This window comes from Sparus aurata, chromosome 21 (genome assembly GCF_900880675.1).
Source record: "Sparus aurata chromosome 21, fSpaAur1.1, whole genome shotgun sequence".
NCBI lineage: Eukaryota > Metazoa > Chordata > Actinopteri > Spariformes > Sparidae > Sparus > Sparus aurata.
The window spans coordinates 31519493-31591581 of record NC_044207.1 but is presented as its reverse complement, the minus strand read 5'-3'; the positions used below and the strand labels follow the sequence as shown (position 1 = coordinate 31591581).

Genomic DNA, 72089 nt, shown 5'->3' with positions numbered 1-72089 from the left:
CAGATTCTAAGTAAGAACCTTGACATCAGGATTTTAATGGACATTTCAATATTCATCAGTTATAAAAGACGATGCTGGAGGACGATTCTCAGCTTTTAGCTCAGTTCTCAGAGGATTTGTTGTCTGACAAAGTGTCAAGTAAAGACGTCGTCGACACAGTAACCGTCCAGCAGAACTTGATTTCCATCAGTTTAAATTTGACGATAGAAAAAAAAATGTCTCGTAGTCATTTCTGACTGATTATTAATCAGTCACAGCTCTGAGATATTATTTCTGATCAGAATAAAATGGGATAGATGTTCATTGTCATGTTTCAGAAACAACGAAACACAGTTAGCAGTTCTTCTTTGCTCCGTAGCAGCTCTATTTGTCGTTCACACACAGGTAGCATCTATGTTGAACGCATTCTGACTCCTTTACAGGTTTTACGCTTAAATAGATTGGGTTTTAAAATATTTTCTTTCTGTTTAGGTTTTTTTTTAATCTGATGAGCCCAGTAAGACTGGAAACAATGGCAAGAGTGTTGCCATGGTTACATCGCCAAAATTCCGGTGAATGTTTACTGTGAGTAGTTTGATGTTTAAATCATTTCATCATCATTGAAAACACTCCAGACTGTATCATCCCATCCTGCTGAAGTTTGACAGTGTGTGACTCCCTCTACTGGATGTTGTGGAGTATTGTGTTGTCTTTGCTCCAAAGGTTTTTGTACAGAGTTTTGGTGTTTCCTGTCACTGTGGGCTGCAGAGCACAGTAGTACACAGCAGAGTCAGACAGCTGAAGCTTCTGGATCTCCAGAGGAACTGATCTTAAGGTGGGATTCAGTGTGGATGAAAATCTCTCCTTATATCCGTCCTCTGTGTTCCCCGTACCAATTTAGGATTGTTGTCTCCATCTTGTTTGTACCAGAAGAGATAATCATTTGATGAACTGCTGTTACATTGACAGTCAATATTTTCTGATGATTTTGATTAAACAATTCAGAGTTTATTCGTCAGTTTGTTCAGACTGTTCATCTCAACACTTTGAACAATGGAAGCAGCTGATTGTGTCCTGATGAACCACAGGCTACAAAGAGGATTTATTGAGTGATTCAGTGTCATTGTCTTTGTTTTCATGGTGTGTTGAGTTTGAAGCTTCATCCAGTTGGTTTGTCATTGATGTGGATTTGCTGCTCATGTGAATCCTCCCACAGTGTTTCATTAGCAGCTGTAACCACAGTGACTGTGATAAAACAGGAATTAGCAGAATCCATCTGATATGAAGCTGTGGTTTGAATACCACTTCCCTCCTCTTTGAAGAGTAGTCAGATATCTGTGTTCAGGTTTTTGTACAGCCTCTTCTACACTTTGTATCACTGTGTTTCTAGAGCACAGTAGTAGAGAGCTGTGTCTGCCAGGCTCAGCTCTCTGATGGTCAGTGTAGTTGATCTATCTGATGTTTGAGACTGATATCGACTGTTAGGAATATACTCCAGATGACTCCATGATCCCTCTCCTTTCTTGAGTATAAACTGAGGAGCCTGAAGGTCAGAATGTTGTCTGTACCAGTAAAGATAAACACGATCATCACTTGTCTCATATTGACATGTGAGTGTGACAGATTGTCCTTCTCTCCCACTGACTTCATCTTCTATAGGAGAGATGCTGTCTCCAGCTATTAGTCCTGGAAAAAGTATAGAAAATGAAGCCATTAGTCTAACATTGTTCATGAGGCTGAGAGGAGAAAACAGTGGAAAATATCAAGTGTACAGTGTTACTCTGTGCTCCTTCACAGTCACATACAAACAATATCATTCAATGAACATCCATTTTGTCAATCTGATGAAAACATGAGGAGCATTGACTCTGTCAGAGCAAAGACATGAGAAAAGTGATGAAATCCAGGTTGTGTATATGTGGTTAATGCAGCAGTTTCAACAACACTTAAATTCCTGTTGTGTTCCAAAACTCACCTGTAAAGTGACAGAAGAGTAAAAAGAAGTAAAGCAACATGTCTTTGGATTTATTAAAGCCAGACAGACAGCAGATGAGCAGTGTTCTTCCACTGCAGCACAATGAGGAAGGAATTATGTCATTGGTTGAGTTGAGGCTACATGGGCGGGGCCAATCAGCTCTTCACAACCAATCCATTTCTGTCTGTTGTCACAGCAGCTCTGTGTGGAATCTTTATTGGTTGATGTTTTGTTGTATTTGTCATCAGTCCAGTGACACTGGCTCAGACTGTAATGGGTTCATGGTGTGTGACTCCCTCTAGTGGATGTTGTGGAGTATTGTGTTGTCTTTGCTCCGAAGGGTTTTGTACAGAGCTTTGGTATTTCCTGTCACTGTGGGCCTCACAGCACAGTAGTACACAGCAGAGTCTGTCACTGCAGCAGAGGAGATCTGCAGAATCACACCACGTTTTTCTTCAGTTAGTTTAGTCGAGAACTTTGTGTCTGATTTCAGAGACTCTGCAGGTCTTGTATCATTCAGCCCTGAGATGTAGAACAGAAAATCTGGTGGTTTTCCTGGATATTGTCGATACCAGAAGAAATGATCACTGCCATCAGCTTGTTTGGAGTATGTGTAGGACAGAGTAACAGTGCTGTCTTCTAAACTGGACTCTTCATTCTTGTCTGGACTGAGTTCTTCACAGCTGACACCTAAAGGAAGAAATAACTCTGTAACTTCCTGATGTTAATATTTCATCACCGAGGCTCTTGAAAGAGAATTATGTCACCTACCTGTTATTGTGAGCAGAAACAAAGTGACAGACAGACTGAAGTTCACTGACAGCATCTTAAAGATCAAGACAATCTGTTTTTGTATGAAACTCCACTGTGAAAGTTTGTCTTTTCTGAACTTGAGTCTCAGTTTCTCTCCTCCCTTAATCCCTCCCTCCTTCCTCTCACAGCTCTGACAGATAGTGTGTTTGTCACTGCTGTGCTGCTGTTATTCACTAACTTCCATCATTTCCATCTGGTAAGAAGCAGCTGATGAGGTAACACTGATTTACACCTGACAGCACATGTGAAGGTCCTGACTGGGCTCGATCTTTAATCTGGCAATGTGCTCCGCTTCACTTCCACATGACAACCATATTAATGACTGATTGGAAACTGGTCTCAAACAATACTGTTCACATTATTGTGTCCCATGTGAGGACCAGTCAAATCATGAGAGTCCTGTACAAACATAAATCACCTACACAGTTGATTTTCAGCTCCAACCAGAAAGATTGTTTCCATCTGTCAGACTGTCTCTTCTAAAGTCTCATGGTTGATCATTATTGTTCATCAATCAGTATGATTTTGTTTGTCAATTATTTCATGTCACATGTATTTGTTACAAATACTTTAGTTCATAGACTGGATCTAATATATTCCACCCACAGTGAAGTTAGTTTCAGGTTGGATGTTGGACAGACATTATCTCTGGATCCAGCGGTGTCAGTTTGTCCCGGTGTTGGCAGTCAGAGGACGTTAGCTGACCTCTGAAACACAGAGGTTTCACTTAGGGTCCGTCAATAAATTACTGTCTGACTGAAACAAAGTTCATGTTATTTTCAATACCTTCCTGCTGGCTTGACCTTATTAGTAAAGATTATGCATGAAAATGTTCAGGTCACATTTTTTATTCAAATGTATTATTTATTTTATTATTATTGTCTTAAGAAAACTCAGCATGTTTTATCATTTGTTTCTAGGTCACATGACAAAAAATGCTGATTTGTCATAGTAATAATATAATTTGGGTTGATTTTGTGTCAGTTGGTCACATGACATGAACTCTACTGAAATGAATCCAAATTTACAATTTCTATTATTTAATGTAATATATGACTAGCAGTATCAGTCAATGACAGCAGGTGTGTCCTCATCATCCAGAGAGGTAAAACAATTCATCGTTGGTTTGGAGTCACTGAGTTAACAGCTGTAACCACAGTGACTGTGATAAAACAGGAATTAGCAGAATCCATCTGGTATGAAGCTGTGGTTTGAATACCACTTCCCTCCCCTTTGAAGAGTAGTCAGATATCTGTGTTCAGGTTTTTGTACAGCCTCTTCTACACTTTGTATCACTGTGTTTCTAGAGCACAGTAGTAGAGAGCTGTGTCTGCCAGGGTTAGCTCTCTGATGGTCAGTGAAGTTGATGTTGGTGTTGTTTGAGACTGATATCGGTTATCAGGAATATGAGCTGAGCTCCCTTTGGCTCTTTTCCAGAGTATAAACTGAGGAGCCTGAAGGTCAGAATGATGTCTGTACCAGTAAAGGTAAGGATTTGAATAAGTTGTCTCATATTGACATATCAGTTTGACAGATTGTCCTTCTGTTCCACTGACTTCAGCTTCTACAGGAGAGATGCTGTCTCCAGCTATTAGTCCTGGAAAAAGTGTAAAATGAAGCCATTAGACTAACATTGTTCATGAGGCTGAGAGGAGAAAACAGTGGAAAATATCAAGTGTACAGTGTTACTCTGTGCTCCTTCACAGTCACATACAAACAATATCATTCAATGAACATCCATTTTGTCAATCTGATGAAAACATGAGGAGCATTGACTCTGTCAGAGCAAAGACATGAGAAAAGTGATGAAATCCAGGTTGTGTATATGTGGTTAATGCAGCAGGTTCAACAAGACTTAAATTCCTGTTGTGTTCCAAAACTCACCTGTAAAGTGACAGAAGAGTAAAAAGAAGTAAAGCAGCATGTCTTTGGATTTATTAAAGCCAGACAGACAGCAGATGAGCAGTGTTCTTCCACTGCAGCACAATGAGGAAGGAATGATGTCATTGGTTGAGTTGAGGCTAAATGGGCGGGGCCAATCAGCTCTTCACATTATTTATTCACTTCAACTCAACCAATCCATTTCTGTCACAGCAGCTCTGTGTGGAATCTTTATTGGTTGATGTTTTGTTGTATTTGTCATCAGTCCAGTGACACTGACTCAGACTGTAATGGGTTCATGGTGTGTGACTCCCTCTAGTGGATGTTGTGGAGTATTGTGTTGTCTTTGCTCCAAAGGTTTTTGTACAGAGTTTTGGTGTTTCCTGTCACTGTGGGCCTCACAGCACAGTAGTACACAGCAGAGTCTGTCACTGCAGCAGAGGAGATCTGCAGATTCATTTTGGTTTTATCCTCACTCACGTTGAAAGACAGTCTAGAGACTGGATCAGATAATAATTGTTCTGTTCCAGAGTGAGAGATAAGGAACTCTGGTGGTTTTCCTGGATATTGTCGATACCAGAAGACATAATCAGCACCACCTTGTTTGGAGTATGTGTAGGACAGAGTAACAGTGCTGTCTTCTAAACTGGACTCTTCGTTCTTGTCCGGACTGAGTTCTTCACAGCTGACACCTAAAGGAAGAGAAATCTGTTTTATATCATGTTTTTAAAAAAAAACTCAAAAGAAATGAACTGCTTTCAGAAAACATTGGAATTTAACTTGACAGAATAAAATCAAAATGTAACATACCTGTTATAATAGAGAGAAACATCAGAGACAGCCCATAATAGTCCAGTGACAGCATGTTGAATAAAGGTAATGTTTCTGGTTTGTGTATTGAACTCTGCTGAATATGGAAGTTCCTCTCTCTTCTATAGTTCAGTAACAGCTCAGCTCCTCCCTGAATCTCTCCGTCTCCTCTTAGATCTGTATTTTCACCTTTTTTTCTTCCTCCTGGTTAACAGACTGAAGGCAGCAGTTTGTAACAGCTGGAGCTGGGAAGTTTTCTTTGTTGTAGTTTTTTTGTGTTTGATTCCTTGATTACTGGAATGAAGAAATGTAATAAAGAAATGTAGCTGTGATGGTTTCGAGGAAGGATCATCTTTTCAGGGTTTGCATAGAAAAGAGTGTTACGACCCTAGAGGTCATGTGTCTATTTGTCTGTTTTTAATATCCCTCTTTTACCTGTGAGTATGAGTGTGTGTGAGATTGGTTGCAGGTTGCCCCATGGAGCTGATTGGCTGCTTTCCCGGAGCCATGGGTTTAAAGGCCGGCTCCTCTCCAGTTCCTGTGGACTCTCCTCCATTGACCCAGACTGCCAGCATGCATGATTGTGGAAAATGTGTTTGTTTTGAATAAAACTATGTTAAAAATGCTCATAGCTGGTGGTGCTTGCTCGTAACAATTGGGGGCTCATCCAGGATCTGAATGTCCATGAGGTGAGGTAGATGTGGTTTGGTTTAGTTTGTTTGTGTAAGTGGCTGTTAGTTAAGTGTAGTGGTCATCTCTTTTGTGAAGTTGTTGCTGCGTGTTGTGTGTCTTGTCTAAACACCCAGACCAGATAGCTGCTGGGCACTTTCAAGTAATTTGCCATGTTTGTTATTTTGCCTTTCTTATTTTTGGTGGTAATCCTGGGTGGGGGTACGCTTCAGTGCTTCGCAGTTGACTAGATTCCTGGTCTTCGGTGATTCACTGAGTTCAGCGTTTAAAGACGCCTCGAGCTCGGCAAGCCACTGAAGACTAGCTAGGTGAGTTAGCCACCTTTTATAGGCAGGTAAAGTTGGGGTGTCTCTGCAGTTTGTTTCCCTTCGTTTATACTTTGCACAGCAACGTAGTTTTGTGTGAGATGGCTGCTTTTGTGTTGGTCACGTTGTGATGTGTGGCCCTAATTAATACTTGTGTGCAGTAACTTTTTGTGACCTTTTGGCTGTGGAACTGGACTCCACTTTTGTTGGGTCACTTGTGGTTGCAGCCTAAGTGTAAGCTGGCAACATTTTGTGTAGTGGTGACTACAGAGTGATGCCTTTTGTGTGTGGTTGTTGCAGTCCACTTTTGGTGTGGTGAAACAGGTGTTACTGATTTAGTGTATTAATTGGTATGATTGGCATGGTGTCACTCCCCAGATCAGTGGATCTTGAGTGGTGGATGTGGTTTCCCAGTTTGTCTGGTCACTTTTGTCTCTTTGTTACACTCCATGATATAGTAACGTGTGGTTTGAGATCACAAGGTGTCAATTTTGGGTGTGGTAGTGGCAGTTCACTTTTGTTGGGTCACTTGTGGTTGCAGCTTAGGTGTACGCTGGCAACATTTGTGTGTAGTGTTGACTATACAGTGATGCCTTTTGTGTGGTGGCTGTTGCACTCCACTGTGTTGGGCACCTGTTGTGGTTTTTGGTGTGTCTGTTACCACAGTTGGTGCATTTGCTTTTTGTGTTCTCTCCTCATGGTGGTGGCCATTTTGTTTGTGGGAGTGGCACCCACCAATAAGGTTTTGGGTCCTGTTTTTATGTAGATTGGTTTTAAGAGGGAACAGACTTACTCAACACCCGACTGCAATAACTTGAATGAACATTTCTTTATGGGAGAAATGTTCAGTTTTAAGGGGGGAGGTGTTACGACCCTAGAGGTCATGTGTCTATTTCTGTTTTTAATATCCCTCTTTTACCTGTGAGTATGAGTGTGTGTGAGATTGGTTGCAGGTGTGTCTGGTTGTAGGTTGCCCCATGGAGCTGATTGGCTGCTTTCCTGGAGCCATGGGTTTAAAGGCCGGCTCCTCTCCAGTTCCTGTGGACTCTCCTCCATTGATCCAGGCTGCCAGCATGCATGCTTGTTGAGAATGTGTTTGTTTTGAATAAAACTTTGTTAAAACGTTCGCTGCTGGTGGTGTTTGGGGAACAGGAAGAGGGGAGTCTCAATTTCTTGTTGCGCCAGGGTTTCCCCTAGGCCCTGGCTGTAACAAAGAGCGACTTATTCTATATTCCTAAAGTAGAGACAATATTATTTCATCAATGTACAACTTAATCTTCCTGTTGGTAATTTCTGGATACTAGTGCAGTGCCTGTAGGAAATATGTATTCCTATAGAAAAGTGTGAGGTTAATTAGCTTTTACATGGATGGCCAAATGAGGCTGTTTGAAGGTGGGATGTCGGGGATATTTAGGTTTGTTGTGAAATCCGATATTCCAGGGTATAATTGGCCGTTTTTGACTATTTTTGATTTTGCCAATATATTTCACCTTAAAAACTATTTACTTGGAGTCATTATTTTCAGCACAACCTCACATGTGTGACTGTTCAGTTTTTTTTATTCTGAAATACTGTATTAACACAATGGACAATCCGAGTAGAAAAAGTTCGACAGTTAGATTTTTTTTTTACTGTGAAAACCACAAATATGTTTAACAAACCATTTTTTATTATAATGCAAATATAAATTGTTTGCTAAATATGTGCCTACATTTTAAAAATGTACAAAGTTCTATGTAACTACTTACATTTAAATGCAGGCAATGCTCAGGTCTGCCTGAGCTCCTTTCAGCTGAATGAAGAGCTGCACTGCCTGCTCCACATTCAGCTTCTCATTATTCTGACTCATTAAACCAAAAATGACTCCACTACACACTAAACACACTACACCAAACACTACATAACACATTCATAACACATACAAAACACTACATACTTAGTACACACTCCAAACACACTAAATGTCACAAATCTCTCAACTCTCAATATCGCTGTCTCTATCGCTGTCTATACACCAACCGTCATTGCCTGTCATTCATCCGCCTCGGTCCCTCCCACAGCTTCCCGTTCCTCAACAACCAAACTTGCTGCTTGGACACTTTTGTGACAAAAGCCCTTTTTTACCGTTTCTTCCTGCACCAGACACAAAGTAAACGTGACGGCAATGTTCTCAAAAAATGTGGCGGACATTATTTGCCCTGAGTCTGGTCTTGGACTTGCCAGTGCACCCGGTCCCTCGACTCGGTAGGTGGGCCGCGTGGGTGGGCTAACGGTTAGCAGCTAGCTACACACGAACATCCACAGATTCCGATTCCACTTTGTTGTCCGCACGTCTCTGGATCTCCTCAGACCCGAACAGACTCAGTCTGACTTGTTTAGTCTCGTTAATCTGTTTCAGGTATAAATCTGCTTGTTTCTTAATGTATGTCGTGGGCTTGTGCTCTGGTGCGCATGTGGCTACGGTGTGCAGTGATTGGCGCCGGTGCAAACGTGGCTGTGGTGGCTCCGGTGGACAATGCTTGCGGAATTTGTAAAGCATTCATGAAATAATTTGTTAACGGTATCATTATAGTCCAAACAAATCCGACGTCGCACACCCTTGAACCAAGCAGCAGCCATGTTAAAAGTCTCAGGTCAGTCTGATCCTGATCCGCAGAGATATTTGAGGCACAGATACACACACACACACACACACACACACACAGGCAGACAGAGATTCTTTGCTTTTATAGAGAGATATGTTGTATGCTGCCTCACGCTGGGCACCATGTGTAGTGTGTCCTACAACATCAATTGAGAGTTTGGGGTTAAAATCAGCTGTCAATAATAATCAATGATTATCAGGGATGATTATTGAAAAAATAACATGATTTATCTCCGTCTTCTCTTAAATCTGTATTTTCTCTTTTCTCTGTAACACTTACACCCAGCACATTGCAAGGAAGTCTCAGCAGCGGCTGTACTTAAGAAAGCTGAGGAAATTTTGGACTGTCCACCAAACTCCTCAGCAATTTCTACAGATGTACAGTGGAGAGCATCCTGACCAACTCCATCACAGTGTGGTTTGGAAACTGCACAGTACAGGAAAGGAAGGCTCTCCAACGTGTGATTAAAACTGCACAAAACATCTGTGAGGCAGCCTTCCCATCACTTCAGGACATTTACAAAACCAGGGTCACAAAGAGGGCACACAACATCACCCAGGACACTACACACCCCCAGCACACACTGTTTACACTGCTACCATCTGGCAGACGCTACAGGAGTGTGAAAGCCAGAACAACCACACTTAAAAACAGTTTTTATCCACAGGCCATCAGGCTACTGAATGACTCTGTCTCATGACAACTCTGTATACTTACACTATAATTAATACTGTTTGCACTCTTCTCAATACTGTGAATTATATTTGCACTGTGTACATTAGGGCTGGGGCGATTCGTCGACGTCTTCGACTACGTATTTATGTCGACGTCCATAACGTGCGTCCACGCGTTGTAATTTTTCACGATGGCGACCCCCAAAAACATGTTGAATACGGGACAAGCGGACACGAAAAAAGCCTGTCCGCGGCCATCTAAAGCTTGGGAACACTTCCGACAGAAGTCTAGCAATGTGGTGATTTGCACACTGTGTAAGGCCGAGATGGCGTATCACGGCAGCACAACAGCGATGCAGGAGCATCTAAAGAGGAAGCATCCCGGAGTGATCTCTCAAGGCGGCAACCAAACAGCACCATAAGTCCCGTTTAAAGTTACTTCTGTTATAGTCACTCAGAAGTCGGCCGTCTTCACTGCCGTGATAGTAACGTAACGTTAAACATTGCATCATCTTACGCTGTGTTTCGGCTATCTATATTTCTCCTTATTTGAACAGCTATGTATGAGTGAGAAAACTGTTGTAAATAGTGTAATTTACTTGTCTTATTTATTTATCTTAACCTGTATATATTTATTTATGTATTTGTCTTGCCCCACTTATGCAAATACACATTTGCCAGTGATTAACTTAACTGGATATCAATTCAGAAACAAAATAAGTCCCTGTCATAACCTTTGTACAGTTTAAGTGACATATTCAATAACAAACACAACAGCAATGTGGAAACTGGATTTTTTAAATTATCATTATACTTATGTGCCTTGTGTGTCTTTCATGAAGAAGCAAAGCAGTGTGGAGGATTTTTTTCATAAGAAAAATCCAACCTCATGCACAACCCAGATGGCTGCTGATCTGTCTGACAGCATCTTGCATATGATCATCAAAGACATGAGACCCCTTGCTATTGTGGAGGGTCAAGGTTTCCGTGACATGATCAACAAATTTCATCCACGATACACACTTCCCTCCAGGCGCAGCTTTGCAGATCTGATGGGGAAAAAATATGAGCCCGCCTTTGAGGAGGTATAACCTTAACTAAGAAATGCAAAATAAGAAATCACATTAACAACGGATGCTTGGACAAGCATCGCTACAGAGGCATACTTAGGAATCACCTACCATTTTATTGATGAGGACTGGGAGCTGACTTCATACAACCTGACTACGATGCCGCTTGAGGAGCACCACACTGCTCACACTATACTGGCTGTGGTCCATGATAATGCTGCAAATGTGGTGGCAGCGTTCAGGATCCTGAAAGAGAAGCATGGAGTTGCTTCACACCGATGTGCTGGCCATACGCTTCAGCTCGTGGTCAACCATTCTCTGAAAAAGGATCCCAACATAAACAAGGCACTAGGGGGTGCAAGGAGCCTAGTTGAGCATTTCAGGAAAAGTAAGCTGGCCAGCAGCAAGCTCAAAGAAAAACAGAAGCAATGGGGCACACCTGAGCATAAGCTGATCCAAGATGTGTCTGTCGGGTGGAATAGCTCTTATTACATGATGAGTCGCCTCTTGGAGCAGCGCTGGCCAGTGACAGCAACCCTTTCAGATCCAGAGGTCACGCAGCGGGGAAAGCATTATCTAGATCTGAAAAGTGACCAGTGGACCCTCCTTGAAGATCTGGAGAAAGCTCTGAAGCTATCTGAGCAAGCCACTGTCTTCTTGAGTGGACAGGCTTATGTAACAGTCTCTGCTCTACCTCCACTGGTAAAAGGCCTCCAGAAGTCCACACAGAAAACATTTGAGTCTGCCCCAGTCAACTCTTTCAAGGCAGCTGCAGCACAGGAGATGGCTTCACGGTGGGAGGGTGAGACACGATTCGCAGAAGATGGTGAAAATGTGTGTGTCATTGCTGCTGCCCTTGACCCCAGGTTCCGCAAGCTGAAGTTCTTGTCATCAGATGATATCCTCAAAGTGCAAATCAAAATTCAGACTCTTGCACTTCAAGCCAAAATAAATGAAAAGGAACAGCTTCAACAGGCAAGTGTGGAGCAGGATGATGCAGCCAGGGCCCAGTCTGGTTCTAGACACATTACTGGGCTCAGACTCAGAGGAGCAATGAGGAAAACAGTGCCCAGGAAAAAAAGTGGTGCTGACAATGAAAGGGTGAGGAATGAGGTACTCATGTATTTTGGTGAACAATGCATTGCAAGGGATAAGAGCCCACTACAATGGTGGAAGGAAAATGCTGCAAGGTTTCCCGACCTGGCTGTTCTGGCAAAATCATACCTGTCAGTCCCTGCAACGTCCACTCCATCTGAACGCCTTTTTTCAGCTGCTGGGAATATCGTGACCGAAAAGAGAGCAAGCCTGACCTCAGAGCAAGTAGATATGCTAACATTCCTCCACTCTAATGTCTAACTATATTGTTATAGGCCAGAGGGAGAGAGGTAGATAAATAGATAGATAGATTGATTGTGTGTGTGTGTGTGTGTGTGTAATACTGAAAGTTCAAAGTTGATTCAGATAAGAATGCAGTAGGTTTTGTTTTGGATTTGTGTTTTTCAAATGTGTGTTGTGTATTATATAGAAGTGTTCTTTTACAAACTGAACTCATTTTGTTCTGTAAAATGATGTTATTATTGGCTGCTAAATGTGCATGTTGCACAATGTTTTGCTTTTCCTCTTGACTTGAACTTTATATTGTTTCATTTACTTTGTCAAATTATTGCTTTAATTTTCTTTTAATTTTATAATTTTTATTAATGATTATTTATGTTGGACTGTATAACTGAACCAGTTAAAACTGCACTATTTTTTGTTACAGATTAATGCCCTGCAGTGCATACTGTGTTTTAATCTTGTTTTAATTTTGTTATAGAAAATTATTGAATAAAGCATTGAAATATTAATGAGAGAAGGGTTTGGTATTTATTTTGGGTAAAATAATTGTTGTATGAATTGAGTAGGAAAAAAATAATTGTTAGAATAATTGATAAATTAATCGTTAGATTAGTCGACTAATCAAAAAAATAATCGTTAGATTAATCGTTAAAAAAATTATCGTTAGGTGCAGCCCTAGTGTACATATTCAATATCCAATGTATATATTCTATATATCTCTATGTCTTTCAGTGCCTCTGCTGAATGCAAACTTTGCACATGCAAATATGCCTGTCACTTATACATTTTCTTAAATTAAGTATATTTTATAATTTTGTGTTTTTTATATTTTGATTATATAAACTCGCAAATTAAGAATTTCATTGCCTGGTGTAAACTATGTGTATATGACAATTAAACATCTTGAATCTTGAATCTTACTCTACGGAAATAGAATCATGTCATTAATCAAGAGCATAGATTTTCAGTTTGAGAGCATGATTTCATTTCTTTTCAGTGACACAGCTCCTTCGCATGCTCAGATTTTTTCTCCTCATTTTTTATTTTTTTTTTTCCTTTTTTTTTTTCCATACTTTATTAATTCCCGAGGGGAAATTATTCTCTGCATTTGACCCATCACTAGCTGCATATATATTGTAACACTGCAAGCTAGGAGCAGTGGGCTGCTGTGAAAGCGCCCGGGGAGCATATGCGGGGTTGGTGCCTTGCTCAAGGGCACCTCGGCAGTAGTCAAGGAAGTGAACTGGCACCTCTTCAGCTACCAGTCCACTTCCATATTGTGGTCCGCAGCTGGACTTGAACCGGCCACCCTCCGGTCCCCAAGCCAAGCCAAGCCAAGTCTCTACTGATTGAGCTACTGCCACCCTCATGCTCACATTTTGTGCTTGCATTTAAATGTATTTTGCTTTCTTTAAAAATGTCTGCTTGAACCCAAAAATCACATGCCTGTGCTCACATTTCTCCTTCTTGCACACAAAGATTTCGCTCGCATTCAAATGTGCCCTCTGCGCGCTCAGATCTAAGCGCAAGCGCTCAGAACACACACCTGCTCACAGGTCAAGTGTAATGAATGAAAAATACGCTTCATTACACATTTTTAATCACGTATGTTTACCCACCATCTCTTGTTAAGCATTTCAATGAGAGAATCCGCTGGATACACGGATTCTACTACTGCAGGGGTTCTCAACCTTTTGCAAGCTGGGCCCCCTCAAAGCTGGTTCATTGCAGTTGGCCCCCCCCCTCCCTTGCCACAGGCCCTGTTTTTGTGAATGAAATATCTGGGGGCGGGTCGGTAAGGTAACGCTGAGTGGCCTTGATGCCTGTCAGTCATGATGAGTTGCGCCTCATCACCTCTCTGATGTGTCTGCAGCTGAGCACTGTGATCCTTGTCTTTCTCCCCGGCCGGGTGAGCTATCATACCGTAAAATACCAAATAATAGCTGGGGCGTTTATTTGTTTCAATCACTTAACAGACCAGGCATTTTTTTGGGACAGGCGTTTAATTCCTTCCTCTCAAAAATCCGGAATGAAAATGTCACAAACTTCTCCAGCTTCTCGGTGAATTTTCTGGCATCCTTCTGCAAGTGAAGTTGTGGTGGAGGAAACGATTCATCCAACCAGCACTCACTGCAAACCCCTCATCTCTGCTGTCACTCACGGTGGCATACATTTGTTTCACCATCACCCTGATCATTTTGCGGGACACTCTCTCGTGGCGTGCCTGTTTGCTGATAACTCATCCCTGCATTTTTATCTCAAGCTCCTCTCTAGCCCTATTCCTTCCTGCACCAGGCAGCCTGGCCCTGCTGCTGTCCTCCTCGGACAGACGCTGAAGCTCAGTTTGATTTTTTTACCAGTCTCTCACTCTCTTGGTGTCGACAGATAAACTTCTAGCGGCTGCTTCTCCCGAGTTTTCCTCTGCATATTTAACGACAGAAAGTTTGAATTTCAAGTCGTACTTTTTATTTTGTTGCTGCACCGGCGCCATGGTGATCATCAGTGTGATGCTGACTGACATAAAGCAGCACAACACGTGAAAAAGGCGAAGAAGAAAAACGTGCAGTGTCAATGGTCACGTCTTCTTCCTTGTTTAAAAAAAATAAATGAATTAGACCCGGCATTTATTTGGAACCAGCGGTTATTTATCAAAATATACACCTGCACCCGGCATTTATTTGGAACCAGCGGTTATTTATCAAAATATACACCTGCACCCGGCATTTAAAGGGGACCCTGCAGTTAATTGAAACCCAGCTATTATTTGGTAATATACGGCACATTTACACCCCGCTCTGTACGCTGGGCTGGGATGCGAAACAGCATCCCGTGATGCAAAAAGCAACATGAAGTGAAGTTCTTCATGAAGCGAGGGCATATTTGAATGCGAGCAAAATTTTTGGAGGAGAAATGTGAGCACATGCATGTGATTTTTGAGTTCAAGCAGACATTTTGAACGAAAGCAGAAGAAATTTAAATGCAAGCACAAAATGTGAGCATGAGGAGAAAAAAGCACGCGAAGGAGCTGTGTCACTGAAAAGGAATGAAATCAAGCTCTCAAACTGAAAATCTATGCTCTTGATTAATGACATGATTCTACTTCCATACAACTCTGAAATGACACTGATGCTGCAGTTGCTATCGTATAAATAATGTTTCACTCATGTTGGATACAAATCAGGGTTTTTCTGCTGTTGAGTCAAACACGTGAAACATATGCTGGAATGAATTAATCCTACTTCTTTTGAAAATGGAGGCTTCTTTATAACAAATCCCAGCTGTGAAAAATGAATTTCTCTCTCTAGAGTCTTTTCTGTTCAGTCTCTACAAACAGGATTTCTTTAAGTGTCTTCTGTCCACTAATGAATGTCTTTGTTCATGTTTGAAGTAAAGTCATTACATTTTAGATCGACAATGAATTGTTACTGATGAACACAGTCAACATACAGAGAAACACATCAGCTGCAGTTTGACAGTGTGTGACTCCCTCTAGTGGATGTTGTGGAGTATTGTGTTGTCTTTGCTCCAAAGGTTTTTGTACAGAGTTTTGGTGTTTCCTGTCACTGTGGGCCTCACAGCACAGTAGTACACAGCAGAGTCTGTCACTGCAGCAGAGGAGATCTGCAGATGAAACTCCTTTGTTTTTTCATCATGTGCAAAGGACAACTGCTCTGTCTTGTCTGAAAAATCTCCAATGAGAAACTCTGGAGATGAACTGGACTTCTGTTGATACCAGTAGAGACTGTAGGCAGAGCCTGAATAGTTGCAGGAGAGAGTCACAGTGTCTCCTTCCACAGCCAGCATCACATCTTTAAATGGTTTCACTAAATCCTCAGAGGATCCTGAAAGAACAAACATATATTTAACTGTGACATCTGTATTTATTTAAAGTGAGTTTAGTCAAAGAAAAATTTGATTGAAGTTGACTTACCAGCATGAAACATGAAGATCATCATCCAGATGAAAAAGAGCTGCATTGTCTTCAGTTGTAGTGAATGAAGAACAGAGAGAACACAGCAGCTCTTCACTTCTAAAATGAAGCCTTTCATATTCAGTTGTGTAGCTCCTCCTCTTGCTGTGGTCTGTTTACATTCAGGCTGATGGAAGCTGTAGAAATGACAGTGATGCTGAGTCATCATCATCCAAGAAGGTCACACTGAAGGAGGAATCTGCAGAAAATTCACTTAAATCAATCTGGAGAGAAACAACTGTCTGACCATTAACAACTGCACACTGAACACAAAGTCTAACTGTTTTTGAAATATTCCTGAATTCAAAGAGCCTCCTCAGTCTTATGGGTCACGTGGTTGAAAAGAATATATTGATATGAAACCCCTGTGATTGATAAACTGTGTGCACAGATTAGCACATTGTAAGAGGAGAATTATTCAGAGGTCTACACTCCTGCACATGATGCACAACTCATCTTGACAACATGTTTGATGTAAACTGAGGTGAAGCCCTTTGTTTTCTGTTGCTGCTGCTGTCAATCAATCCAATCCAAGATGGCCGCCAGGTCAGTGCATTGTTTGTGTGTCAGTGTCTGATGTCTGAGTTTCATGTTTTTATGTTTTTTATGACATTTTGACCCGAGTGAATGAACAACATCTCTTCAGTGTGGGATCACCAGATGAAACATTATTCTCTGGATGTTACTGGATTACCACTGAACTCTAAATCTGGACTGGTTGAGGACTCGGCCTACCTGAAATCCACCTGCTGGGTTACATCACCTAAGAGAGGCAGAGCATCAGTCTACAGATGTTCTAGGTGGTACACTGCCAGAAATGTACCTATTCTGCTATTTCTATGTTGCTCTGTAACACATACTCACTCCTGGTATCCACTGGTGTCCAAGAGGTCTTCATATGTTTTAAGTTGGATTTGGATTTTCCCTGTTGATTTTAACTTTTGCCACTGACTTTTTCTGGGTGGATTTGTGGAGAGTCAACAGCCATGTGAAGCATGTGAGCCACGGAATTGAATGCTGGATTGTCTGGTTTTATTGGGCCTGTTTCTAACTGATGAACTGGTCTGTTGGACCTCCTGTGCTGCTGGATGTTGGTGGATTTCTGTCAGCTTAATTTGAGTCTGCTGGGCCTTTTTTCCAGAGTGGATAAACTTTGGATCTCTTATTTTGTGTTATATTGCTTGACGCCTGCTTATCTTCCCTTCCTGAGCAGAATTACAGAGATTCCCCCTTTTACTATGAGACTAATCTAAAGTCTCCCAGACCCCCCATTGGTCTGGCAGACCTCCTTCTCCTTTTCTCACAGTGACTGCTGCAAAAATACTTGAACACTCTTATCTGAGCTGAGGGTTGTGATGTCTGTGGTCACAATGGCTGCTTATAGCTCAGGAGTCTTGTCACTGCTATTGTCTCCTTGTGCTGAAGAAACATTTTAATATTTCTGTAACATTATTTGATGGAAATGTATTCACCACTGGTCTGCTGACTGACAGAAAAGGCTGTAACATCAACGGAGCTATCTTATCTGAAACGGAGCTTACAGACTTTACAGATTTGGGATATCTGCATTATTGGCTACAATGTTTATCGTACAGACGACAAAGAAAAGACAGTAGAGTGGCTTTTTTAATCAAATGTTTTAGTGCTTTCTGAGTCAGTAAGTACAGAGGTTAATTCAGAATGTTATTATCTCTTCATGTTAAATTATCTAAAAATCTCCATTTCTGCTGGTGGGATGTTATCGGCCCATATTTGCCCCTCAGAACTCACTGTCTGTTCTTATTAATCTTCTGTCTCAACTAAACTACAATTAAATATGGTTGTTTGTTGATTTGAGCTGGGACTGGCTAATGTCTGCATCTGAGACATTGAAAGTAAAATGTGATCCTGTAAATCTCACATGATTAATTGATTACCCCACAAGATTAAATTCCAAATGTTTACAAAAATGATCATTGTGTGATAACAGTTGTACAAGATCCAAGAATCCATGAAAGTCTTGTTTTCAAAAACGTAGTATGAAGATGTTGAGCAGGCTTTTTTACATGGTGTGTATCATTTTAATAGGGAGGGAACAGCCTGTTTTGATGGCGTTGAGCTGACCTGGAATTACTTACATAAAACCTAAAAAAGATCTTGTAAACAAACACTTCCCCCTCTGCAAAATTACACTTTGAAGACCTGATAATCGTGTTGACAGCTGAGCCCTGAACTTGTTTATGAACGTGACTCTGTGTGGACCAGGGCACGTGAGTCAGGATAAGGTTACAGATATAATTAAGAAATGTACTCTTCTATTCCAAAAAGCAAAACTGTACTTTTATTTGTCAACAACCAGAGAAAACATCGAAGGAAATTCTTGAAAAACATCAAATAATTAGTTTACAGGATTAATTGGAGATCATCTGGGTCCAGACCAAAACACAGAAGATAAGATGAAGACTATAACTTAGTCTTTAGTTTTCAAATGTTCTAGTGTTCGAAGCTTCATCCAGTTGGTTTGTCATTGATGTGGATTTGCTGCTCATGTGAATCCTCCCACAGTGTTTCATTAGCAGCTGTAACCACAGTGACTGTGATAAAACAGGAATTAGCAGAATCCATCTGATATGAAGCTGTGGTTTGAATACCACTTCCCTCTTCTTTGAAGAGTAGTCAGATATCTGTGTTCAGGTTTTTCTACAGCCTCTTCTACACTTTGTATCACTGTGTTTCTAGAGCAAAGTAGTAGAGAGCTGTGTCTGCCAGGGTTAGCTCTCTGATGGTCAGGGTAGTTGATGTTGGTGTTGTTTCAGATTCATATCGATTGTTAGGAATATACTCCTGACCAGTCTGTGATCTTGCTCCTTTCCAGAGTATAAACTGAGGAGCCTGAAGGTCAGAATGATGTTTGTACCAGAAAAGTGCAACGTATGTGTAACTTGTCTGATATTGACATGTGAGTGTGACTGATTGTCCTTCTGTTCCACTGACTTCATCTTTTTCAGGAGAGATGCTGTCTCCAGCTATTAGTCCTGGAAAAAGTGTAGAAATGAAGCCATTAGACTAACATTGTTCATGAGGCTGAGAGGAGAAGACAGTGGAAAATATCAAGTGTACAGTGTTACTCTGTGCTCCTTCACAGTCACATACAAACAATATCATTCAATGGACATCCATTTTGTCAATCTGATGAAAACATGAGGAGCATTAACTCTGTCAGAGCAAAGACATGAGAAAAGTGATGAAATCCAGGTTGTGTATATGTGGTTAATGCAGCAGGTTCAACAACACTTAAATTCCTGTTGTGTTCCAAAACTCACCTGTAAAGTGACAGAAGAGTAAAAAGAAGTAAAGCAACATGTCTTGGATTTATTAAAGCCAGACAGACAGCAGATGAGCAGTGTTCTTCCACTGCAGCACAGTGAGGAAGGAATGATGTCATTGGTTGAGTTGGGGCTAAATGGGCGGGGCCAATCAGCTCTTCACATTATTTCTTTCACTTCAACTCAACCAATCCATTTCTGTCTGTTGTCACAGCAGCTCTGTGTGGAATCTTTATTGGTTGATGTTTTGTTGTATTTGTCATCAGTCCAGTGACACTGGCTCAGACTGTAATGGGTTCATGGTGTGTGACTCCCTCTAGTGGATGTTGTGGAGTATTGTGTTGTCTTTGCTCCGAAGGTTTTTGTACAGAGTTTTGGTGTTTCCTGTCACTGTGGGCCTCACAGCACAGTAGTACACAGCAGAGTCTGTCACTGCAGCAGAGGAGATCTGCAGACGCATTTTGGTTTTGTCATCACTCACTTTGAAGGACAGTCGAGAGACTGGTTCAGATATGGATGATCCTGTTCCAGAGTGAGAAATGAGGAACTCTGGTGGTTTTCCTGGATATTGTCGATACCAGCAAAACTGATTACTACCAGTAGCTTGTTTGGAGTATGTGTAGGACAGAGTAACAGTGCTGTCTTCTAAACTGGACTCTTCATTCTTGACTGGACTGAGTTCTTCACAGCTGACACCTAAAGGAAGAAAAATCTGTCTTATATTATGTGAAAAACCCCCAAAAGAAACTAAGTGCCCTCAGAAAACATGAGAATTTCACTTGACAGAATAAAAGCATGATGTAACATACCTGTTATAATAGTGAGAAACATCAGAGACAGCCCATAATAGTCCAGTGACAGCATGTTGAATAAAGGTAATGTTTCTGGTTTGTGTATTGAACTCTGCTGAATATGGAAGTTCCTCTCTCTTCTATAGTTCAGTAAAAGCTCAGCTCCTCCCTGAATCTCTCCGTCTCCTCTTAGATCTGTATTTTCACCTCTTCTTCTTCCTCCTGGTTAACAGACTGAAGGCAGCAGTTTGTAACAGCTGGAGCTGGGAAGTTTTCTTTGTTGTAGTTTTTTGTGTTTGATTCCTTTATTACTGGAATGAATTACAGAAATGTAGCTGTGATGGTTTCGAGATGGATGATCCTTTCAGGCTTTGCATATAAAAGAGAAACTTGTTCTATACTCCTAAAGTAGAGACAACATTAATTCATCAATGTACAAATCGTTAGCCTCATAGCATAATTGCCCAAGTCATTTTTTGGCCAAATTGTGATATCTGCCTAACTTTACTCTCCTACCACTGCTGCATCATCCTGCCTTTCTGCCTATGTCCTTGGCCAATCACAACACTCATTAGAATCCAAAAACACTATCTGCCTTAGTCATCTCTTTGACTTAGGCAGTTTTGATGATACAACAAAAATGGCAGAAACATGAGAAAGAGGGCTCGGCTGTCCACAAGTGAAGCATTAGCTCTTCTCTTTGATTCGTTTTTATCTGGTAAGAGTTCATATTTATTCAATATCCAGTGACAAACTTTCAGTGTGGACAATGGACCATCAATGCGTTCTTCTGTGCCCCCAGACAAAAGCAAGTACAATGTATTATAAAACTAAATTACAGATGCACAACTTTGCTTGCTTCAACCTGAGTAACAAAGATGGGTATTGTTATGCTTGGGAGGAGCATGAAGGCTCCCTCAGCAGTGAGGTTTTTGCCCATCTGCAGTCCAAACACTTTGAATCAATCCTAGAGGCCAACGGAAACATCGAGAAAGTCATTGTCTGGAGTGATGGCTGTGGATATCAAAATCGGTGTGGTACCATTAGCAACACCTACCACCATCACCATCTGGCCATGAAGCATGGTGTCACCATTGAACAAAAGTTTGTGGTTGCAGGGCACATACAAATGGAGTGTGACTCCATGCATAGCCTCATTGAACGGCGCATCATCAAAAATATTCACACTCCACGTGATTACATTGTCATCTTTGAGACTGCATGAATGTATCCATCCCCATACAATGACTCAGCTATACCACAATGACTTCATGAAGTTATCTGGGGCCTATGTCATCAATATTCGACCAGGTAAAAAAGTTGGTGACCCCACAGTCCATGACCTCCGGGCTCTCCAGTACTTGGCTGATGGTCGAATCCGGTACAAGTTGGATTTTGAGTCTGACTGACCTGCCTCAGCGAATCAGCATCTCCGAAGAACCATCCCAGAGGAAGACTTTACTGCTCAAAGCTTGCTCCTTTATGTATATGGAGCCGTAAAGGAGCTCAATGAGAGTTATCATTTCAGTCTCGTTGTCGTCTTTTTTGGTCTCAAACATTTCTCATTTGTTTCTCCTAAAATTCCTTAGGATCAATAGGTGAGACTTGAGACTTTACCACTGAAACCTTGCTCCTTTCCAGCAATGGGGAGACATTCTGAAACTTCATTGAGAGCTTGATGAGATCTCCTTTGAAACTTACAGGGAGCCCAAGTTGAGATTTTCTGCACCTGTTTCTCAGGAGAAACAATTGAGAAACAGAAGAAATCAGCCACAGCCTCACTTTGGTCTCACATAGATCTCATAGTTGTCTAGGAGAAATGAATGAGACACTACTGAGATCTCTTTTCCAATTTTCGTTTCCTCTGGGATTCCACTGGGTCCCACTCTTTCCTTCCCAATTGCCAATTACTCTCAGGAAATTCAATGACTTGCAGGCAATGAAACCAGTACTACCAAGAGTGGCCCACCAGTACTATGACAACCTCCCTCATCAATAGACAGTGTGAAAATGAGTTTGCACAGCACCTGAGTGGAACTTTGATTAAGGATGGGAAAGGAAAACAGTGATTACGGTTAGACATTAATAAACAACTTGGTGAAGGTTGACAAGTTAAACATCTTGGTTATATTTAGGAGGGTACAACAACTTTGGTTATGTGATGTTTGCATTTATATGTAAGAGCGAAAAATGCCTAAGTCATGGCATATTCTGCCCATGTCACTTTTTATTTGTTAGGGAATTGATGATGGGTCTTTTTCTTTTTGCATACTTGTTCACACATCTGGTTGAATGTACTGTTACAATATCAATACAAAATATCAATATGTTTTCTAAAAATTATGTTTTTTCTTGTTTTCCAAAAACTTTAAAATATGACTTATGCAATTATGCTATGAGGCTGACGAAATGTTATCTTGTTGCTGGTAATATGCAGGGCTTTATGTTGTATGCCTCCTCACTCGGGGCACCATATATAGTGGCATGTGGACTTCGGTGTTAAATCTGGCTGTCAGTAATAATGAATGACACCCCTTAGGGGGAAAAAAGTGGCAACATCCCGCCACCCTCACGGATAAGCAGAAAGAAAACAGAACGGAACGGAACGGAGAAAAAAATAATTGATGTTTTTTTCAATATCTTTCATGTCATGTAACCCAGTGACTCCAAACCAGCAAGAGATTGTATCAGTAAACTGGACGAATAAGACGCCTATTGTTATTGTATTTTAGTGCTTCCTCTAATTAATATGCAGAAATTATGATTATTTTTCACATGTCATGACTTCAAAAATAAAAATAAAAAAGTTCTTTAATGCTCAGGATGTTAACATATTTTCAAGCAGCAATGTCAGCCTCTACACTATTTTGTCTCATGTCTTGGATTCTGATTGTGAAAAGATTTTTTTTTTCCAAAAATCTCACCAGTAGGTGAGATTTAAACGGTCATTTTTCAAAATTTTCTTCCGGGGCGGCATGCCCCCAGACCCCCTTAGTGTTGCTAGATTATCAACTCAGAGCACAGCTGCTATAAAAAATTTAGGGGAAACACTGTTCTAAGAATTTTGGACATGTGTGGTTTAAAATACAAGGCAAGAAATTATGACAAATAAAGAAACCTTGTTACTTGGGCCGACACACCGATGAAAAAAATCTCCCTATTTTTCACAACCCAGTGTTGGCAAGTATGTATTGATCATCAGGGATGATTATTATTTAGGATAAACAATGAGATTTATGTCCGTCTCCTCTTGGATCTGTATTTTCTCTTCTCTCTAACACTTCCTCTACCTTTAACTCTGAAATGACACTGATGCTGCAGTCACCATCATATTAATCATGTTTCACTCATGTTGGATACAAACCAGTGTTTTTGTGTTGTTGATGAGTCAAATATTTGATACATATTTTATTTAATTAATACCACTTCTTTTGAAAATGGAGATTTCTTTATAAAAAAAACTTGCAACTGTGAAACATGAATTTCTCTCTCCAGACTCTTTTCTGTTCAGTCTCTACAAACATGATTTCTTTAAGTGTCAGCAGGGAGAGCTGAATATCAAGCAGCTCTTCTTCAGTTTAAACAGACTGAGTGTCTGCAGGGAGAGTTGAATATCAAGCAGCTCTTCTTCAGTCTAAACAGACTGAGTCTCTGAATACTGACTTTAGGTCAGCTCTAGTTTCTGCTCATACTCCAATGTCACACAATGTCTGTTAGTTTGACAGATGTTCTTCTGTCCACTGATGAAAGTCTTTGTTCATATTGGAAATAAAGTTATTAAATATTAGATCAACAATAATGTGTTACTGATGAACACAGTCAACATACAGAGAAACACATCATTTGTCAATAAAGTATTCAGTGATCAGTTTATCCTTCTATTTGTCTTCTGGACCAAACTGTCATCAGACTCTGACACATACAACTCATTAGTTCCACTCTTTTGTGTTTGTGAGATTGTGAGTCCAAAGATGGTAGATGTCATAGTAACATTCATAGTGGATGTTGTGGAGTATTGTGTTGTCTTTGCTCTAAAGGTTTTTGTACAGAGTTTTGGTGTTTCCTGTCACTGTGGGCTTCACAGCACAGTAGTACACAGCAGAGTCAGACCGCTGAAGCTTCTGGATTTTCAGAGGAACTGACTTGTTGATGATTGTAGCAGTATATCTGTCTTTCTCAAAGTCAGCAGCATGCTCTACTGTTAGTGAGGAACATTTCAGAATGTACTTTGGGAAGTCGTTCACTTCTTGTTTGTACCAGAACAAATAGGGAAATGTATCACTAGTCTCAAATGTGCAGCCCAGTGTAACTGTGTCTCCTTCAGCAGCAATAACATCTCCTGTTGGCTGGATCACTCTGTCTGCTCCTTTACACTCTGAGGAAGAAGAGAACATGCGGAGGAAGAGATGAATCAATACAGATGATTGATTAAAGGAGAACAATCGGTAGGTTTAAAAAGTTACCTAGCCAGAGAGTCAGACACACAGACATGTAGAATAGTTGTGATTTTTATTGACTGCTGTCTGATGATTCATTAAAATATGAGTTATGTACAAGATACAAACAAAGATGATCTGATCTGGTTTTCTGTATCATAAAAATTTAAATCACTCGCAGCTCAGTTAAATGTTATAAAACAGTCTTAAAAGTCAACTTGTTGTGTTTTGTGTCTCACCAAAGAACAGAACAGCAAAAATAATCCACAGCCAATGTTCCATCTCTACAACAAGGTTTAAATGAACAGGAGAAACTAGCTGATGTTCAACATTCAGTGTGAGAGTTGTTCTCTTCACAGCAGCAGTTATTATTGACAGAATGGTTGAACACAGTGCAGAAGTAGAGCACCACCTATTTGATGATTTTGCCCTCTAGTGGATGTTGTGGAGTGTTGTGTTGTCTTTGCTCCAAAGGTTTTTGTACAGAGTTTTGGTGTTTCCTGTCACTGTGGGCTTCACAGCACAGTAGTACACAGCAGAGTCTGTCACTGCAGCAGAGGAGATCTGCAGAATCACACCACGTTTTTCTTCAGACAGTTTAGTCGAGAACTTTGTGTCTGATTTTAGAGACTCTGCAGGTCTTGTATCATTCAGCCCTGAGATGTAGAACAGAAACTCTGGTGGTTTTCCTGGATATTGTCGATACCAGAAGAAATTATCATAGCTATCAGCTTGTTTGGAGTATGTGTAGGACAGAGTAACAGTGCTGTCTTCTAAACTGGACTCTTCATTCTTGTCCGGACTGAGTTCTTCACAGCTGACACCTAAAGGAAGAAATAACTCTGTAACTTCCTGATGTGAATATTTCATCACTGAAGCTCTTGTAAAGTAAATTATCTCACCTACCTGTTATTGTGAGTAGAAACAAAGTGACAGACAGACTGAAGTTCACTGACAGCATCTTAAAGATCAAGACAATCTGTTTTTGTATGAAACTCCACTGTGAGAGTTTGTCTTTTCTGAACTTGAGTCTCAGTTTCTCTCCTCCCTTAATCCCTCCCTCCTTCCTCTCACAGCTCTGACAGATAGTGTGTTTGTCACTGCTGTGCTGCTGTTATTCACTAACTTCCATCATTTCCATCTGGTAAGAAGCAGCTGATGAGGTAACACTGATTTACACCTGACAGCACATGTGAAGGTCCTGACCCGGCTCAGTCTTTATTCTGACAATGTGCTCCCCTTCACTTCCACATGACAACCATATTAATGACTGATTGGAAACTTGTCTCAAACAATACTGTTCACATTATTGTGTCCCATGTGAGGACCAGTCAAATCATGAGAGTCCTGTACAAACATAAATCACATACAAAGTTGATTTTCAGCACCAACCAGAAAGATTGTTTCCATCTGTCAGACTGTCTCTTCTAAAGTCTCATGGTTGATCATTATTGTTCATCAATCAGTCTGATTTTGTTTGTCAATTATTTCATGTGCCATGTACGTGTTACAAATACTTTAATTCATAGACTGTATCTTATATATTTCACCCACATTGAAGTTAGTTTCAGGTTGGATGTTGGACAGACATTGTCTCTGGATCCAGCGGCGTCAGTTTGTCCCGGTGTTGGCAGTCAGAGGACGTTAGCTGACCTCTGAAACACAGAGGTTTCACTCAGGGTTCGTCAATAAATTACTGTCTGACTGAAACAAAGATCATGTTCATGTTCAGCCTGCTGGCTTGACCTCATTAGAGAAGATTATGGATAAAAATGTTCATGTCATATTTTTAATGTTAATATTGTCTGTAGAAAACTCAGCATGTTTAATCATTTATTTCCAGGTCACGTGACTAAAAATGCTCATTTGTCATAGTAACAACATAATTTGGATTTGATTTTGCATCAGTGGGTCACATGACATGAACTCTAGGGAAAGGAATGAAAAAGTATAATTAATGTTATTTAATGTAATATATGACTAGCAGTATAAGTCAATGACAGCAGGTGTGTCCTCATCATCCAGAGAGGTAAAACAATTCATCATTGTTTTGGAGTCACTGTGTTAACAGCTGTAACCACAGTGACTGTGATAAAACAGGAATTAGCAGAATCCATCTGATATGAAGCTGTGGTTTGTATACCACTTCCCTCCTCTTTGAAGAGTAGTCAGATATCTGTGTTCAGGTTTTTGTACAGCCTCTTCTACACTTTGTATCACTGTGTTTCTAGAGCACAGTAGTAGAGAGCTGTGTCTGCCAGGGTTAGCTCTCTGATGGTCAGTGTAGTTGATGTTGGTGTTGTTTCAGATTCATATCGTACTGTTAGGAATATATTCGGTTGTCTCCCCCTTTGCTCCTTTCCAGAGTATAAACTGAGGAGCCTGAAGGTCAGAATGATGTCTGTACCAGTAAAGGTAAACATCGTCATCAGTTGTCTCATATTGACATATCAGTGTAACAGATTGTCCTTCTCTTTGTCTGACTTCATCTGCCACAGGAGAGATGCTGTCTCCAGCTATTAGTCCTGGAAAAAGTGTAGAAAATGAAGCCATTAGACTAACATTGTTCATGAGGCTGAGAGGAGAAGACAGTGGAAAATATCAAGTGTACAGTGTTACTCTGTGCTCCTTCACAGTCACATACAAACAATATCATTCAATGAACATCCATTTTGTCAATCTGATGAAAACATGAGGAGCATTGACTCTGTCAGAGCAAAGAGATGAGAAAAGTGATGAAATCCAGGTTGTGTATATGTGGTTAATGCAGCAGGTTCAACAACACTTAAATTCCTGTTGTGTTCCAAAACTCACCTGTAAAGTGACAGAAGAGTAAAAAGAAGTAAAGCAACATGTCTTTGGATTTATTAAAGCCAGACAGACAGCAGATGAGCAGTGTTCTTCCACTGCAGCACAATGAGGAAGGAATGATGTCATTGGTTGAGTTGAGGCTAAATGGGCGGGGCCAATCAGCTCTTCACGTTATATTTCACTTCACCTCAACCAATCCATTTCTGTCTGTTGTCACAGCAGCTCTGTGTGGAATCTTTATTCAGTCCCTCCAGAAAAACGCGATAATGAGATTGCATTGCATATTTATGCGGGGGCTGCATTTTTTCACATACGCTGCACTTTCGCCGCACAAATTGCCGATTTCCGCACAAATTATGCTCGGCCTGCATGATTTCATAATCCCCACCTTTTCGTTGCAAAAAAAGTCACATATATCTTAGCAGAAAGTTGAAAAATGTTGCGTTTACTTTACATAAGAGCAGCCATTTTCCCCTGTTGCCATTAACTCTATGAAGTGACGTAATTACACAACGTGAACATCATCAAAAGCTGCAAACCCCGCGATGAAGCCATGATGAAGCCCAGTAACCAGTCTGATTTGCCAACAAAAAATCATAATAGTGTAAAAATCCTTACAGTTGTAAGTATATTAGTAGTATGTTAATTTTTACGTATAAGTAAGAGATTGCACTTTGTGCATTGGAAGCACTTATTTTAACAGAAGATGTCTGTTTTGTACAGCTACCTCTGTAAAACAGGAAGCACAATTATTTTTTTTCATATTTTCTTTATTAATTTTTACAGAAGTTGTAGCATATTCCTTTTCTAAAGCTACATAACTTGTTTGACTCATCAATGATTTGTAAGTTTGAGCCATGTGTTTATTAAGGTCTGAATTAAAACAAGCTGAGAACTTAAATATTCCCAGCACTTTCTGTGATGCAGTATGCTGCTTATCATAGGAAGTAATAAGAAATTAGTCTTTACATTAAGGTAATAGCCTAGTGAGAACAGGGTGTTGGGTTAATCACTTTTTTTTCTCTTTTTCATCAAACTGCAGTCTTTGCAAGTTCCTGCAATTTCATTGCATAAAATTGCATAAATATCCTGCATATTCCATCACATTTTTTAAGAAAACGTGGTGCAGAATCAAGGATGTTTGCCCAAACAATCACAAACAAACTCAGCATTTTTCTGGAAGGACTGTTTATTGGTTGATGTTTTGTTGTATTTGTCATCAGTCCAGTGACACTGGCTCAGACTTTAATGGGTTCATGGTGTGTGACTCCCTCTAGTGGATGTTGTGGAGTATTGTGTTGTCTTTGCTCCGAAGGTTTTTGTACAGAGTTTTGGTGTTTCCTGTCACTGTGGGCTTCACAGCACAGTAGTACACAGCAGAGTCTGTCACTGCAGCAGAGGAGATCTGCAGATGCATTTTGGTTTTTTCATCACTCACTTTAACAGACAGTCTGTTGTTTTTTTCATTTTGTGTTCACAAGTGAAAGATGAGGAACTCTGGAGGTTTTCCTGGATATTGTCGATACCAGTAGAACTCATCAATACCAGTAGCTTGTTTGGAGTATGTGTAGGACAGAATAACAGTGCTGTCTTCTAAACTGGACTCTTCATTCTTGGCTGGACTGAGTTCTTCACAGCTGACACCTAAAGGAAGAGAAATCTGTTTTGTATTATGTTTAAAAAAAAAACTCAAAAGAAATGAACTGCCTTCAGAAAACATTAGAATTTAACTTTGGCAGAATAAAAGCACAATGTAACATACCTTTTATAACAGAGAGAAACATCAGAGACAGCCCATAATAGTCCAGTGACAGCATGTTGAATGAAGGTAATGTTTCTGGTTTGTGTATTGAACTCTGCTGAATATGGAAGTTCCTCTCTCTTCTATAGTTCAGTAACAGCTCAGCTCCTCCCTGAATCTCTCCGTCTCCTCTTAGATCTGTATTTTCATCTCTTCTTCTTCCTCCTGATTAACAGACTGAAAGCAGCAGTTTGTAACAGCTGGAGCTGGGAAGTGTTCTTTGTTGTAGATTTTTGTGTTTGATTCCCTGATTACTGGAATGAATTACAGAAATGTAGTTGTGATGGATCAGGTTTTCAGTGTTTGCAAAGAAGTTGGACTTTTTTTATACTCCTAAGTACAGACAACATTATTTCATCTCTGTACAACTTAATCTTGTTCCTGGTAACATTCGGAGACATAGGGTGGATATTGCCTCACATGGGGCACCATGTGTGCTACAAACAGTGTTTTGTGTCAATGATGAGTCAAACATGTGAAGCACATGCTGGAATTATTTAGTCCCACTTCTTTTGATAATGTAGGCTTCTTCATAAAAAATCCCAGCTGTGAAAGATAAATTTCTTTCTCCAGACTCGTTTCTGGGCAGTCTTTACAAACATGATTTCTTTAAGTGTCAGCAGAGAGAGCTGAATATCAAATAATACAATACATTTAATACATTTATTTATATAGTGCTTTTCAGGTACTCAAAGACACTTACCAGGTTAAAACAGAGGTATGAAAACAACAACACATTAATTTATGAGAGCCTTTCAGGTCACCCATGGACACTTTACAGAAACAGAACAAATAAAACAGCAGTCAATGCCAACAGGCAATACAGTAATGAAAAGACAACAACAACAGCAATGAAATATACAAATAAAGTATCAGATAAAACAAATAAGAAAAACATCACAAATCATCAGGGAAAGCAAATTTAAAAAGGTGAGTCTTCAGTTGTTGTTGGCTATTGTAGTAGTCACGAATGAGTGTTTCTGTGACAGGGTTAGAGAGGAGAGGAGTCTAAAGATGTTCTTAAGGTGGAAGAAGGCTATTTTTGTGATGTTTTTGATATGTGAGTCAAAGCAGAGGGTTGATTCTACAGTGATACCTTAATTTCTAAGCTGAATATGAAGCAGCTCTTCTCCTGTTTAAACAGACTGAATGTCTGAATACTGACTTTAGGTCAGCTTTAGTTTCTGCTCATACTCCGATATCACACACTGGCTTTTAGTTTGACAGACGTTCTTCTGTCCACTGATGAATGTCTTTATTCAGGTTTGAAAAAACATTATTTAATATTAGATCAACAATGATGTGTTATTGATGAACACAGTCAACATCCGGAGAAACACATCATTTGTCAGTTAAATCAGTTATCATTTTATCCTCCTATTTGGCTTCTGGACCAAACTGTCATATGGTGTAATGATCTCACACATAAAACTCATCAGCTCCACTCTTTTGTGTTTGTTACTTTGTGAGTCCAAAGATGGTAGACGTCATAGTAACATCCAGCTGAAGTTTAACAGTGTGCGACTCCCTCTAGTGGATGTTGTGGAGTATTGTGTTGTCTTTGCTCCAAAGGTTTTTGTACAGAGTTTTGGTGTTTCCTGTCACTGTGGGCCTCACAGCACAGTAATACACAGCAGAGTCTCTCACTGCAGCAGAGGAGATCTGCAGATGAAACTCCTTTCTGTCTCTATCATGTGAAACAGTCAACTTCTCTGTTTTCTTTGAATATTCTGTCATGAGAAGCCGTGGAGATGAAATGAACCTCTGTTGATACCAGTAGAGGTAGTCAACAGAGCCTGAATAGTTGCAGGAGAGAGTCACGGTGTCTCCTTCCACAGCCAGCATCACGTATTTAAATGGTTTCACTAAATCCTCAGAGGATCCTGAAAGAACAAACATATATTTCACTGTGACATTTCTATTTCTTAACAATGAATTTAATCAAAGAAATATATGATTTTACAAAACTTGAAGTAGTTGTGAATCTTGTCTCAAATCTCTTCTTAAAGTTGACTTACCAGCACGAAACATGAAGATCATCGTCCAGATTAATAAAAGATGCATTATCTTCAGTTGTAGTGAATGAAGAGCAGAGAGAACACAGCAGCTCTTCACTTCTAAAATGAAGCCTTTCATATTCAGTTGTGTAGCTCCTCCTCAAGCTGTGGTCTGTTTACATTCAGGCTGATGGAAGCTGTAGAAATGACAGTTATGCTGAAGGAAGAATCTGCAGAAAAGTCACTCAAATCAATCAACTGTCTGATGAATTGAAATCTCACAATTGTATTGTAGTTCCTGGGCTCTCCTCCTCCTAAAAAAGATCTCAAGCCTGCGTCCGATCCAGAAGCGGCTGCTTGCTGGTATTCTCAAATCTATGGCAAAAGCAATGCCAAAAGGCTTCGCCCTATGCCCTATCAGAAGTGCTATTGAGCCTTCTATCTTAGGAATATACAAGTACACCTACAACTACAGTACACCCACTTCTTCTAATTGGTCACATTGGTAAATTATCCAGTGGACTAAAAGAGGAGTTGACCTGTCTCCCTGCTCATCTCCCTTTACTCATCCAACTTGGCTGCGGTCAACTTTAGGTCTTGTCCCCAAAATGACCCAAATGGGTTCCCTGTCCTTCTACAGGAACATAACTGTTTAGGCATCTCCCACCATTTGGTGTGCAGGTCAAACTCAGGTTTAGTACTTTATAGTGGCCTGACTACCTGCTAGCCTTTGACACATTCACAGTTGGAAACCAACTCCTGGCCCTTCACTCACAACAAGGAAAACCAATTAGTCATCGTTGAATCTAAACTGAGTAGATCAGAATGTGTTGCCATCCAGATACCTCAGTATACTGTACAGAAGTTTACTATTGGCACATTCCCATGGGATAACCAAAGTCTTTAATTGTCTTCAATTTACTGAAATGGTTATGATGTCACAGCTCTCTATAAGATCAACTTCAACAGCAAATGGTCCCCACTTTCTAAATTGCAGTAATTTCCTCATTTTGACTCTACATACATAAAATGTACATGGATGTGTTGGGTAAGTCTCCCTCTCACTTGTGATGTTAAAGTACAACCAATGGCAGTAGTAAAAGCAGCAGTTATAAGTGGACTTTTTTAGCCCGCTGCCCATTTCAATGACACAGCAATTTCATGCCTTTAACTGATCCTACTACAACATACTACTTAGTGTCAGTCTAAAATCCAGACATATCAAATCAAAGGCTGATGTTTTTGTCGGTCATTTTATCCCATCCCATGCGGTTGGATGCCAATTTAGTCTTTTATGTACACGTCTTAGTCTGTTTCCAACTGGCCGTGGCGTTTTGCACAAGCACCACAGTCCCCACATTGTGCATTGACCTGGAAGTCTTTGGAAGTTATTTTCTGCCTTCAGTTATCACAATAAGCATGAGGGATAGTGTGCATTTAATTTGTACTAACAGTAAAGTGTAAAGTATGTACGAAATGTACAGCAATGAAAAGTCATCCATGTTTTCACCATCTGCTGTGCAACCTGTTTGCTGCTTCTTAACTTGTTCTGTATGTGATGTAATAGGTCAACCGGATTAAGGTGCGGTAGCAATTAGCTGAAATGGTGCACATGCCGTAGTGGAGTTGGGCACACCTCAGTCAATAAATAGATTCTCACCTGGTGCTTGTATACTGGGACAATGGCATCAGTCCAATGGAATGGACTGATCGAGCTCTGACCGTAGCTCGACTTCATTATGCACCCAAACTTACTGAGTGTTTGACTCACTCTGTGGATCTCATGGTGCTGATTGTAAACTGATGAGGGTTCAGCTTTACTCACTTTGACTCTCAGTAGGTTATTTCTCACATTTGCTGTGGATACTGACAGTAACTGGTCCTCTGGTGGTGGGACACACTGTACAGGTGACTCCCATACTCCTTCTTCTGGAGTAGTTTTGGATCTCCTGCTTCATATCTTTAGTTCTGTTGGTGCTGATGTCTTTACTTCCTTAATAGCAGCTTTCAGTCTTGCCTTGGTGGTGTTGTGTCAACTTGTCACCTGATTGAAAGAAAGGTTACAGCCCTCACCTCTCCACTAATCCAGGCCTTCTGCTGGGAAATTAATGTATCGCCTTTGATCATCACATCATTATCACATCTGATGATGTATTATGTTATTGATGATGTATGTTCCTGAAGACTGATGTGATTCTCCTGGGTGGCAGCATCTCCACACATGTGCTCTTAGGCACACTCAAAGGGTGTGACTCCCTCTAATGGATGTTATGGAGTATTGTGTTGTCTTTGCTCCAAAGGTTTTTGTGCAGAGTTGTGGTGTTTTTTCTGTCACTGTGGGCCTCACAGCACAGTAGTACACAGCAGAGTCTGTCACTGCAGCAGAGGAGATCTGCAGATACACACCTTGTTTTTCTTCAGGCAGTTTAGTTGAGTTGTGTCTGATTTTAGAGACTCTGCAGGTCTTGTAACATTCATCCCTGAGATGTAGAGCAGAAACTCTGTTGGTTTTCCTGGATATTGTCGATACCAGAAGAAATGATCAAATCCATCAGCTTGTTTGGAGTATGTGTAGGACAGAGTAACAGTGCTGTCTTCTGAACTGTACTCTTCGTTCTTGTCCGGACTGAGTTTTTCACAGCTGACACCTAAAGGAAGAGAAAAAAATTCTGTTTTATATCATGTTACAGATAAAAAACACATGAACTGCTTTCAGAAAACATTAGAATTTAACATGACAGAATGGATGATGTAACATACCTGTTACAATAGAGAGAAACATCAGAGACAGCCCATAATAGTCCAGTGACAGCATGTTGAATAAAGGTAATGTTTCTGGTTTGTGTATTGAACTCTGCTGAATATGGAAGTTCCTCTCTCTTCTATAGTTCATCAACAGCTCAGCTCCTCCCTGAATCTCTCCGTCTCCTCTTAGATCTGTATTCTCTCTCCTCTCTTTGACACTTCCTCGACCTCCAGCTCTGAAATGACTCTGATGTTGAAGTCACCATCACATAAATCATGTTTCTCTCATGTTGGACACATAATATCCTCTTCATGACTACAGTGCATGTGGCTCAACAGTTCAGTCAGCCAACCTCTGCTGAATATGACATTTCGTGTTATAGGTAACATTGAATGATCTGTAAATCAAACTGTTGTGAGACACTCCAGTTTCTCCACCAGCCAGGACAGACACCTTTTGCAGCTGAGGTGTCTGTACAGTTACACATTCCGGTTTAAGACTTAACTGCGACAGTTTGTTTTTTCTTATGGAGAGGTAACAAACGTGGCTGTGTGTTGTTTACATGTTTTCAATGGGTTTGGAGCCTGTCATCAGCTCTGTGTTTGCGTTAGGAGGTTTGGCTAAGGGACACGGCCCGATAGAACACTAAAACAGAATGTATCTCTCATGCCAGTTGTTCGGTATACATTTCCATATAAGCATGGAGAGACAATCTTGTCCACTTGAGGCCATAAGCTCCACGGTGTCATCTCAGCAGAGTTAGATAATGTACAGAAGAAGGAGGCAGGTCAGCTTCTTTCTACTATTGGATTGATGAACCCTCGCTCCACCAAAGTGAGCAATTACACAACGTAGGAAGGTGCAAGTGAGCCTTTTAAAATAGGCCCGCAGAAGCGGAGAAGGGTGGTGGTACTTTGCAGATTTCCTAAGATCGAAGGCGCGATAGAAATTCTGATAGAGCAGAGGGCAGAACTTTGTCATAGATTTGAGAACACCAGGGAGCGACCGCCTGGTTCCAACACAGTCTTGAGACCTGTTTCAATAAAGATTGCTCTATCATTCCACCCAGCTTTACCTCCACAGATTCCTTTATCAGCATACTACAAGCCGACACCTTTGATGGAGAAAGCCAAAAAACTACACAGCTCAGATTAAAAGCTGTTACAAAGTCATCAAGTGGTCAGCCAGAATCACACCACAGAAGCATATAAGATTTTTATAAAACTTCATCTACTCCAGCAGCATCATCCAGTTATTATCTGCTGATCTGTATATTCAGTACTTTTTTGGGTTAAAGATCTACTTCTGTGTTGTTTTAACATGTTCTCACGTGTCTGAAATATTGCATTTACAGAAGCAATTACCTGTCAATTGTCCCTCAAACAAAGAAAAGACCACCTGGATGTTGAGAGGAAGTCTAGTTTATTGATGCTGTCCAATATCACAACCACCGACGGGCTTCACAGGCCAACATCATCAACAACAAGTGAAAACTCCCCCAGTCTGTCCTGCCTCAACATGTGGAGAAGTGGTTGATGGCTCAGTACAGGACATTAAGGAGACACTCTCAGCTTAAAATGAGACATGATAAAATCTTCATTCATTTACTAGTATGAGGGCTTACAGTAAGTCCAGCATCAGTTCTTCATGTCATTACAATACCAGAACAAGTTCAACTAAAGTTCAGTCAGAGCAGCTGTGGCTCAGAAGGTAACAGAGGTCAAAAGGTTGTTGGTTAAATCCCCAACTTGTCCTCTGTACATGGTGACATGTCTTTGAGGAAGGCACACTGCAGTGCATTTACTATTTAATTTAGTGTTAGATGAACTGAGGATAGTGTCTACCTTTTTGATTTTATAATTAGTCAAAACACTCCAGACTGTATCATCACATCCTGCTGAAGTTTAACAGTGTGTGACTCCCTCTAGTGGATGTTGTGGAGTATTGTGTTGTCTTTGCTTCAAAGGTTTTTGTACAGAGTTTTGGTGTTTCCTGTCACTGTGGGCCTCACAGCACAGTAGTACACAGCAGAGTCAGACAGCTGAAGCTTCTGGATCTTCAGAGGAACTGAGTTGTTGATGATTGCAGCATTAAATCTGTCTTTCTCGAAGTCAGCAGCATTTTCTACTGTTTGCGAGTAACATTTCAGAATGTACTTTGGGAAGTCATTTACTTCTTGTTTGTACCAGAACAAATAGGGAAATTTGTCACTGGTCTCAAATGTGCAGTCCAGTGTAACTGTGTCTCCTTCAGCAGCAATGACATCTCCTGTTGGCTGGATCACTCTGTCTTCTCCTTTACACTCTGAGGAAGAAGATAACATGCAGAGGAAGAGATGAATTTATGAAGATGATTGATTAAAGTAGAAAAATCAGTAGGTTTAAAGGGTAAACAGTCTTAAAAGTCAACTTGTTGTGTTTTGTGTCTCACCAAAGAACAGAGCAGCAAGAATAACCCACAGCCAATGTTCCATCTCTACAACAAGGTTTAAATGAACAGGAGAAACTAGCTGATGTTCAACATTCAGTGTGAGAGTTGTTCTCTTCACAGCAGCAGTTATTATTGACAGAATGGTTGAACACAGTGCAGAAGTAGTGCACCGCCTACTTGATGATGTCGCCCTCTAGTGGAGTTAAAAAGTTCAGTACAACAGTGTGGAAGAAAAAAGGCTTCCAGCAGCTTGTCAGTGTGCCAGCTTGTGTTTTTGTACAGAGTTTTGGTGTTTCCTGTCACTGTGGGCCTCACAGCACAGTAGTACACAGCAGAGTCTGTCACTGCAGCAGAGGAGATCTGCAGAATCACACCACGTTTTTCTTCAGACAGTTTAGTCGAGAGCTTATTGTCTGATTTTAGAGACTCTGCTGGTCTTGTAACATTCAGCCCTGAGATGTGGAGCAGAAACTCTGGTGGTTTTCCTGGATATTGTCGATACCAGAAGAAATGATCACTGCCATCAGCTTGTTTGGAGTATGTGTAGGACAGACTAACAGTGCTGTCTTCTAAACTGGACTCTTCATTCTTGACTGGACTGAGTTCTTCACAGCTGACACCTAAAGGAAGAAATAACTCTGTAACTTCCTGATGTAAATATTTCATCACTGAGGCCCTTGTAAAGTGAATTATGTCACCTACCTGTTATCGTGAGCAGAAACAAAGTGACAGACAGACTGAAGTTCACTGACAGCATCTTAAAGATCAAGACAATCTGTTTTTGTATGAAACTCTCTCTGTGAGAGTTTGTCTTTTCTGAACTTGAGTCTCAGTTTCTCTCCTCCCTTAATCCCTCCCTCCTTCCTCTCACAGCTCTGACAGATAGTGTGTTTGTCACTGCTGTGCTGCTGTTATTCACTAACTTCCATCATTTCCATCTGGTAAGAAGCAGCTGATGAGGTAACACTGATTTACACCTGACAGCACATGTGAAGGTCCTGACTCGCCTCAATCTTTAATCTGACAATGTGCTCCCCTTCACTTCCACATGACAACCATATTAATGACTGATTGGAAACTTGTCTCAAACAATACTGTTCACATTGTTGTGTCCCATGTGAGGACCAGTCAAATCATGAGAGTCCTGTACAAACATAAATCACCTACAAAGTTGATTTTCAGCTCCAACCAGAAAGATTGTTTCCATCTGTCAGACTGTCTCTTCTAAAGTCTCATGGTTGATCATTATTGTTCATCAAACAGTCTGATTTTGTTGCTCAATTATGCCATGTATTAGGGCTGTCAACGAATATTTTAAATTTGAATATATCATATATTCGAATATTAAAAAGAACGGAGATTTGATTGTGAAAATTAGTATTCGACTGGCTGTTTTCAAGTAGGCGTATTGCATGACAGGTCAGGGAGAGGTCACAGGAGTCGCACATGCACAGTGTGACGCAGATGGCAGAGAGAAATCCAAATGGCAGAAAGTTCAGAGCCCAACTCGGCAGCAGATAGAGTGGTTTGGACTCCTTGCAACCTCAAAAGGCCCGTTTGGAAATTCTCTGGATTTTGGCCAGTAGAAGGCAAAAATGCGGAACATCGAGATGAAGTGGTATGCAAGCTGCGTAAGCAACGGTTAGCTTATCATTCGACCATGAGCAACATGAGGGCACATCTTGAAACTGTGTACCCAAAAGTGCATGTCATGTGTGGGACTCCAACTAAACAGCCACGTCTCGATTCATATTTTTGACCGCCCGCCACAAGCTCTATGTCTGCAGCACGACAAGAGGCATGCACGAAGAAACTAGCTTCATTCATATACAAGGACATGAGGCATATCAGTATCGTTGATGACACGGGCTTCAGAGAGTTTTGTGAAGAATTGGAACAGAGTTACCGTATTCCGAGCCATGGAAAAATCACCAGTAGAATCATAGACATAACAGTACATCAGACAATATAAAGGATTTACTCAAAGACCAAGATGTGGCTCTTATAACGGATGGGTGGACCTCCGTAGCAACAGCATCCTATGTTACAGCAACGGCCCACTGGAATTGAAGTGACTGGGAAATGCACGACTTTGTGCTTAAGACAAAAGAGCTTACAGAAAGCCACACTGCAGAGCATGTTAGCAAATGCATTCAAGAGATCTTGGACATTTATGGCATTAAAAAGGGAACGGACAATGCCACTAATTACGTCAATGCAGTGGAGAGGCATCTTGAAACAGTGAACAGGCTCGGGGTCAGAGCCATTGAAGCAAGTAATGAAATACTTTGGATTTGTTTTGCATCAGTGGGTCACATGACATGAACTCTACTGAAAGGAATGCAAATGTATCATTAGTATTAACTAATGTGATATATGACTAGCAGTATAACTCAATGACAGCAGGTGTGCCCTCATCATCCAGACTCATCGTTGGTTTGGAGTCACTGTGTTAACAGCTGTAACCACAGTGACTGTGATAAAACAGGAATTAGCAGAATCCATCTGATATGAAGCTGTGGTTTGAATACCACTTCCCTCCTCTTTGAAGAGTAGTCAGACATCTGTGTTCAGGTTTTTGTACAGCCTCTTCTACACTTTGTATCACTGTGTTTCTAGAGCACAGTAGTAGAGAGCTGTGTCTGCCAGGGTTAGCTCTCTGATGGTCAGTGTAGTTGATGTTTGTGTTGTTTGAGATTGATATCGATTGTTAGGAATATACTGCTGACCCCTATATGATCCCTCTCCTTTCCAGAGTATAAACTGAGGAGCCTGACGGTCAGAATGATGTCTGTACCAGTAAAGTCTAACATATGTATCACTTGTCTGATATTGACATATGAGTGTGACAGATTGTCCTTCTGTTCCACTGACTTCAGCTTCTACAGGAGAGATGCTGTCTCCAGCTATATGTCCTGGAAAAAGTGTAGAAAATGAAGCCATTAGACTAACATTGTTCATGAGGCTGAGAGGAGAAGACAGTGGAAAATATCAAGTGTACAGTGTTACTCTGTGCTCCTTCACAGTCACATACAAACAATATCATTCAATGAACATCCATTTTGTCAATCTGATGAAAACATGAGGAGCATTGACCCTGTCAGAGCAAAGACATGAGAAAAGTGATGAAATCCAGGTTGTGTATATGTGGTTAATGCAGCAGGTTCAACAACACTTAAATTCCTGTTGTGTTCCAAAACTCACCTGTAAAGTGACAGAAGAGTAAAAAGAAGTAAAGCAACATGTCTCTGGATTTATTAAAGCCAGACAGACAGCAGATGAGCAGTGTTGCTCCACTGCAGCACAATGAGGAAGGAATGATGTCATTGGTTGAGTTGAGTCTAAATGGGCGGGGCCAATCAGCTCTTCACATAACTTTTTCACTTCAACTCAACCAATCCATTTCTGTCTGTTGTCACAGCAGCTCTGTGTGGAATCTTTATTGGTTGATGTTTTGTTGTATTTGTCATCAGTCCAGTGACACTGGCTCAGACTGTAATGGGTTCATGGTGTGTGACTCCCTCTAGTGGATGTTGTGGAGTATTGTGTTGTCTTTGCTCCAAAGGTTTTTGTACAGAGTTTTGGTGTTTCCTGTCACTGTGGGCCTCACAGCACAGTAGTACACAGCAGAGTCTGTCACTGCAGCAGAGGAGATCTGCAGATGCATTCTGGTTTTATCTTCACTCACTTTGACAGAAAGTCGATTGTTTTTTTCACTTTGTGTTCCCAAGTGAAAGATGAGGAACTCTGGTGGTTTTCCTGGATATTGTCGATACCAGTAAAACTGATCAGCACCAGTAGCTTGTTTGGAGTATGTGTAGGACAGAGTAACAGTACTGTCTTCTAAACTGGACTCTTCATTCTTGACTGGACTGAGTTCTTCACAGCTGACACCGAAAGGAAGAGAAATCTGTTTTATATCATGTTATAGAACTCAGCTGCGCGCTTGCACAATAGTCGCAGGCTCTCATTCCACACTAAGTGTCGTGCTGGGTGGTAGAGTTAGAACCCAAAAGCAGACACTGAAGCTTGGAGTAGTTGAGGGAGTGATTTATTGATTACTTGTGGAAACAGATAGTGTGGGAGTTGCGAGCGCATGGTGGCTGGTAGCGTGGTGCGCCGGTATGCCGGTGAGCTCGGAGAGAGTAGCTGGCCGTAGAGGTGCGGAGGGTTGGATGGCTGAGCAGGAGCACCAAGCACCATAATAACCCACAAATATCACTGGACATGACACTGAGGCTGGTGCTAGCAATAGCATGCAGAGAGCAGTCAGTCATCATGGCAAGCACGGCGGAGCAACCACAACCAACTGTAACGTTGTTTTCTAGTCAAGTGTTCTGTTTGTTTCATTTTTCATGATAAAAAGTGCAAATAAATACCTGTTATGTCCTCCATAGTAGAACTTTATGTAGGCCTATACATACGTGTTTAGGAAATGAGATGGGGTTCTGCCCAATGTCGAGCACCATAAAAGTAACGTAAAAGTAACAAATAACGTAAAAAGTTACTTCCTATAGAGGGTAACTTAGCAAAGTAAGGGATTACTTTTCTAAGAAGTAACGAGAAGAGTAACTTCCCCAACACTGCCTACCACTGAATACATCACAGTCTCATTCCCTGGTCGAGTTACCACTTACAAACATGTCATGTCTACCAAAATAAAGGCACCAAAAAGACTTGCTTAGACAAAGGAGGAAAACCTAGTTTCATCATAACTCAGCAACCAGACTACTGGCTTCAAACAGGACTGGAACCCTGGTTAAACCCTGTCTGAAAGTCTGAAAGTCCTCTGAATGAACCACACAACCAACCCTGATCTTCTCCTCATGTGGGCGTTCTGGTTCTTTACTGGTCGCTCGTCCTCATGATGATTTCAGCATTACTGCCCCTTGATGCATTTTTACATTGTGAACTACTTGCTTAACTGATGATTTGGTCTTAACTTATATTCTGTGGGCAGAACTATCGGTCCTATATAATATAGTTCACTTTAAATTAACTTTAATTTGTGTTATTGTGATTTTTTTGAATAAAACAAAGTAATACATCAACAACATAACTAAACTGTAGGAACATGTCCTTTTAAAACATCTTTATATCACAGGAGACGCGATCTTCAGGTCCACACAGATTTCCCTCTGATCCACTTTCTCTGAAACCCTAATGGCCTGACTCTCTCCCTCCCCCTCCCTCCATTCACACTCTGATGGTGGGTTAAACAACATGTGCTGGGCAATAAACATTTCTTGTGATAAGGGACTGCCGGCTGAGTTCACAAAGGGGGGTTGCCAGACCCCAAAGGATTATCGCTGAGAGTGGGAAGACGACCATTTGTCACCTTAAGTTCCCTCTTACCTGACTTATATAGGGTCTATGTTAACAAGACACTGGACATCCGAGACTCAGAAAGGTCGCCTTTCACATCTGGATATTGTTCACTTTGACGGGCTGTTGATAATTCAGTGCACAGTGGTCACTGGGAAAAACAAGGTCCCAATTTGTTATACCAGACTTGTCATCAACAGATATCCTCCACATCTGGCATGAGCCATCAAAGTGCCACAATGTGTGAGTTACGACACTCAACCCAGCCAGAGTGTCTCTACATTCCCAGCAGGAGAAAGGAAGAATTTAATTTGTGTCTTAATGCTAAAAGGGTATTTAATGTAATCTCATCTTTTGCAGGACAAAATATTCTTAATCAGCTGGATGAGAACCCAAACATACTTTTTCCCCCTGTTTTCTAAGCTCAAGGAAACTACAGTTAGTAAATTCAGACTTAATCTCTGAAAGTGTGATGGAGCCACAGCTCCACCTAGTGGTAAGTCCGGGTATAGTTAAGAGGAGAGTTTCTGGAAAAAAAGGACTTTATATTTGTACTTATAAATATGATTACCTACCTCCAACATATATTCTTGTACCAAAAGTTAAGCTAACCTTTTTCGAAATGTTTTTAAGCCATCAGTGCTGCTAAAATCGTATACAATTGTGTGTGTGTCTCATTATAACCAATGACTCCCCTTTTTCTTTATTAGGCAATTCCTGTCATGTCCTTTTTATGTTTATGTAACAAAGGTTGATGTAAAGACCATGGTGGATTTAGGTGAATAAGTCGATCGTGATCTTGAAACGTTAAACCGTTAATATATTTCATTAAGTAATAAGTTCGCAATATGAGCTGTAATATGAGGAAGTAACGTGCCAGTCCGCCCTCAATTCTGCCTTCAGCGTAAGTGTTAAAAGAGCAGACTTCAAGTTGCTCTTTCTCTTCTTTTTCGTAACCCCTACCTGCTTAATCTTTTCTACAACGCGTTTACACTTATATTTTTCAAACTTAATCTCCGTACTTTGCTTTGTTCGCGTCTCCGGACTTTTTCTCCGGAGATTTGAATTGCTCCCAGAACTCTTACCAAGAAACACGCAGTTATTTTGAAAATAACTTCATTTCAAAACCGAAGCAAGAACGAGATTAATCCTTTTTTGTATTCCTGTATATCGCCAAGTATTGCAACTCAGTAAGCCAGAAAAAGCTATTTTTGTTTTTGTATTAAGTAACTAAGACGGACTCGCCAGGCCAGCGTTTCTTTCCCCGTTATTTTTAGGACCTAATCGATATATGTTCGGAGCTCCGCAATAATCAGCTCAAGAAAGAGACTCTGACCAGAACTCGTGATTATTATAAAGTCGGTGCAGTTAACTGCTCAAGAAGCCGTGAAGAAATCCACAGCCTAGAGAAGAAGTAGCATCCGATCGCTCCGGCCTCCTCCAACGCACTCAAGCAAGAACACTGCTGGGCCAGGAGCTGTCCTCAGCTGAACCGAGACGACATCGCTCTACAGCGGCTCCGAAACCACCGCCGCCTTCCTGCACAGAGACAAAGCTGCTCCAGACCGTCCTGAGTCCGGAACCCCACTCTTCTTCAACTAAAGTAGGATAAAACATTTCACACGACAAGAGTCACACTCGAATGAGATCAGAGTTGGTGTTTGTGGAAGCTTCGAATATATATAGATTTATCTCACAAATTCAAAGCCCTGGCCTTATCGCCTCAATAGAATAAACATTAATTCGTAGTGATAAATTATCGGTTACTTACACTAAAACCCACCATCATTTAGAATTCACCTTGTCCTCATTTTATTTCACAATTTCTGTTAATATTGTCACATATTTGAATCATTATTTCACATCCTTTTAGGGCTGAAACGATTCATCGAGTTACTCGATTAACTCGATTATAAAAATTCCTGGAGGCAAAAACTCTGCCTCGAAGCCTCGTTAAATTCCTATGACGCGCACTATACGCGCAGGGATCTGATTGTTCCACACGGACCATTGTTCAGGAAGCACACCAGCGCGTCATACATTTTGAATTTAGCTGGCTGGCCCAATTTAGCTCTGTATTTGTAGTGATGTCATGATGCGGTTTGACTAGATATGATGTTTAGCTTTGATGTTTTTAACCTCTTCAACCCGAGCTGCGCATGTTGCATTATACACCCTATAAGAGCATGCTAACCATGTAGCAACATATTAATGCAGCACACCAACTTAACGGGAAGAAGCTCGGCTAAACGCTCATGATAATCATTTTTACCTAATCGAAACTCAATTCCGACACCAAGCAACTAAAGGAGCACGTAGAAAAAACACGCTAATGGCGCATGTCCGAAAAATCGGCGTTAGCGATTACGCTACTTCATGCTAATGCTACATACAGCATGTCATATGAAAGCTGGGACCGTACAAATTTCAACGGTATACGTCTCATCACTCTGCGTCAAAAACTCACTGAAACAGCCGCCGAAGAAGAGCAGAAATAAACATCACTTTATACAGACATGATCATGAATTACGTGCTACATTGGCTGTTTTGTGATTATAAACTCTGTTTGAGTGCATTACACCGCCTCCACCGGCTAATCCAATGTGTCTGTGTCACTCTGAAATGATTCCTGACAGTTCAGGATAAGTTTCGGTTCCAGGAGGACACGTATAGTGTGGAGTAGGTAGGACCCTAGTCTTCCCACACAGTGTATTTGCCTCCTTGTGATTGGCGGATTAGTGTGATTATCGTGGATTTGGGGACTGAAGACTGAAAAAGTCTTATTTATAATTTATTTATTTGTAATTGTTTTATTTACATTTATTTTTTATAAATTGTACACATTGTGTACCTGTTTGGCTTGATATTTTATATTCATTCTCTGTTCTCAGGTGTGTAATTTGCAGAAGGTGCAATCCTTTTTTTGTAATGTTGTATGAAGAAAACAAAACCAAGGCCAAATGGCCTTTACTATTTAAGTTTGTTTTCACAGTTTTACATGTTATACATGTTTTACAGTAAGTTAATTTATCTGTATTGTTGTTTAATTATTGGCACTGGCACTTAATAAATGGGCTTAGTTTTGGAGCCAAATGTTGGAGTTGGAATGAATACCTTTGTTTTTTTGAGAAATGCTTGATCATTTTACAGCCACATCATTTTCGTTATGCATTATTTGTTTTGGTTGTTTAAAAACGCAAAAAAAAATTATCCGATTACTCGATTAATCGATCGATAAAGTGCTAGATTAATCGATTACAAAAAGAATCGATAGCTGCAGCCCTACATCCTTTATTCTGCATTTATTTAGTAAATAAACATATTTAACCGCATGTCGTTGTCTGTGCTCTTTTAATTTGAGGTGGGAAATCGATGGTATCGTGGAAAGAATTCATGACTTCAGAATAGGAGCAAATTGAAATTCAACAGATCAATTCGAGACTGATCTTTTGTGTTCAAGCCAAACTTGGACAGCTAATATTCTGGCTAGTTCCCTCCGAGCTAGTTGCACTGAGAATCATCGGAGGTGGTTCCCCGTCTAAAAGTATAATTAATTACCAGTAATTAATTAATTTTTATCAAAGTAGTGTCTCCTACAAAACTGTAGGAAGGTAGGCAAATGTGTTCAAATTATATTGTCACAATAAATATTCTCATAAATGTGGAAAAGAAAGACGCAACTAGCTCAGTAGAGTTAACAATAATCCCCTCAGAGCAATAATCTACTGCCACAATAGTCCATAATCATCCATGGTAGGCCTCGTATGCATTAGGGTTGTTTAGCACACTTCACATTAGAGACTTACAACCTGAGGAAACACTAAAATTGATAAATTAATCATAAAAACAATCCTAAAGTAATGTTATGTGACAAATATTGAAGAGCAGAGAAGGTCTATGACGGACCAGCAGCTCCACTGGATGAGGATCCAGCAGACATGGCAGATATCTGCCTAACACACACAACCTCCCTCACAAATGTAATGCCAAGGAACTGGACCTGCTGTGATTCACCAAAACAGGTTTCACTTCAGTCAATCAGTGTTATGGCCTTCACATGTGAGATATATTTTATTTTAGCCCTCTCCTTAAGCAAACACTTAAGCTAGCTGAAAAATTCGGCATTTTAGCTAGCCCCTCCAACCCACATAATGAAAAAAAAAACCTTACCTTTATCCAGCGAGCGTTTTTCTTCATCTAGTTTCTTCTTTTTTCTGCACCAGATGAACACGCTAGTTTGCATGCCATGCCTTGAATGACCTGAACTTACGGCTCGGCGCAATTCCCCGCCCCTCCTAGTTTAGGAGTTCTGGTCGTCATAGCAACGCGGCGTGGTAGACACCGGATCTGACCAATCAGCGGGCCAGGTGTCAAGTCCTTTTCACATCTTTTCCTTCGGGTCATTCCTCAGGTATGGCAGCTGACCTTGCAACTTGAGGGGGCCCCCTAGTGGTGCGGGGCCCTATGCACCCGCATAGTCCGCTTATAGCAAGAAACGGCTCTGGTGCAGGGAGAGCCGCTGGCACGGAGGTGAGGACATCAGTCTTAAGGAATAAATTGACGTTAAAACAGGCCAAATCGATGTTAAAAAACGCATCGTTTGACTAAAGTCTCACTGTCGTCATTTTCTGAAACTTAGCAGCACTGCATGAAGGTATGAAAAAGTAGAACCTTACATAAAATAAACCAGCTGGAATCAAACAGTTCTGTCATGAAGCTCATCTGCAGTCAGTAGGATCAGGCTTATAAATCAAAGTATCTTCATTTGTGAAGTTCTTCATCACAACTGTGTCTCATGAGTGAAAACACTACAGACTGTATCATCACATCCTGCTGAAGTTTAACAGTTCGTGAGTCCCTCTAGTGGATGTTGTGGAGTGTTGTGTTGTCTTTGCTCCAAAGGTTTTTGTACAGAGTTTTGGTGTTTCCTGTCACTGTGGGCTGCAGAGCACAGTAGTACACAGCAGAGTCGGACAGCTGAAGCTTCTGGATCTTCAGAGGAACTGATTTTGAGGTGGAATCCAGTGTGGATGAAAATCTCTCCTCATATTCCTTCTCTGTGTTCCCTGTACCAAACTGGGGGCGGCTCAGTATGAATTTAGGGCTGTTGTTTTCATCCTGTTTGTACCAGAAGAGATAATAACCTGTTCCACTGGTCTCAAATGAGCAGTCCAGTGTAACTGTGTCTCCTTCAGCAGCAATGACATCTCCTGTTGGCTGGATCACTCTGTCTGCTCCTTTACACTCTGAGGAAGAAGAGAACACGCAGAGGAAGAGATGAATAAATAAAGATGATTGATTAAAGGAGAACAATGAGTAGGTTTAAAGAGTTACCTAGCCAGAGAGTCAGAATCAGGATGTTTCTCAGCCAGTGTTTCATGTCTGCAGTGAGAGGGGAGGAGAGAGAGGAAGAACATTGATACTCTGATGGATCTGGGCCTTCACATCATTGGTCCTTCATCTTTATCATCTGTTGAGGAACTCTCTACATTTACATCTCATTTACATTTCATCTGTTCAGCTCAAATGTTCTTCATGATGATTGTAGTGGACCGAACACAGCATGTAGCAGCAGCATGTAGCAGCAGGAATATACACAGGAATATACGAAGAAACTAATTTCTTTCATCAACATTTTGATGGTTTAATCAAAAGGCTCTTTGTGCCTGTGTTGTGTTCTTTTACAGGATTCCACTCTGCTGTCTGATGAGTTCTGGTCATAACTTTTAACACATGCCGTCTTATGGTCTCTTGTCACTTTTCAGCTCGTCCTCATGTCCTGACTTTTGGCTTTTGCTCATCACACTTCCAAGGCTCTCGGTGGTGAAGCCCTCCGTCTTCTACCTGCTGCTAACAACGACTGCAAATATTCCTAAAAGCCAGAAGCAAAGGCTTGCTTGATGAATCATTATTCATTTTCTAATCATCCTTATTTTTATCAAGTTAACATTGACTTTTGAAGACTTTTTGGCTCCATGCATTCCAACTCTGCAGCCTGTCACTGAAGACAACAAGACCAGAGAACACATGCTGTGTGTCTCCTCTGTGGACTCAGATAAACCTTGTCTGAGCCTGGACTCATCATCCTGAAGAAGTGAGACCAGCTGCTTCACTGAACCTACAAGTTAACCTCATCATCAGCCCATCCATCACCACAGGACTTAATCAATGGGGGTGATTCCCCTTCTAACGACTGATTAATAATGTCTCATATGTGGTGAGAATGTTACACAGATGATATATTTTAGTTTTCATCCTAAACTCAGGTAAAACATCACATGTCATATTTTCTGTGATTACAAATGTGCTTTTTTAACAAACATCCAACCAGGATTTGGTGATCTAATACTGACATCTAAAATGTTCACTCTTGGATGATTTTTGCTTCTACTGATCTGAGAAACATATTCCCCTTTTTGTGTTTTTGAATCGATTGTGATATTGTTCATTCATCGTTTGATGCATTCTGATGTTTTTTCACACACATCAAACCAGGATTTAAACCAGTTTAACAGTGTGTGACTCCCTCTAGTGGATGTTGTGGAGTATTGTGTTGTCTTTGCTCCAAAGGTTTTTGTACAGAGTTTTGGTGTTTCCTGTCACTGTGGGCCTCACAGCACAGTAGTACACAGCAGAGTCTGTCACTGCAGCAGAGGAGATCTGCAGATGCAGTTTGGTTTTATCGTCACTCACTTTGACAGACAGTCTATTCTTTTTTTCATTTTGTGTTCCCAAGTGAAAGATGAGGAACTCTGGTGGTTTTCCTGGATATTGTCGATACCAGTAGAACTCATCACTAACAGTTGCTTGTTTGGAGTATGTGTAGGACAGAGTAACAGTGCTGTCTTCTAAACTGGACTCTTCATTCTTGACTGGACTGAGTTCTTCACAGCTGACACCTATAGGAAGAGAAATCTGTTTTATGCTATGAAAAAAAAACTCAAAAGAAATAAACTGCCATCAGTAAACATGTGAATTTAACTAAAACAATAATAAAAGCATAATGTAACATACCTGTTATAATAGTGAGAAACATCAGAGACAGCCCATAATAGTCCAGTGACAGCATGTTGAATAAAGCTAATGTTTCTGGTTTGTGTATTGAACTCTGCTGAATATGGAAGTTCCTCTCTCTTCTATAGTTCAGTAACAGCTCAGCTCCTCCCTGAATCTCTCCGTCTCCTCTTAGATCTGTATTCTCTCTCCTCTCTCTCACACTTCCTCGACCTTCAGGTCTGAAATGATGCTGGTGGCTGAAGTCAGCATCACATAAATCATGTTTCTCTCATGTTGGACTCATAAAATCCTCTTCATGACTACAGTGCATGTGGCTCATGTATCCAGAGAAGTCATCTGGTCCACAAGATCTCAAACACTAACAGTTCAGTCAGCCAACCTCTTCTGAATATGACATTTCTTGTTAAAAGTTACAGTGAGTGATCTTCAAATCAAACTCTTTTCAGACACTCCAGTTTCTCCACCAGTCAGGACAGAAACCTTTTGCAGCTCACATTAAAGCTGTTACAGAGTCATCAAGTGGTCAGTCAGAATCAGCACACAGAAGCATTAAAGATGTTTTTGAAAGTTCATCTACTCCTGCAGCATCCTCCAGTTATTATCTGATGACCTGTGTGTTTAGTACTTTTTTTGGTTAAACGTTCTTCTTCTGTGCTGTTTCAACACCTCATCACACGTCTGAAATATTGTATTTACAGAAGCAATTAAATGTCAATTGTCCCTCAAACAAAGAAAAGACCACCTGAATGTTGAGAGGAAGTCTAGTTTATTGGTGCAGTCCAACATCCACCGATGGGCTTCACAGGCCAACATCATCAACAACAAGTGAAAACTCCTCCAGTCTGTCCTGCCTCAACATGTGGAGAACTGGTTGATGGCTCAGTACAGGACATTAAGGAGACACTCTCAGCTTAAACTGATACATAACAAAATGTACATTCATTTACCAGTCTGAGGGCTTACAGAAAGTCCAGTATCAGTTCTTAATGTCATTACAATACCAGAATAAGGTCAACTAAAGTTCAGTCCCAGCAGCTGTGGCTCAGGAGGTAATGGAGGTCAAAAGGTTGTTGGCTAAATCCCCAACTTGTCTTGTCCACATGGTGACAGTTCTTTGAACAACACACACCAGTGCATTTGTTATTAAACTCGGTGTTAGATGAACTGAGGATAGTGTCTACCTTTTTGATTTTATCGTCAGTGAAAACACTCCAGACTGTATCATCACATCCTGCTGCAGTTTAACAGTGTGTGACTCCCTCTAGTGGATGTTGTGGAGTATTGTGTTGTCTTTGCTCCAAAGGTTTTTGTACAGAGTTTTGGTGTTTCCTGTCACTGTGGGCTGCAGAGCACAGTAGTACACAGCAGAGTCAGACAGCTGAAGCTTCTGGATCTTCAGAGGAACTGAGTTGTTGACGATTGCAGCATTAAATCTGTCTTTCTCAAAGTCAGCAGCATTTTCTACTGTATTTGAGAAACATTTCAGAATGTACTTTGGGAAGTAATTTACTTCTTGTTTGTACCAAAACAAAGTTGGACTTGCTCTTGTTGTCTCGAAAGTGCAGCCAAGTATAACTGTGTCTCCTTCAGCAGCAATGACATCTCCTGTTGGCTGGATCACTCTGTCTGCTCCTTTACACTCTGAGGAAGAAGGGAACATGCAGAGGAAGAGATGAATCAATAAAGATGATTGATTAAAGGAGAACAATCAGTAGGTTTAAAGAGTTACCTAGCCAGAGAGTCAGACACACAGACATGTAGAATAGTTGTGATTTTTACTGACTGCTGTCCTTTTAAAATATATGAGTTATAGTTTACAAAAATGATCTGATCTGGTTTTCTGTATCATTAGAATTAAATCACTAACAGTTCACTGAAATGTTATAAAACAGTCTTAAAAGTGAACTTGTTGTTTTTTGTGTCTCACCAAAGACCAGAGCAGCAAGAATAATCCACAGCCAATGTTCCATCTCTACAACAAGGTTTAAATGAACAGGAGAAACTAGCTGATGTTCAACATTCAGTGTGAGAGTTGTTCTCTTCACAGCAGCAGTTGTTATTGACAGAATGGTTGAACACAGTGCAGAAGTAGTGCACCGCCTACTTGATGATGTCGCCCTCTAGTGGATGTTGTGGAGTGTTGTGTTGTCTTTGCTCCAAAGGTTTTTGTACAGAGTTTTGGTGTTTCCTGTCACTGTGGGCTGCAGTGCACAGTAGTACACAGCAGAGTCAGACAGCTGAAGCTTCTGGATCTTCAGAGGAACTGAGTTTGAGGTAGAATTCACTTTGGATGAAAATCTCTCCTCATATTCCTTCTCTGTGTTCACTGTACCAAATTGAGAGCAGCTCAGTATGAATTTGGGGCTGTTGTTTCCATCCTGTTTGTACCAGAACAAAGTTGGACTTGTGTCACTGGTCTCAAATGTGCAGTCCAGTGTAACTGTGTCTCCTTCAGCAGCAATGACATCTCCTGTTGGCTGGATCACTCTGTCTGCTCCTTTACACTCTGAGGAAGAAGAGAACATGCAGAGGAAGAGATGAATCAATAAAGATGATTGATTAAAGGAGAACAATCAGTAGGTTTAAAGAGTTACCTAGCCAGAGAGTCAGAATCAGGATGTTTCTCAGCCAGTGTTTCATGTCTGCAGTGAGAGGGGAGGAGAGAGAGGAAGAACATTGATACTCTGATGGATCTGGGCCTTAACATCATTGGTCCTTCATCTGTATCATCTGTTGAGGAACTCTCTACATTAACATCTCATTTACATTTCATCTGTTCAGCTCAAATGTTCTTCATGCTGATTGTAGTGGTTTAATTAAGAGTCTCTTTGTGCCTGTGTTGTGTTAATTTAATGAATAAAATGTCAGCACAGCATGAGTGTATTTGATGTTAACCAGTATGATTTACTTATGATTTGATACAGCCCTAGATTATAAAACTTTACAAGCCACGCCATCTTACAGTCACTTTTCTCTTTTCAGCTCGTCCTCTTGTCCTGACTCTTGGCCTTTGCTCATCACACTTTTTGGGCTCTCTGTGTTGAAACCCTCCTGGACATACAGCTAACTAGCATTTAGGGATGTGGGCTTCTGTTTTTTCACTTTTAACTGAGAACAAGGCAAAGCTCCAGAATGAACTCTGAACTGAGAAAAATGACTGCAAAGATTTCTAAAAGCCAAAAGCAAATGCTTGCTTGATGAATCATCATTCATTTTGTGATCCTCCTTATTTTTTATCTATTTAACTTTGACTTTTGAAGACTTTTTGGCTCCATGCATCTAAACTCTGCAGCCGGTCACTGAATAGAAAAGAATAAAATAGAATAGAATAGAATTACTTTATTGATCCCAGTCTGGGAAATTATTTTGTTACAGCAGTAGTGTGTCCTGTTACAATCGGTCTAGGGAGCCGAGCCTAACATAAATAACCAACACCAGAACACGGTGTAAGTTAAGGGAAGAATACAATTTATTACAGGACAACAGGTGCAATATGTACAGTGATAGGTGCAATAGTGATGAAGCGTGGCTTCAGGGTGAACCCAGGCCTAAAATAACAAACAAAATACCGATCTAAACTCTGGAGCATGAAACTTACTAATCCCTACAGAAAACAAAAGAAACAAAAAGACAAGTGCTGAACCTAACTCCCTAACCTAATACCAAACACAGGAGAAAGCACTACATACTGCTTCCCTTAGCTCAGACACTCTTGATCTGGTTTTACCCAGAGCACACGCACACTCACAAGCACTCCCGCACTCAGCCAAACAAACACACTCCAAGTTATTCACACATCAATTTCTCACAGTACAATTTGCACAGAGTCTCAGCTAAGTAGATGCGTTGGCAAAAACAATCCACACTCATCGTCAGGCAGCATCGGCATTTGAATTTCCCGCTTCCTGTGTTGGCCAATCCATCGCTGCCACGCCAGGAATGCGGAGCCAATGGGGTCTGGGAGCCACGCGATCTTTCGGGCGACATGAGCGTTCACTCTGGCTGAAAGAAAAACACACACTACAGACAGATGCCGGCAGGAGCCGTAACTGTCCACAAGAATAAAAGAAAGAAAAATAAAAATGCTCTGTACATAACATAAATAGAAAGCAAGGTATATGCAATGTATATACACAGTGCAAACCAAACTATAAACAATAATAATCTATACAACTGTACAAGAAGTAAACAATTTCTATGAATGTACAACGACAGAACCAACATATACTTATGAATGTGCAATGTACATGTAAATGTGCAATAATAGAACCACAGGGAATATAAATAGATAAATAGACTTAAAAGAACCTAGAATGTGCAGATGTAGGCATGTTATAAACTGAATAAAAACAGTAGTGAGATCAGAGATCTCTATGTCAGGCAGAGGTGAGAGAGTTGCTGAGTGGAGTGATGGCTTGTGGCAGGAAAGATTTCCTGAATCTGTTGTTACGATAGCGAAGTTGAAGCAGCCTTCCAGAGAAGCTGCTCCGCTGTCTGTAATCCATCATGGATAACCCTCTCCACCTCACACTGGTCAGTGTCCTCCTCTCCATCACAGCCTACAGAGTGTCCTGTTTACAGCCAATCACAGAGCCAGCCTCCCTAATGAGTCTGTTGGTGTCGCTGGCTCCGATGCTGCTTCTCCTACAAACTACAGCAAAGAAAAGTACACTGGCCACCACAGACTGATAAAAGATCTCCAACATCTTGCTGCACACGTTAAAGGATCTCAGCTTCCTCAGGAAGTAAAGTCTGCTCATCCCCTTCTTGTAAACAGCTTCAGTGTTAGATCTCCAGTCCAGTCTGTGGTTGATGGTAACACCAAGGTACTTATAATCCTCCACATCCCTTCCCAGAATGCACAGAGGTTGGGAAGCCGTCCTCCTCTTCTTCCTAAAATCAATCACCATAATCTTATTTATTTATTTTATTGACTATTTTAATCCCAAATTGGGAAATTATTTTTATAGCTCACATTTCACACACACACACACACACACACACACACAGTGTAGAGGAGATGAGCGAATGGGCTGCAACACATGCCATGGCATGGGCAAACTTCTGCAGGTAACATGACCCGGTGTTGTACTGAAAGTCAGTGGTGTATAAGGTGAACAGGAAAGGAGACAGTACAGTCCCCTGTGGAGTCTCAGCCTCAGGTGGGCCAAGACCAGTCTCTCCAGCACCTTCATCATGTAAGATGTGAGGGCCACTGGTCGATGGTCATTGAGGCCTGATGGTGTCCAACACAACAAGACCAGAGAACACATGCTGTGTGTCTCCTCTGTGGACTCAGATAAACCTTGTTGGAGCCTGGACTCATCATCCTGAAGAAGTGAGACCAGCTGCTTCACTGAACCGACTACGTCATCATCTGACTGTGTCCTAACGGCCGAGGATCACAGAGTCTGCTCGCCATGCTCGACGCTTTCCGGGAAGTCCGCATCATTGTCCATCAAGGCATTAATTAATCAATGGGGGTGGTGCCCCTTCTTCCGACTACTTAACAATATCTCATATATGTGATTAGAATGATACACACAAGATATCTTTCAGTTTTCATCATATTAAAGATTTTGTGTGTGAAAACGAATGTAGATTAACAAACATCAAACAACAACTTGTTGACTCAATATTGAAATCTAGAGGAATCTGGACGAACAACAAATTAGATTCATCTATAATGCTTCATAGATTATTCTTGTCAAAGTGTTTGAGATCTGATTTCAACATCAAAAGTGTTTTCAGTGCTGCCCGTGCTACCCTGGTGAAATGTACTTCAATGTTCAGAGTGAATATGTTGTCAACGGTTTTAATTCTAAAGCTTTACATCTCATTATGATCCCAGACTGTATCATCACATCCTGCTGCAGTTTAACATTGTGTGACTCCCTCTAGTGGATGTTGTGGAGTATTGTGTTGTCTTTGCTCCAAAGGGTTTTGTACAGAGTTTTGGTGTTTCCTGTCACTGTGAGCTTCACAGCACAGTAGTACACAGCAGAGTCTGTCACTGCAGCAGAGAAGATCTGCAGATGCATTTTGGTTTTATCATCACTCACGTTGAAAGACAGTCTAGTGTCTTGATGTTTTAATATTTCTCTTGTTCCTAAGTGAGAAATAAGGAACTCTGGTGGTTTTCCTGGATATTGTCGATACCAGAAGAAATAATCTCCACCAGTTGCTTGTTTGGAGTATGTGTAGGACAGAGTAACAGTGCTGTCTTCTAAACTGGACTCTTCATCCTTGACTGGACTGAGTTCTTCACAGCTGACACCCAAAGGAAGAGAAATCGGTTTTATGTTGTGCTTAAAAAAAAAAGAGAAATTAAGTGCCTTCAGAAAACATGAGAATTTAAATCGACAGAATAAAAGCATAATGTAACATACCTGTTATAATAGAGAGAAACATCAGAGACAGCCCATAATAGTCCAGTGACAGCATGTTGAATAAAGCTAATATTTCTGGTTTGTGTATTGAACTCTGCTGAACATGGAAGTTCCTCTCTCTTCTATAGTTCAGTAACAGCTCAGCTCCTCCCTGAATCTCTCCGTCTCCTCTTAGATCTGTATTCTCTCTGTTACACTTCCTCGACCTTCAGCTCTGAAATGATGCTGGTGGCTGGAGTCAGCATCACATAAATCATGTTTCTCTCATGTTGGACACATGAAATCCTCTTCATGACTGCAGTGCATGTGGCTCATGTACCCAGAGAAGTCATCTGGTCCACATGATCTCAAACACTAACAGTTCAGTCAGCCAACCTCAGCTGGATATGATATTTCTTGTTAAAGGTTACAGTGAGTGATCTTCAAATCAAACTCTTTTCAGACACTCCAGTTTCTCCACCAGTCAGGACAGAAACCTTTTGCAGCTCAGATTAAAGCTGTTACAGAGTCATCAAGTGGTCAGTCAGAATCAGCACACAGAAGCATTAAAGATGTTTTTGAAACTTCATCTACTCCTGCAGCATCGTCCAGTTATTATCTGCTGATCTGTGTGGTCGGCACTTTTTTGGGTTGAACGTTCTTCTTCTGTTCTATTTCAACACCTTCTCATATGACTGAAATATTGTATTTACAGAAGCAGTTAACTGTCAATTGTCACTCAAACAAAGAAAATACCATCTGGATGTTGAGAGGAAGTCTAGTTTATTGGTGCAGTCCAACATCCACCGATGGGCTTCACAGGCCAACATCATCAACAACAAGTGAAAACTCCCCCAGTCTGTCCTGCCTCAACATGTGGAGAACTGGTTGATGGCTCAGAACATAACATTAGGGAGACACTCTCAGCTTAAACTGATACATGATGAAATGTACATTAATTTACCAGTCTGAGGGCTTACAGTAAGTCCAGTATCAGTTCTTAATGTCATTACAATACCAGAAGAATTTCAACTAAAGTTCAGTCGGAGCAGCTGTGGCTAAGGAGATAATGGAGGTCAAAAGGTTGTTGGTTAAATCCCCAACTTGTCTTCTGTACATGGTGACAGTTCTTTGAACAAGACACACTGCAGTGCATTTGTTATTAGGGTCCGGGCAGCTAAGTTGCCAGGACACTATTGTATTCCTAGGAATTCTTTCTTTCTTTCTTTCTTTCTTTCTTTCTTTCTTCCGAGGAAGTCATACTTCCCAAGGGCGAAAACTCACCAAACTTCACAGAAATGTCCGGCCTCATGCCAGACTTACTTAATTCCAAGGACATGTCAATATTCCTCCTGGGGGGGGGGGCCACAAAATCAACAGTACATGCTACATTTTTGAAACTTTAACCAAACTGTAGCCCCAATACTGCTGAAACTTTTGTCAACTTAAACTCATTACAAATATTGAAGTCCATCACTCAGTTTTTTTCAAAACCTCTAAAACTTATAAAATCTCCTCCCACAATTTCTGCTCAATTGTCACCAAACTTGCTAGAGAGCATCTTCAGACCGTCCTCCACAAAACTTGTTGATTTATCAAAAATTAAGCCTACAGTGCATCAAAATGTTTGACTGAATTTTTGAGAACAGTTTGGAGTCAATGTAAGAGTGGCATTTTTAAACATCAGATTTTCTCTTATGAATCAAAACACTTAGAGTTAAAAACAAATCACCAACATTGCCATGCTGTTAAGATGCAATTTATGTATTATCAGATTTTTGTTCAGGTAACAGAATTTCTGACATTTTGACCATTTTAGAAATCTGCCTTGACAACAGCTGCCTGGACAGTGACTCCCTAAGTCGACAAAGCAGGTCTCACTTTCAGCCAATTAGCTCAGTGAGTTAGGAGCTGGTTCTTGGTGTCAGGGGTTGTATGTTCGAGGCCCAGTAAGGATGAAGATGATGATGATGACAGATTAAAATGTCAGATGTCCTCAACATGAAACATAAGACAATTGTCCTGATGTGGCATCGCAGCAAGCCTCTAAATTAAACAAAAACAAATAGCTTGGACCGGACCATGGGTGAAAGCTAACCAAATTTTGCATAAAGGTTCAGTCTCATGCCAGATTACCTCAGATGTAAACCGAAGCCAATAGTCCTGATGGTGGTGCTACAGCAAGCACCTAAAGTTAAAACTTTGAAAATTCATAACAAATCAACCCGCTAGAACTTCACACTTTCATCAAACTGTAGCCCCAATACTAAAGAAACTTTCGTAGATTTAAACCTATTGAAAGTTATGAAGTCCATCACTCTGTTTTTTTTTTAAACTGTAAAACTTATAAAAACCTATCTCCTCCCACAATTTTTGCCTACAGTGCATGAAAATGTTTGACTGTGAACACTACTATAAACATATACCTGCAAATTGATGAATAAATCTTCAATGTTCATGAAAAAATGTAAAATTTTTTAGAGTCATGGTAGATGATGTTTGACAAATATCAGAATTTTACCCAAAAAAACTGAATTTTTGAGAACATTTTGAATTCTGCTCTCATGTGAATAATTGCAGTCAATGCAAGCAGCATTTTTAAACATCAGTTATTCACTTATGGAGCAAATCAATCATTTTCAAAAACAAATTACCAACATCTGCATGCTGCAATATGTGCATTTTCAGATTTTTGTCTTGATAACTGAATTTTTTACAGTGGTTTCAAATCTACCTGCACAACAGTGAACGGCTTACTCAATTTGTGAAGCCACTGTGGTATTGCCACTTGCCAATAAGCTCAGAGCGATAGATGACAGGCTTTGGTTCCAGAAGTTGTGAGTTCAAGCCTCAAGTGGTCCAAAATGAACATTGTTGTCAACTGTCTTGTCTTTCTATTCTCCTGTTTGTTGCTCAGAATTGCCTGAATTTGCCAAAAATAGCCCGGACCCGACCCATCACCGCGCAGCAGCTATAATTTAACTTAGTGTTAGATGAACTGAGGATAGTGTCTTCCTTTTTGATTTTGTCATCAGTAAAAACACTCCAGACTGTATCATCACATCCTGCTGAAGTTTAAGAGTGTGTGACTCCCTCTAGTGTATGTTGTGGAGTATTGTGTTGTCTTTGCTCCAAAGGTTTTTGTACAGAGTTTTGGTGTTTCCTGTCACTGTGGGCTGCAGTGCACAGTAGTACACAGCAGAGTCAGACAGCTCAAGCTTTTGGATCTTCAGAGGAACTGAGTTTGAGGTAGAATTCACTTTGGATGAAAATCTCTCCTCATTTTCCTCCTCCATGTTCCCCTTACTATACTTAGAGCGGCTCAGTATGAATTGAGGGCTGTTGTTTCCATCCTGTTTGTACCAGAAGAGATAATAACTTGGGTCACTGGTCTCAAATGTGCAGCCAAGTGTAACTGTGCCTTCTACAGCAGCAATGACATCTTGTGTTGGCTGGATCACTCTATCTGCTCCTTTGCACTCTGAGGAAGAAGAGAACATGCAGAGGAAGAGATGAATCAATAAAGATGATTGATTAAAGGAGAACAATGAGTAGGTTTAAAGAGTTACCTAGCCAGAGAGTCAGAATCAGGATGTTTCTCAGCCAGTGTTTCATGTCTGCAGTGAGAGGGGAGGAGAGAGAGGAAGAACATTGATACTCTGATGGATCTGGGCCTTCACATCATTGGTCCTTCATCTGTATCATCTGTTGAGGAACTCTCTACATTTACATCTCATTTACACTTCATCTGTTCACCTCAAATGTTCTTCATGATTGTTGTTTCTTGGCTGTCTTCATCAAAGGTGTCAGTGTGTTTGCTGATAAAAGAACTGCAGAGGCAAGGCTGGGTGGAATGATAGAGCAACAGTTATTGAAACAGATCACAAGCCTGCGTCCGGACCAGGGCAACAGTTCCCTTGTGTTCTCAAATCCTGGCAAAGTTCTGTCCAATTCTTTGCTCTCTGCTTTACCAGAAATCCTCTCGAACCTTTGATCTCAGGAAGTCTACAAGTAACCACCTAAATTTCTTTGCCTGTGCGGGTCTTTTCAGAGTCCCTTTGCCTTTACTTTCCTACTTCTTCTAATTGGTCACTTTGGTGTTTTGAGGGTCCATCTATCCAATAGACTGAAAGAGGAGTTGGTCTGCCTCCCTACTCATCTCCCATAAATCACCTAACTCGGCTGCTTTAGGTCTAATACCCCTTAATGGCCTAAATGGTGTCTCTGTCCTTCTACTAGAACGTAAACCTTTAGACATCTCCCACCATCTGGCATGCAGGTCAAGCTCAGTTTTAGTACATAGTGGCCTTGTCTTCTAGCTAACCTTTAACCCACACACAGCTGAATAATGACTTCTGGGGCCCCTGGACCAGTAAACCTCACACCTGCCACATTCTTGAACTCATGAAAGGAAAAGTAATCTGTCATAGTTAAATCTAAACTAAGTTAAATCATAAATCGGGATGTGTAGGACGCCCAGAAAACTCATGATGATTGTAGCGGACTGAACAAAGGAATATACGAATAAACGAAATTATTTCATCAACATTTTGATGATTTTATCAAAAGGCTCTTTGTGCCTGTGTTGTGTTAATTCCACTCTACTGTCCGATGAGTTCTGGTAATAACTTTTAACACAGTCATAAATGGAAATGTTAGCACCACATGAATGTGTTTGGTGTCAACCAGTATGATTTACTTATGATTTGATGCAGCCCTAGATTATAAAAGTTTACAACACATGCCATCTTACAATCACTCTTCTCTTTTCAGCTCATCCTCTTGTCCTGACTCTTGGCTTTTGTTCATCACACTTTTAAGGCTCTCTGTGGTGAAGCCCTCCGTCTTCTACATGCTGCTACCAAAGACTGCAAATATTCCTAAAGCCAGAAGCAAAGGCTTGCTTTCTGAATAATCATTCATTTTGTAATTCTACTTTTTTTTATCTAGTTAACTTTGACTTTTGAAGACTTCTTGGCCCCATGCATTCCAACTCTGCAGCCTGTCACTGAACACAACAAGACCAGAGAACGCATGCTGTGTGTCTCCTCTGTGGACTCAGATAAACCTTGTCTGAGCCTGGACTCATCATCCTGAAGAAGTGAGACCAGCTGCTTCACTGAACCTACAAGTTCACCTCATCACCATCACCACATGACTTAATCAATGGAGGTGTTCCCCTTCTAATGACTGCTTAATAATGTCTCATATATGGTGAGAATATTACAAAGAAGATATAATTTAGTTTACATTCACATCACATTTCATATTTTCTGTGAAAACAAATGTTTAACAAACATCCAACTTGGATTTGGTGATATAGTATTGACATCTAAAATGTTCGCTCTTAGATGATTTTTGCTACGTATTCCCCTTTTTGTGTTTTTGAAACCATTGTGATATTGTTCATTCATCGTTTGATTCATTGTGATGTTGTTTCACACACATCAAACCAGGATTTAAACCAGTTTAACAGTGTATGACTCCCTCTAGTGGATGTTGTGGAGTATTGTGTTGTCTTTGCTCCAAAGGTTTTTGTACAGAGTTGTGGTGTTTCCTGTCACTGTGGGCCTCACAGCACAGTAGTACACAACAGAGTCTGTCACTGCAGCACAGGAGATCTGCAGATGAAACTCTTTTCTGTTCTTGTCATGTGTAAGAGACAATTTCTCTGTTTTCTCTGAAAATTCTGTCATGAGAAGCTGTGGAGATGAACTGGACTTCTGTTGATACCAGTAGAGGTTGTTAACAGAGCCTGAATAGTTGCAGGAGAGAGTCACAGTGTCTCCTTCCACAGCCAGCATCACATCTTTAAATGGTTTCACTAAATCCTCAGAGGATCCTGAAAGAACAATCATATATTTCACTGTGACATTTGTATTTCTTTACAGTGAGTTTAATCAAAGAAAAACTTGATTAAAGTTGACTTACCAGCATGAAACATGAAGATCATCATCCAGATTAAAAAAGCTGCATGATCTTCAGTTGTAGTGAATGAAGAACAGAGAGAACACAGCAACTCTTCACTTCTAAAATGAAGCCTTTCATATTCAGTTGTGTAGCTCCTCCTCTTGCTGTGGTCTGTTTACTTTCAGGCTGATGGAAGCTGTAGAAATGACAGTGATGCTGAGTCATCACCATCCAAGAAGGTCACACTGAAGGTGGAATCGGCAGAAAATTCACTTAAATCAATCTGGAGAGAAACAACTGTCTGACCATTAACAACTGCACACTGAACACAAAGTCTAACTGTTTGTGAAATATTCCTGAATTCAAAGAGCCTCCTCAGTCTTATGGGTCATGTGGTTGAAAAGAATATATTGATATGAAACCGCTGTGATTGATAAACTGTGTGCACAGATTAACACATTGTAAGAGGAGAATTATTCAGAGGTCTACACACCTGCACATGATACTCGACTCATCCTGACAACATGTTTGATGTAAACTGAGGTGAAGCCCTTTGTTTTCTGTTGCTGCTGCTGTCAATCAATCCAATCCAAGATGGATGCCAGGTCAGTGCATTGTTTTACGTCACTAAGCCACGCGAAGCCTGTCCAAATTCAAAGTGTGCTCCAAATGCTCCCCACAAATGCCTCCTTCTTTTGCCTGTTTCTGGAGGACACACCACTACTATCCTTCGCGGCTACAAATTGCCCAAGATTCATTGCGCGCCTAAAGAGAATAAATAAATAAATAAATAATGGCGACCTCAAGTGGCGCAGACCTCGCATTCAAATGTAAGTATTCGGTCTATACTCAAGGGACCTTCAAACCTCAAAATATCAGTTAAAATACTAATGGTAATGCTCAACGTAATGCCTTTTACTTTCAACCATTAGACGTTCAGAGGTTGACTTATATCGTATATCGTATTGTGACTGCGGAGATGTTATAGACTCGTTTTACTTCATGTACATAAATGGAACAAGATGAACAGATTTAGATCAGGCTGTGATCCGTGTAAAGTCTAGTTAAATGTTGGAATAAAGAGCTACGTTTATGATTATTATCCTTATGATTATATTATTTTGCTGTATTAGAACTCTTTGGTGTGTTTCACATTTCATCGTGTTTTAGGGAGTAAACAGAGAAGCTTCATCACTGTCCGAAGTCAGAACAACATTTGTTCACAGGGCGAAACATTCCGCCGGCCGGACGGGAGTATGGCTATAATATATAATAATAAATAGCCGATTTGTCAGTCCTGATGTCACTTTTTGTAAATCTTTGCATCCCTGTGTTAATGTGATCTTGAGTTTACCTTTTCTCTTGCTTCGAGGAGGAGGAGAATGAAGAAGGACACGAGGCTGCAGAGAGGATGGAGAGGCTCTTCTCTGCTCCAGAGGACAATCCTTACATTATTTCTGTTATTTAGTTAAATTTATTTATTTTTAAATTATTTGTTCATAATTGTTCATTTTATATAATTCATGAAATAAAATAATGTTTTATTGTTACACATTGTCTATTCCAATCGGTATTTAAAGCCTAAGTACAATTTATAACAGCAAACGGCATCAAGTGCTACTTTTCAGGGACAACAAGGGATTGAATGTTTTCTTTTATTATTAAGGTCTTAACATTTACAACTATTTACAAAATTACAGCATAAATAACTATTTACAGATTATTATTCACTATTAACAAAAACAATTATTATGAAAAACAATATTAAAACAGTTAGAGATGATGTACAGTAACAGGCTGAGCAGGAGTCCCTGCAGTGCTGCTGGGCTGGATGGTGTCAGTGGGACATCATCTGGGTCGGTACTCAGGGTGTTTGGGGGTCCAGTCTCCTCTGTCCACCACATCCTCCATCAACTGGGTCTGCAGTTCTGACTCCATCCACGGCTGCCATGTCACTAAGAATGTTTTAAGAAAGAGGCAAGAATTATAATTTCATACTCTAATTATAATAATAGTAATCATAATAAATTACAACAAACAAAACTATCTACCAAACATTTTAAATACAATGCCTTTAAAATATAAATTAAAACCATATGTGGCGATCAGCAGTTTATATGTCAGCATTAACGTAATGTATCGGTATGTTAATGAGCCCATACTGTTAGCTAGCTAATAATGATAATATTGATAACATTACTGTGGGTTCAATAACAGGTTTACCTCTCAACGGTCCTCTCAGCCCGAGATAAACCAGAGCCGCTTCTACTCTTCCTCCACAAGCACGAGGATTAAAAAGGAAATCAGGAATTCCTGAAGCTCAAACAGATCTGACAGTCAAACTTTTCAAACTACTCTTCTTGTCACTTTCGCGGACCTTACCTCACCAGAAATAGTGAGGTGCGGGTCGGGGCGGGAACATCTGGTGACGCAACCAGGAAATGCTGCGAAGGGTAGACCGTCCAATTTCACAACAGGCTGACGCTGCCTGCAGGTCTCTCTGAAGGACCCTGCCTTTGCTGGCGGCGAAGGATGGGTCCTTGAAGGATGTTGCCCCTGAATTTGGACACAGCCTGTGTCTGATGTCTGAGTTTTATGTTTTTATGTTTTTTATGACATTTTGACCCGAGTGAATGAACAACATCTCTTCAGTGTGGGATCACCAGATGAAACATTATTCTCTGGATGTTACTGGATTACCACTGAACTCTAAATCTGGACTGTTTGAGGACTAGGCCTAATGAAATCCACCTGCTGGGTTACAGCACCTAAGGGAGGCAGAGCATCAGTCTACAGATTAGGGATGTCACGAGAACCGGCACTTGCGATACCTTTCAGTTCTAAAATGTCAAAACACAGACGATGCCCATACTTTTAAAGTACCGCTCGCACCAATTCCAGTGTTAGAATCAGTGCCGCACCTCCTCCGGAACTGATGGGGGCAGTATACACCTCAGAGTGTTCCAGTCAATACTTACATTCAGAAGTAGTAGGTCACGAACAAGTGGAACTACACATGGCAGGCATAACAAAAACCACCTGTGGAAGATGGCAACTGTGGCTGCAGCAATAACAATAGCAATAGCGTATGAGGCAGATGACCGTGGCGTTATCATTAAGCCGCAGAAGCCATTATGCAAACGATGCTACCGTGGTCTTCAGACCAAGGGAGGTAATACTTCCAGTTTAGCAAAGCACCTGAAAGACCATCATCTGGATTTGTTTAAAGAATTCATGGTGAGTTCTGATTTATATTAACAACATCCGAAGGATGTTTGTTGAAAATTGTTTTGTTTTTTAGTCTGTCATACTGAAATACACGTTACATGATGTTTGGGATGGTGGGCACATTTGTTATGGCTTATGTTATGTATGTAGCTTATGCTGTAGTTTTAACATTATCCTAGCACTAACGTTATTGCACTAGCCACCTCGTAGTAATGCAGCCTCAGTTAGGAGAGAGCGAAAGAGAGCATGTCTCTTGCAAGTATCGTGTCAATACTAGCGAAATTAACAGAATATCTTAGTTTAATATAGTTACAAATGAATATGCAATTGGTTTGACAAAACATGATTACCCCCCAAAAAATGTTTTTTACGACGTAAAAGACGATTTGCGAGTGACAGAGCTGCAATTTCGCCGTGACCACACTGGACGTTGCTTCCTATTGATAATTGGATAGTACATTTGGAGTTAAATCTGCAATTGAAAACAAGTGCTGTGCTGCGGACCCATTCTTGCGTTTTTTTAAAAATCGTTAGACAGCCCTGATTTTTATGTTAATGTTTTAAAATGAACTCCCTGCCACCACTTGTCTGTGACTTCAAATGACTGCATCTACTATTAGGTGTGTGTGTGCGCGTGCGGGCTGGAGCCGATGTGCAGGGCAAGCAGGTGCTTGCGCTTTATAACTGTGCTCTTTCTTAAATATTTTTCAAATATTTTAATAAAAAAATTCATGTTCCAAGTTCAAGTACATGGAATCTTAGAAAATCCTTTTTTTACCGTGGTATCGACATTGGCATCGATGATCATGTAATTTTACTGGTATTGGCACCGACTACTGACTTTTTGGTATTGTGACACCCCTACTACAGATGTTCTAGGAGGTACACTGCCAGAATTGTAAGTATTCTACTATTTCTATGTTGCTCTGTAACCACATACTCACTCCTGCTATTGGATTTTGTTTTTTATGGTGTTGTAGCCCAGCAGGCCCACTGGTGTCCAAGATGTCTTCATATGTTTTAAGTGGAAATTGGATTTTCCCTGTGGACTTTAACTTTTGTCACTGACTTTTTCTGGTTGGATTTGTGGAGAGTCAGCAGCCATGTGAAGCATGTGAGCCACTGAATTGAATGCTAGATTGTCTGGTTTTATGAACTGGTCTGTTGGATCTCCTGTGCTGCTGGATGTTGTTGGGTTTCTGTCAGCTTGCTTTGAGTCTACTGGGCCTTTTTTCCAGAGTGGATAAACTGTGGATCTGTGATATTGCTTGAAGTCTGCTCACCCACCCTTCCTGAGCAGAATTACAGAGATTCCCCATTTTACTATGAAGCTAATCTTTGTTTGGTGTTTTATAGCACTATGTGGTTTTACTGGGACCCCCCATGGGTCTGACAGACCTCCTTCTCCTCCTGTGATGGTCCCACAAGATAAACAGTACTGCAGAGAGTGAACAGCTAACCATGTCAATCTAACTTTTCTCACTGCTGCAAAAATACTTGAACACTCTTATCTGAGCTGAGGGTTGTGAAGTCTGTGGTCAAAATGGCTGCTTATAGTTGACGAGTCTCTTCACTGCTATTGTCTCCTTGTGCTAAGGGAACATTTTACTATTTTGTCTGTTGTCACAGCAGCTCTGTGTGGAATCTTCATTGGTTGATGTTTTGTTGTATTTGTCATCAGTCCAGTGACACTGGCTCAGACTGTAATGGGTTCATGGTGTGTGAGTCCCTCTAGTGGATGTTGTGGAGTATTGTGTTGTCTTTGCTCCAAAGGTTTTTGTACAGAGTTTTGGTGTTTCCTGTCACTGTGGGCCTCACAGCGCAGTAGTACACAGCAGATTCTGTCACTGCAGCAGAGGAGATCTGCAGAATCACACCACGTTTCACATCAGACAGTTTAGTCGAGAACTTTGTGTCTGATTTTAGAGACTCTGCAGGTCTTGTAACATTCAGCCCTGAGATGTAGAGCAGAAACTCTGATGGTTTTCCTGGATATTGTCGATACCAGAAGAAATTATCATAGCTGTCAGCTTGTTTGGAGTATGTGTAGGACAGAGTAACAGTGCTGTCTTCTAAACTGGACTCTTCATTCTTGTCCGGACTGAGTTCTTCACAGCTGACACCTAAAGGAAGAAATAACTCTGTAACTTCCTGATGTAAATATTCCATCAATTAAGCTCTTGTAAAGTGAATTACGTCACCTACCTGTTATTGTGAGCAGAAACAAAGTGACAGACAGACTGAAGTTCACTGACATCATCTTAAAGATCAAGACAATCTGTTTTTGTATGAACCTCCACTGTGAGAGTTTTTCTTTTCTGAACTTGAGTCTCAGTTTCTCTCCTCCCTTAATCCCTCCCTCCTTCCTCTCACAGCTCTGACAGATAGTGTGTTTGTCACTGCTGTGCTGCTGTTATTCACTAACTTCCATCATTTCCATCTGGTAAGAAGCAGCTGATGAGGTAACACTGATTTACACCTGACAGCACATGTGAGGGTCCTGACTCGGCTCAATCTTTAATCTGACAATGTGCTCCCCTTCACTTCCACTTGACAACCATATTAATGACTGATTGGAAACTTGTCTCAAACAATACTGTTCACATTATTGTGTCCCATGTGAGGACCAGTCAAATCATGAGAGTCCTGTACAAACATAAGTCACCTACAAAGTTGATTTTCAGCTCCAACCAGAAAGATTGTTTCCATCTGTCAGACTGTCTCTTCTAAAGTCTCATGGTTGATCATTATTGTTCATCAATCAGTCTGACATTGTTGGTCAATTATTTCATGTCACATGTATGTGTTACAAATACTTTAGTTCATAGACTGGATCTTATATATTCCACCCACAGTGAAGTTAGTTTTAGGTTGGATGTTGGACAGACATTGTCTCTGGATCCAGCGGCGTCAGTTTGTCCCGGTGTTGGCAGTCAGAGGACGTTAGCTGACCTCTGAAACACAGAGGTTTCACTCAGGGTCCGTCAATAAATTACTGTCTGACTGAAACAAAGTTCATGTTATTTTCAATACCTTCCTGCTTGCTTGTTCTTATTAGTTAACATTATGGATAAAGATGTGCATGTCATATTTATAATATTGATATTATCTTTAGAAAACTCAGCGTGTTTTATCATTAACTTCTAGGTCACATGATAAAAAATGCTGATTTATCATAGTGATAATAACATTTGGTTATGATTTTGCATCAGTGGGTCACATGACATGAACGCTACTGAAAGGAATGCACATTTATAATTAAGGTATTAATGTGATATATGACTAGCAGTATAAGTCAATGACAGCAGGTGTGTCCTCATCATCCAGAGAGGTAAAACAATTCATCGTTGGTTTGGAGTCACTGTGTTAACAGCTGTAACCACAGTGACTGTGATAAAACAGGAATTAGCAGAATCCATCTGATATGAAGCTGTGGTTTGAATACCACTTCCCTCCTCTTTGAAGAGTAGTCAGATATCTGTGTTCAGGTTTTTGTACAGCCTCTTCTACACTTTGTATCACTGTGTTTCTAGAGCACAGTAGTAGAGAGCTGTGTCTGCCAGGGTTAGCTCTCTGATGGTCAGGGTAGTTGATGTTGGTGTTGTTTGAGACTGATATCGCTTATCAGGAATATATTGAGCTCTGTACCCCTTTACTCCTTTCCAGAGTATAAACTGAGGAGCCTGAAGGTCAGAATGATGTCTGTACCAGAAAAGTGCAGGATCTGATGCAGTTGTCTGATATTGACATATGAGTGTGACAGATTGTCCTTCTGTTCCACTGACTTCAGCTTCTACAGGAGAGATGCTGTCTCCAGCTATTAGTCCTGGAAAAAGTGTAGAAAATGAAGCCATTAGACTAACATTGTTCATGAGGCTGAGAGGAGAAGACAGTGGAAAATATCAAGTGTACAGTGTTACTCTGTGCTCCTTCACAGTCACATACAAACAATATCATTCAATGAACATCCATTTTGTCAATCTGATGAAAACATGAGGAGCATTGACTCTGTCAGAGCAAAGACATGAGAAAAGTGATGAAATCCAGGTTGTGTATATGTGGTTAATGCAGCAGGTTCAACAACACTTTAATTCCTGTTGTGTTCCAAAACTCACCTGTAAAATGAACAGAAGAGTAAAAAGAAGTAAAGCAACATGTCTTTGGATTTATTAAAGCCAGAGAGACAGCAGATGAGCAGTGTTCTTCCACTGCAGCACAATGAGGAAGGAATGATGTCATTGGTTGAGTTGAGGCTAAATGGGCGGGGCCAATCAGCTCTTCACATTATTTATTCACTTCAACTCAACCAATCCATTTCTGTCTGTTGTCACAGCAGCTCTGTGTGGAATCTTTATTGGTTGATGTTTTGTTGTATTTGTCATCAGTCCAGTGACACTGGCTCAGACTGTAATGGGTTCATGGTGTGTGACTCCCTCTAGTGGATGTTGTGGAGTATTGTGTTGTCTTTGCTCCAAAGGTTTTTGTACAGAGTTTTGGTGTTTCCTGTCACTGTGGGCCTCACAGCACAGTAGTACACAGCAGAGTCTGTCACTGCAGCAGAGGAGATCTGCAGAATCACACCACGTTTTTCTTCAGTCAGTTTAGTCGAGAACTTTGTGTCTGATTTTAGAGACTCTGCAGGTCTTGTATCATTCAGCCCTGAGATGTAGAACAGAAACTCTGGTGGTTTTCCTTGATATCGTCGATACCAGAAGAAATGATCACTGCCATCAGCTTGTTTGGAGTATGTGTAGGACAGAGTAACAGTGCTGTCTTCTAAACTGGACTCTTCATTCTTGTCCGGACTGAGTTCTTCACAGCTGACACCTAAAGGAAGAAATAACTCTGTAACTTCCTGATGTAAATATTTCATCTCTGAGGCTCTTGTAAAGTGGTTTATGTCACCTACCTGTTATTGTGAGCAGAAACAAAGTGACAGACAGACTGAAGTTTACTGACAGCATCTTAAAGATCAAGACAATCTGTTTTTGTATGAAACTCCACTGTGAGAGTTTGTCTTTTCTTAACTTGAGTCTCAGTTTCTCTCCTCCCTTAATCCCTCCCTCCTTCCTCTCACAGCTCTGACAGATAGTGTGTTTGTCACTGCTGTGCTGCTGTTATTCACTAACTTCCATCATTTCCATCTGGTAAGAAGCAGCTGATGAGGTAACACTGATTTACACCTGACAGCACATGTGAAGGTCCTGACTCGGCTCAGTCTTTAATCTGACAATGTGCTCCCCTTCACTTCCACATGACAACCATATTAATGACTGATTGGAAACTTGTCTCAAACAATACTTTTCACATTATTGTGTCCCATGTGAGGACCAGTCAAATCATGAGAGTCCTGTACAAACATAAATTACCTACAAAGTTGATTTTCAGCTCCAACCAGAAAGATTGTTTCCATCTGTCAGACTGTCTCTTCTAAAGTCTCATGGTTGATCATTATTGTTCATCAATCAGTCTGATTTTGTTGGTCAGTTATTTCATGTCACATGTATGTGTTAGAATAATTTAATTCATAGACTGGATCTTATATATTCCACCCACAGTGAAGTTAGTTTCAGGTTGGATGTTGGACAGACATTGTCTCTGGATCCAGCGGCGTCAGTTTGTCCCGGTGTTGGCAGTCAGAGGACGTTAGCTGACCTCTGAAACACAGAGGTTTCACACAGGGTCCGTCAATAGGCAAGGCAAGGCAAGGCAAGTTTATTTGTATAGCACAGTTCAGACACAAGGCAACTCAAAGTGCTTTACAGGCACACACAAATTACATTAAAAGACAAACATTTCATTTAAAAGACATTAAAAATTGCATAAAAAAACAAAAAAAACAAAAAAAACAAAAACAAAACTCAGAGTAATAATGCAGTTCAAAGACTTCAGTTAAAAGCAGTGGCAAAAAGAAATGTTTTAAGTCTTGATTTAAAAGAGGTGAGTGTTGGAGCAGACCTGCAATTTTCAGGGAGTTTGTTCCAAATATGTGGCGCATAGTAATTGAAAGCTGCTTCTCCATGTTTACTTCTGACTCTGGGGACTGAAAGCAGACCGGTACCTGACGATCTCAGAGGTCTGGATGGTTCATAACGCGGCAGCAGATCAGAAATGTATTTTGGCCCGAAACCATTCAATGCTTTATAAACCAACAACAGGACTTTGAAATCTATTCTTTGATAGACAGGAAGCCAGTGTAAAGATCTAAGAACTGGAGTGATGTGATCTACTTTTTTGGTTCTTGTTAGGACTCGAGCAGCCGCGTTCTGAATCAGCTGCAGCTGTCTGATGGAGTTTTTAGGGAGTCCTGTAAGGACACCATTACAGTAGTCGAGTCTGCTGAAGATAAATGCGTGAACAAGTTTCTCCAAATCCTGCCGAGACATAAGCCCTCTTATCCTGGATATATTCTTAAGGTGATAGTAGGCTGACTTTGTAACTGTCTTAATATGGCTGCTGAAATTCATGTCTGAGTCCACAGTCACACCAAGGTTTCTGACTTGGTCTGTAGTTTTCAACATTACAGACTGAAGCTGAGCAGAGACTTTAAGTCGTTCTTCCTTGGATCCAAAAACAATTATTTCAGTCTTATCTTTGTTTAACTGAAGAAAACTCTGACACATCCAATCATTGATTTGTTCAATGCATCTACTCAGGGTATGTATGGGATTATAGTCCCCTGGTGATATGGTTATGTAAATTTGTGTGTCATCTGCATAACTATGGTAGCAAATTTCATTGTTTTCCATTATTTGAGCTAGAGGGAGCATGTAAATGTTGAATAGTAGAGGCCCCAGAATGGAGCCCTGGGGTACTCCGCTTGTCATTTTCATCCGTTCAGATGTGTAGTCACCAATAGACACAAAGTAGTCTCTCTCATTTAGATAAGATTTAAACCACTTTAGTGTTGTACCAGAGTCCAACCCAGTTTTCCAGTCGGTCCAGTAGTATATTATGGTCGACTGTGTCAAACGCAGCACTGAGATCCAGTAATACTAAGACTGAGATTTTTCCGCTGTCTGTGTTTGAATGAATGTCGTTGAAGACCTTAACGAGGGCCGTCTCAGTGCTGTGATGTGGTCGAAATCCTGATTGGAAAACATCAAAACAGCCATTTATTATTAAGTAATTGTTCAGCTGTTGAAAGACAGCTTTTTCAATTATTTTACTTAAAATTGGGAGGTTTGAAATGGGCCTATAGTTATTCATTACTAATGTGTCTAGAGTTCTCTTCTTCAGGAGTGGTTTAATGACTGCTGTCTTAATGGCTTGGGGGAAGACACCTGAGAGAAGTGATGTGTTAACAATCTGTAGCAGGTCTGGAATCATGCAGTCTGAAACTTTTTTGAAGAACCCTGCTGGTAAAATATCCAGGCTGCAGGAGGAAGACTTCAAATGCTGTATAATGTCTTGAAGGTTTTTCGCATTAATTGGATCAAATTGTGTCAGGGTATTAGAGTTGGGTTTAGGTGGACAAAACGACAACACACCTCCAGTACCTGGTAGAGTGGCACTGACCGCTTGTCTAATGTTCTGAATTTTGGCAGTGAAGAATGATGCAAATTCATTACAGGCCCTGGTAGACAGATGTTCAGAGGCTACTGGCACAGGAGGGTTTGTTAGCCTGTCGACAGTAGCAAACAAGGCACGAGCATTATTTTTGTTCTTGGTGATAATGTCTGAGAAGAAGGACTGCCTTGACTTTTTTAATTCTAAATTAAAAATGTAAAGTCTCTCTTTATAAATGTCAAAATGAACCTGGAGATTTGTTTT

The 72089-nt window shown here is 40.6% G+C and overlaps 5 gene segments (V, D, J or C); all 5 read right to left on the bottom strand.

The window, feature by feature from the left end:
* Positions 1 to 5047: 5047 nt before the first annotated feature.
* On the bottom strand, positions 5048 to 5513 carry LOC115573070 (T cell receptor alpha variable 3-like; the record flags this gene model as incomplete). The annotated part of the segment is given in 2 exon segments: positions 5048 to 5340; positions 5459 to 5513. Coding segments are annotated over 2 exon segments (348 nt in total), but the record flags the coding sequence as incomplete, so codon positions are not given.
* Positions 5514 to 35590: 30077 nt separating this feature from the next.
* Positions 35591 to 36655, bottom strand: LOC115572831 (T cell receptor alpha variable 18-like). The segment is given in 3 exon segments: positions 35591 to 35608; positions 36037 to 36341; positions 36468 to 36655. Coding segments are annotated over 3 exon segments (366 nt in total).
* Positions 36656 to 46725: 10070 nt separating this feature from the next.
* LOC115573090 (T cell receptor alpha variable 38-2/delta variable 8-like) lies at positions 46726 to 47173 on the bottom strand (the record flags this gene model as incomplete). The annotated part of the segment is given in 2 exon segments: positions 46726 to 47039; positions 47128 to 47173. Coding segments are annotated over 2 exon segments (360 nt in total), but the record flags the coding sequence as incomplete, so codon positions are not given.
* A 3829-nt stretch (positions 47174 to 51002) lies between these two features.
* LOC115573053 (T cell receptor alpha variable 14/delta variable 4-like) lies at positions 51003 to 51450 on the bottom strand (the record flags this gene model as incomplete). The annotated part of the segment is given in 2 exon segments: positions 51003 to 51316; positions 51405 to 51450. Coding segments are annotated over 2 exon segments (360 nt in total), but the record flags the coding sequence as incomplete, so codon positions are not given.
* An 18435-nt stretch (positions 51451 to 69885) lies between these two features.
* LOC115572830 (T cell receptor alpha variable 14/delta variable 4-like) overlaps positions 69886 to 72089 on the bottom strand; it is an 11883-nt gene continuing 9679 nt past the window's right edge. Inside the window, 1 exon segment of the V gene segment in view lies at positions 69886 to 69973. Within this exon segment, the coding sequence occupies positions 69886 to 69973 (88 nt within the window).